The sequence below is a fragment of the Ornithodoros turicata genome, chromosome 5, assembly GCF_037126465.1.
Source record: "Ornithodoros turicata isolate Travis chromosome 5, ASM3712646v1, whole genome shotgun sequence".
Lineage (NCBI taxonomy): Eukaryota > Metazoa > Arthropoda > Arachnida > Ixodida > Argasidae > Ornithodoros > Ornithodoros turicata.
Genome location: NC_088205.1, coordinates 41,417,459 through 41,489,547, shown reverse-complemented (window position 1 = coordinate 41,489,547; position 72,089 = coordinate 41,417,459). Strand labels below are relative to the sequence as shown.

The 72,089-nt window shown below is 46.9% G+C and overlaps 1 protein-coding gene, 1 long non-coding RNA gene and 1 other non-coding gene across 4 annotated transcripts; 2 read left to right on the top strand and 1 right to left on the bottom strand.

The window, feature by feature from the left end:
- Positions 1-23,598: 23,598 nt before the first annotated feature.
- On the top strand, positions 23,599-24,657 carry LOC135395769 (uncharacterized). The gene has a single exon (XM_064626860.1). The coding sequence runs from the start codon at positions 23,599-23,601 to the stop codon at positions 24,655-24,657; it is 1,059 nt and encodes a 352-aa protein (XP_064482930.1).
- Positions 24,658-45,835: 21,178 nt separating this feature from the next.
- Positions 45,836-45,908, top strand: Trnaa-ggc (transfer RNA alanine (anticodon GGC)). Its single transcript has one exon. It is a non-coding gene; the product is annotated as a tRNA-Ala (tRNA).
- Positions 45,909-57,607: 11,699 nt separating this feature from the next.
- Positions 57,608-58,698, bottom strand: LOC135395583 (uncharacterized). 2 transcript variants are annotated; one of them, XR_010423191.1, is made up of 3 exons: positions 58,633-58,698; positions 58,330-58,548; positions 57,608-57,719 (listed from the first exon to the last, which is right to left on the bottom strand). It is a non-coding gene; the product is annotated as an uncharacterized LOC135395583 (long non-coding RNA). The 2 variants fall into 2 exon arrangements; XR_010423192.1 differs by having other exon boundaries at positions 58,360-58,548.
- Positions 58,699-72,089: the final 13,391 nt, after the last annotated feature.

The window sequence follows — 72,089 nt, the reverse complement described above, 5'->3', positions numbered from 1 at the left end:
GGGTGACTGAGCACTCCTCAATGCCACAGTGCAAGCCAGTGAATTGTAACGCAGGAAAAAAAGCCATTAACGAAACAAATAAATGATACTAGACGTGTTTGAAATTCAAACTTACATATTAATATGGCTTCTATGGCTGCACGCAGAGAAACAGATACTCATGGAACGATGCGGCAGCACCAGAGGACACGTGTTTCGCCGTGTTTGCGGCTCATCGGCCCTGGGTAGCTGCGCATCGTTCCGAATTGGCAAACCAGGGGTCACTCAGCGAACGATATACACCTGGGAGGGTGACTGAGCACTCCTCAATGCCACAGTGCAAGCCAGTGAATTGTAATGCAGAAAAAAAAAGCCATTAACGAAACAAATAAATGATACTAGACGTGTTTGAAATTCAAACTTACATATTAATATGGCTTATATGGCTGCACGCAGAGAAACAGATACTCATGGAACGATGCGGCAGCACCAGAGGACACGTGTTTCGCCGTGTTTGCGGCTCATCGGCCCTGGGTAGCTGCGCATCGTTCCGAATTGGCAAACCAGGGGTCACTCAGCGAGCGATATACACCTGGGAGGGTGACTGAGCACTCCTCAATGCCACAGTGCAAGCCAGTGAATTGTAATGCAGGAAAAAAAGCCATTAACGAAACAAATAAATGATACTAGACGTGTTTGAAATTCAAACTTACATATTAATACGGCTTCTATGGCTGCACGCAGAGAAACAGATACTCATGGAACGATGCGGCAGCACCAGAGGACACGTGTTTCGCCGTGTTTGCGGCTCATCGGCCCTGGGTAGCTGCGCATCGTTCCGAATTGGCAAACCAGGGGTCACTCAGCGAGCGATATACACCTGGGAGGGTGACTGAGCACTCCTCAATGCCACAGTGCAAGCCAGTGAATTGTAATGCAGAAAAAAAAGCCATTAACGAAACAAATAAATGATACTAGACGTGTTTGAAATTCAAACTTACATATTAATATGGCTTCTATGGCTGCACGCAGAGAAACAGATACTCATGGAACGATGCGGCAGCACCAGAGGACACGTGTTTCGCCGTGTTTGCGGCACATCGGCCCTGGGTAGCTGCGCATCGTACCGAATTGGCAAACCAGGGGTCACTCAGCGAGCGATATACACCTGGGAGGGTGACTGAGCACTCCTCAATGCCACAGTGCAAGCCAGTGAATTGTAACGCAGGAAAAAAAGCCATTAACGAAACAAATAAATGATACTAGACGTGTTTGAAATTCAAACTTACATATTAATATGGCTTCTATGGCTGCACGCAGAGAAACAGATACTCATGGAACGATGCAGCAGCACCAGAGGACACGTGTTTCGCCGTGTTTGCGGCTCATCGGCCCTGGGTAGCTGCGCATCGTTCCGAATTGGAAAACCAGGGGTCACTCAGCGAGCGATATACACGTGGGAGGGTGACTGAGCACTCCTCAATGCCACAGTGCAAGCCAGTGAATTGTAATGCAGGAAAAAAAGCCATTAACGAAACAAATAAATGATACTAGACGTGTTTGAAATTCAAACTTACATATTAATATGGCTTCTATGGCTGCACGCAGAGAAACAGATACTCATGGAACGATGCGGCAGCACCAGAGGACACGTGTTTCGCCGTGTTTGCGGCTCATCGGCCCTGGGTAGCTGCGCATCGTTCCGAATTGGCAAACCAGGGGTCACTCAGCGAACGATATACACCTGGGAGGGTGACTGAGCACTCCTCAATGCCACAGTGCAAGCCAGTGAATTGTAATGCAGAAAAAAAAAGCCATTAACGAAACAAATAAATGATACTAGACGTGTTTGAAATTCAAACTTACATATTAATATGGCTTATATGGCTGCACGCAGAGAAACAGATACTCATGGAACGATGCGGCAGCACCAGAGGACACGTGTTTCGCCGTGTTTGCGGCTCATCGGCCCTGGGTAGCTGCGCATCGTTCCGAATTGGCAAACCAGGGGTCACTCAGCGAGCGATATACACCTGGGAGGGTGACTGAGCACTCCTCAATGCCACAGTGCAAGCCAGTGAATTGTAATGCAGGAAAAAAAGCCATTAACGAAACAAATAAATGATACTAGACGTGTTTGAAATTCAAACTTACATATTAATATGGCTTCTATGGCTGCACGCAGAGAAACAGATACTCATGGAACGATGCGGCAGCACCAGAGGACACGTGTTTCGCCGTGTTTGCGGCTCATCGGCCCTGGGTAGCTCCGCATCGTCAAGAATTGGCAAACCAGGGGTCACTCAGCGGGCGATATACACCTGGGAGGGTGACTGAGCACTCCTCAATGTCACAGTGCAAGCCAGTGAATTGTAATGCAGGAAAAAAAGCCATTAACGAAACAAATAAATGATACTAGACGTGTTTGAAATTCAAACTTACATATTAATATGGCTTCTATGGCTGCACGCAGAGAAACAGATACTCATGGAACGATGCGGCAGCACCAGAGGACACGTGTTTCGCCGTGTTTGCGGCTCATCGGCCCTGGGTAGCTGCGCATCGTTCCGAATTGGCAAACCAGGGGTCACTCAGCGAGCGATATACACCTGGGAGGGTGACTGAGCACTCCTCAATTCCACAGTGCAAGCCAGTGAATTGTAATGCAGGAAAAAAAGCCATTAACGAAACAAATAAATGATACTAGACGTGTTTGAAATTCAAACTTACATATTAATATGGCTTCTATGGCTGCACGCAGAGAAACAGATACTCATGGAACGATGCGGCAGCACCAGAGGACACGTGTTTCGCCGTGTTTGCGGCTCATCGGCCCTGGGTAGCTGCGCATCGTATCGAATTGGCAAACCAGGGGTCACTCAGCGAGCGATATACACCTGGGAGGGTGACTGAGCACTCCTCAATGCCACAGTGCAAGCCAGTGAATTGTAATGCAGGAAAAAAAGCTATTAACGAAACAAATAAATGATACTAGACGTGTTTGAAATTCAAACTTACATATTAATATGGCTTCTATGGCTGCACGCAGAGAAACAGATACTCATGGAACGATGCAGCAGCACCAGAGGACACGTGTTTCGCCGTGTTTTATGTTCTACTTTTATGCTACTTTATTATGCTCTACTTTTTATATGTACTTGCTGGCTTGCACTGCGGCCTCCACAGGTGGCGTCGTCACCGTGGAACATTGACGTCTCGCCGAGACGCACTGTTGTGCCGACCCAAGATCGTGTCACTTCCCTACGCCAGGCTGACGAGCTCCAAGTAGAGCGAAACAGCTGTCCTTGGCTGGGAGTGCACGATCAAATTGTAAACATATATATATATATATATATATATATATATTCTGCAGCATCATGGCGCGCCCACAATGAACGACGTACGGATGTATCGTGACCTCACTCCTCTTCTTTTGAACATCGTACCACCACCAATGTTCGAATTGCATTGTCTATTAAAGGGGTTGAAACACTTTCATAGGTGTGGTTCATTACATCATGGACGCATTGTATTACACACTAGAATACACAGGAAAAAAGAATTCTTCTTCTACGCGTCATATTTAGCGAGATATAAGCCCTCGAACGCACCCCCGAGCAAAGCGCAGACGTCACAGACCTCCGAGTTGCGTCCGTTTCCATTGGTTGTGCCCATATTCAAGTCAGGAGACCAAACCTGCTTGAGTAACTACAGGCCTGTCTCACTGCTAAGTTCATGCAGCAAAGTCCTTGAACACTTTGTTTTTAAGCATATTGTGACTTCCCTGGAAAATGTCTCATTTTTGACTAGTGTTCAACATGGTTTCCGGAGGGCATACTCCAATGTGACGCTACTGGTTCATACCTTTCATGAATTCGCCTCACCAATAGACAATGACGGTGAAGTTGACGTTGTGTTCTTGGACTTTACAAAAGTATTCGATAGAGTGTCTCATCGCAATCTGCTGTTTAAACTGAAATATATATTGTATAACGATCGTCTAGTCAGGTGGCTTGATTCTTACCTCACTAACCGGAAACAGTTTGTAAGTATTGGCCATCAGGTATCCTCGCATCTGCCTGTTCTTTCTGGAGTGCCACAGGGTTCTGTGCTGGGGCCACTACTCTTTCTCATCTTCATCAATGATTTATGCGTAAAATATCTAGGTGTACAGTGTCGTTTTTTTTTTTTTTTTGCCGATGACTACGTTTTATTCACAAGAGTCTCTGATAGTGCTGGTCAGAAATGCATGCAAGCTGCTCTCGATTCTGTTTCTGATGCGTTTTATCTTGCCAGGATCCCATGATTTTCACGAAAGAGAGAGGTCGATCGTCTAGCTTGGCGAGGATGCTCTCAAGCCTTGATCGTTCTGTGGAATAATTTGGGCACTGCATGATTATGTGTGGTGTGATGCCACACGTGGGACAGTCTATGGTCGCCGGTAGACTGTAGCGATTCCCAACACTATTGGTTAGCAACACACCCAGGGGAGTTCGGTGGAGGGCTGTCTGTAAACTTCGTGGATATGCTCCGTAGGGGTGTGAAAGCTAAATCTGGGTCTATGAAGGTTAAGTAACTTGTTGGACGAAGATGATTTCCACGGTTTACAGATTTTTCTTTAGCAGTTTGAGTGAGAAGACATTTTGCATCCTCTGCTGTGAACGGTATGGACGACACTGTTACTTCGCTGCAAGCCATTCTTGCTGTGGCGTCCGCAGTTTCATTTCCTAGTATGCCACAATGAGAGGGAACCCACTGGAGCATAACCGTTTTTCCACTATGAACTATTTTCTGATGGGCAACGTATATTTTGTAGACTAGGGCGTCGTTCATGTCCGGGAATGGTAGCGATTGGATGGCAGGTTACGGGTCTGTGCAGGTTATCCATGTGGGCTTGTCTGTTGTGCTGATATACTTGAATGCCTTGTAGATATGGTGGACCTCTGCGTTTGTTGAGGAGGTCCTGTGCGAGAGCCTGTAGGTCTCAATGAATGACGCACAGTGTATCGCACTAGAGGATCCCGTGTCGGTGCATGACCCTGTTGTGACTGGTTTGTCCCTTCAGATAACGCACCCTGGAGTCGCTGAGAAGGCGTGTTAGCTTAGCTCAATTGGTAGAGCCCTGGACCGGTAATCCAGAAGATGTGGGTTCGAGTCCTACAGCTGGCTTACCTTTTCAGTGACTTTCATCTGTCATCGTTAATTTCTTAGGCAACTTGAGGCCTTGTATGTGATTGTCCCTTCTATGCTGTTTCAGCCTCAGAACATCAGTTCTCTCATGTTCAACATTTGCCGCTTGCGTCGTTCCCTGTCGTATGAATGTGTGTATGAGTGTGCAAAAATGTAAGAGTGAAAGGGGGATGAGTGAGAGAGAGTGACTGGTTTGTCCCTTCAGATGACGCACCCTGGAAGTCGCTGGGAAGGCGTGTTAGCTTAGCTCGATTGGTAGAGCCCTGGACCGGTAATCCAGAAGATGTGATATCGAGTCCTACAGCTGGCTAACCTTTTCAGTGACTTTCATCTTTCATCGTTAATTTCTTAGGCAACTTGAGGCCTTGTATGTGATTGTCCCTTCTATGCTGTTTCAGCCTCAGAACATCAGTTCTCTCATGTTCAACATTTGCCGCTTGCGTCGTTCCCTGTCGTATGAATGTGTGTATGAGTGTGCAAAAATGTAAGAGTGAAAGGGGGATGAGTGAGAGAGAGTGACTGGTTTGTCCCTTCAGATGACGCACCCTGGAAGTCGCTGGGAAGGCGTGTTAGCTTAGCTCGATTGGTAGAGCCCTGGACCGGTAATCCAGAAGATGTGATATCGAGTCCTACAGCTGGCTAACCTTTTCAGTGACTTTCATCTTTCATCGTTAATTTCTTAGGCAACTTGAGGCCTTGTATGTGATTGTCCCTTCTATGCTGTTTCAGCCTCAGAACATCAGTTCTCTCATGTTCAACATTTGCCGCTTGCGTCGTTCCCTGTCGTATGAATGTGTGTATGAGTGTGCAAAAATGTAAGAGTGAAAGGGGGATGAGTGAGAGAGAGTGACTGGTTTGTCCCTTCAGATGACGCACCCTGGAAGTCGCTGGGAAGGCGTGTTAGCTTAGCTCGATTGGTAGAGCCCTGGACCGGTAATCCAGAAGATGTGATATCGAGTCCTACAGCTGGCTAACCTTTTCAGTGACTTTCATCTTTCATCGTTAATTTCTTAGGCAACTTGAGGCCTTGTATGTGATTGTCCCTTCTATGCTGTTTCAGCCTCAGAACATCAGTTCTCTCATGTTCAACATTTGCCGCTTGCGTCGTTCCCTGTCGTATGAATGTGTGTATGAGTGTGCAAAAATGTAAGAGTGAAAGGGGGATGAGTGAGAGAGAGTGACTGGTTTGTCCCTTCAGATGACGCACCCTGGAAGTCGCTGGGAAGGCGTGTTAGCTTAGCTCGATTGGTAGAGCCCTGGACCGGTAATCCAGAAGATGTGATATCGAGTCCTACAGCTGGCTAACCTTTTCAGTGACTTTCATCTTTCATCGTTAATTTCTTAGGCAACTTGAGGCCTTGTATGTGATTGTCCCTTCTATGCTGTTTCAGCCTCAGAACATCAGTTCTCTCATGTTCAACATTTGCCGCTTGCGTCGTTCCCTGTCGTATGAATGTGTGTATGAGTGTGCAAAAATGTAAGAGTGAAAGGGGGATGAGTGAGAGAGAGTGACTGGTTTGTCCCTTCAGATGACGCACCCTGGAAGTCGCTGGGAAGGCGTGTTAGCTTAGCTCGATTGGTAGAGCCCTGGACCGGTAATCCAGAAGATGTGATATCGAGTCCTACAGCTGGCTAACCTTTTCAGTGACTTTCATCTTTCATCGTTAATTTCTTAGGCAACTTGAGGCCTTGTATGTGATTGTCCCTTCTATGCTGTTTCAGCCTCAGAACATCAGTTCTCTCATGTTCAACATTTGCCGCTTGCGTCGTTCCCTGTCGTATGAATGTGTGTATGAGTGTGCAAAAATGTAAGAGTGAAAGGGGGATGAGTGAGAGAGAGTGACTGGTTTGTCCCTTCAGATGACGCACCCTGGAAGTCGCTGGGAAGGCGTGTTAGCTTAGCTCGATTGGTAGAGCCCTGGACCGGTAATCCAGAAGATGTGATATCGAGTCCTACAGCTGGCTAACCTTTTCAGTGACTTTCATCTTTCATCGTTAATTTCTTAGGCAACTTGAGGCCTTGTATGTGATTGTCCCTTCTATGCTGTTTCAGCCTCAGAACATCAGTTCTCTCATGTTCAACATTTGCCGCTTGCGTCGTTCCCTGTCGTATGAATGTGTGTATGAGTGTGCAAAAATGTAAGAGTGAAAGGGGGATGAGTGAGAGAGAGTGACTGGTTTGTCCCTTCAGATGACGCACCCTGGAAGTCGCTGAGAAGACGTGTTAGCTTAGCTCGATTGGTAGAGCCCTGGACCGGTAATCCAGAAGATGTGATGTCGAGTCCTACAGCTGGCTAACCTTTTCAGTGACTCTCATCTTTCATCGTTAATTTCTTAGGCAACTTGAGGCCTTGTATGTGATTGTCCCTTCTATGTTGTTTCAGCCTCAGAACATCAGTTCTCTCATGTTCAACATTTGCCGCTTGCGTCGTTCCCTGTCGTATGAATGTGTGTATGAGTGTGAAAAATGTAGGAGTGAAAGGAGGATGAGTGAGAGAGAGTGACTGGTTTGTCCATTCAGATGACGCACCCTGGAAGTCGCTGAGAAGGCGTGTTAGCTTAGCTCAATAGGTAGAGCCCTGGACCGGTAATCAGATATGGGTTCGAGTCCTACAGCTGGCTAACCTTTTCAGTGCCTTTCATCGTTCATCCTAGACATAGTCGTATTCGGAGATATGGTACAAACTACAGAATTGAAGGTGCAATAATTTGTATGCCTACAATAGTCATAAAAATATTTGCACGTCAACATCGGGAGGGCCACTGGGTTTGATGGTGGAGTTTTTTACGTTTGCTAACGAAGAATTGAAATACACTAGACCAGATGTAATTGTAATCATTGCAATGGGCATTGCATTAATCAAGAAAGCAATGATATCAGATTATCATATGCATGCAGTCTATATCGCACGATTCATTATGGATTTGTTGAAATTACACCTAACCATTGACATGGAAAGTACATAACAATTCTTATCACGTGATATGTTCCATAGCGAGACTACCCCACAATTATTCTTCTACCAGTTCTTGCAATGATGTCGAACGCGCAGGAGTTCAATATTGTTTTAGAAGGTCTGATGTATCATCACTTATTGAAACTCAACGAACATATCAACTGCGGTGGACCACCGGACGATTTTCATCTAATACTCCCTTATACATCATTCAAGAATCTTCATGCAAAGAAATGAAACATCAATAAGAGATTGTGCAAGTTCGTCGCAACGAAGTGCAAGTTACTGAAGCCATACATATACGGCGACAACGTATGGATTCAAACGACCCATAATAAGACATCACTGTATGATGCATTCTCAATTCATCAGTCAAGACAGAAACGAAAACTTCAGAGTTTGGAATAGGACAATTGTAATTTATCGAAATAAACAAGTGTATAACTGAAATGATAAATGTAACCTTTGTCATCACTGTAATGCATCGCAACGAAAACAGATTGTATTTAGCATGGCTAGATTGAGAACAATGATTGCTAAGGAAACGAATATTCCACACTATGTACAAGGACCCTCACACGGAATCAACGCTGTCATTCAAACAGGTTTTACCCGACTACACTCTGTACAACTTCAACATCCAAAGGATAGCATTGCAGGAGAAGAATCGCTCATTGAAATTTACATGATACTGCACAGGAAACTGCATGATACATCAATCTTTGTTTACAAAAGAGGATCGCAATCTTTTGCGAAAGCTTATCATATTTTTTGAATTAAATTGCACAGCGTGCATATTTCTCAAACAGCTGGACTAGCTCTCTTATTCATGAGCAACAAATGTATAATTGAAAGTACGTCTATAACATCTTTTGACAATATATGTTGAAATGAATCTATTATCAAATGCTGCGATGCAAATGGGGGTTTTACAAGCATGATGCGCAGGCGGAGTCTACATTTCTAATGACATAATCCTCGTAACACACGGCACACAAACGCATATGAGATAAATTCTAAGTGGCAATCAGATTTTGGGGGCGAATCCCACAACTGTCATCAGAAATGTTTAACCAATATACAATGAGGATGAGCACTATGCGTAAACACAATGGAAGATATGTAATCTTAATTATAATAAGCAAATATTCCTTTTGTAAACTTAATCATTATAAGCAGCAGAGGTCACACATAAACGTAGATCCGATTCACAAAATGTACCCGAGGTTTCCCGTAGCAATTCTGAAAAACTATCACCTTAATTCTTAGTGTCATAGCATACGGGCACTACAAATGGAAAGAGCATACTTTAATTTTATAGGTTCTTAGCTCATAGTGAGGTAAAACGCACACTCCACACTAAAGATCATTTTATTGTTTAAATTGTCAGACTCAAAACTATACACTATTTCTCTTAATGTTTTTTAAAGATATCGATAAAAAAGTTGTGCATATAGTCACACATCCTATACAAGATATTTGATTGTGGCTTAAATGCTAAAATTTATCGATTCACTTCCAGGAGAAGTGGAGACTCCCACACATCAGTAAGTGTTCAATTAAAATTTGGACGGGTGTTGCAGTTTTCGATCTGAGTTGTAGAATGTGTAATTTCACCATACGCGTTTTACCTCATTATTTTATTTAGTTATTTATAAGAACCTATAAAATTAAAGTATGCTCTTTCCATTTGTAGTGCCCGTATGCTATGACACTAAGAATAGGGTGATAGTTTTTCAGTATGGCTACGGGAAACCTCGGGTTCATTTTGTGAATCGGATCTACGTTTATGTATGACCTGTGCTGCTTATAATGATTAAGTTTACAAAAGGAATATTTGCTTATTATAATTAAGGTTACATATTGTACACGGACGGACAGATGGCCATTGCACGCGCGGAGTTCGACCACATGCTGGAAATGGGAATCATCCGCCCACCTTCCAGCAGCTTTGCGTCGGCGCTGCACATGGTGCCTAAGAAGACCGACGACTGGCGCCCCTGCGGGGACTACAGAGCCTTGAATCGCGTTACCATCCCCGATCAGTACCCCATCCCTCATGTCCATGACTTCACAGCATCCTTACATGGCGCCACTATATTCTCAAAGCTGGACCTCATACGGGCATGCCATCAGATCCCCGTGGCCGAGGCAGATATTCCAAAAACGGCCATAACGTCCCCTTTCGGGCTATTCGAATTTCCACGGATGCCATTTGGCCCTCGTAATGCGGCTCAATCGTTCCAACGGTTCATCGATCGTGTCATCCGTGGCCTTCCGAACGTCCATGCCTACATCGACGATATTCTTGTGGTCAGTCCAACACCCGAACAGCACGATGTCGACCTGCGCCAGCTATTTTCCCGTCTCACCGATTTCGGAATAATAATCAACGCTAACAAGAGCGAGTTCGGCGTTCCCGAATTGGACTTCCTGGGCCATCACATTTCTTCGGCTGGCATTTCTCCTCTACCATCCAAAGTCCAAGCGATCCTCGATTTCCCGCAACCCGCCAACTTGCAGCAGCTACGGACATTTTTGGGGATAACATACTTCTACCGCCGCTTCATCCCTCACTGTGCGGAGATATTAAAACCACTCGAGTCGTTCCTGTCCATCAAGCGCTCCGCCACCTCGTCTCTGTCCTGGACTGCAGACACCTGTGCCGCATTCGCCAACATCAAGGAGGTCCTTGCTAAAGCCACCATGCTGGTGCACCCGGTACCTGGCGCACCAACCTCCCTCATGGTGGACGCTTCCTCCACAGCCGTCGGCGCGGTCCTCCAGCACAGGACATCAGACAATTCTGAATCATGGCAACCCCTGGGATTCTTCTCCCGCAAGTTGCGCCCACCGGAAACGAGCTATAGCACCTTCAGTCGGGAGCTACTCGCAATTTACCTTAGCGTCAAGCACTTCAGACATTTCCTCGAAGGCCGTGCTTTTTCATTCTTCACTGACCACAAGCCGCTCGTCTACGCCTTCCATTCTTCCGGAGCCAACTACTGCACTCGTGAGCAACGACATCTTGCCTTCGTCGCCGAGTTCACCTCAGACATCCGCCACATCTCCGGCCACCTCAGCCCCGTCGCCGACGCCCTCAGCCGCATTGACATAGAACTCTCCGCTCTTGCGTCCGCGCCGCCTGCACTTGACCAGCTAGCCGAACTTCAAGCCCAAGACGAAGAGCTGAAGTCTCTGCGGTCGGCGGCGTCGACAAGCTTGATTCTTGAGGACGTAACCTTCCCCGAAGCTCGTACCCCGATCTGCTGTGACGTTTCCCGTGGCACTCCTCGACGATTCCTACCCCCTGCAGTACGCCGCTCGGTGTTTGATCACCTTCATTCTGTGGCGCACCCCGACTTCCGGGCCACGCAACAGCTAATTTCTTCCCGCTACGTCTGGCCCGGTATGCGCTGCGACGTCAAGCGCTGGGTTCGCTCCTGCCAGGCTTGCCAGAGGTCCAAAGTCACCTGGCACACGACTTCGAACCCTGCTCGATTCCATGAACCAGACATCCGTTTCGCGCACATACATCTCGACATCGTCGGCCCTCTGCCTCCATCAAACGGATTCCGCTACGTCCTCACGATGACCGACAGGTTCTCTCGGCGGCCAGAAGCCTCGCCCATTGTTGACATCTCCGCACCTACGGTAGCCGCTGCCTTCGTCTATACGTGGGTCGCCCGATTCGGCGCACCCGCAATGATAACAACGGATCGAGGCAGGCAGTTGGAAACCCATCTTTTTGCCGAGCTCGCCGCCCAGCTGGGCGGACACAAGGCCCGTACCACGGCTTACCACCCCCAAGCTAACGGAATGGTGGAGCGCCTCCACCGAAGTCTTAAGACTTCCCTCAAGGCCACTACCACGTGCCCTTGGACAGAAGCACGTCCTCTTATACTGCTGTCGCTACGAGCCACCGTCAAGCAGGACCAACACTGTACCCCTGCAGAACACGTCTACAGGACAACGCTGGGTATCCCCGGCACCTTCTTCCCACCCTCTGCCCCGGCCACTTCAGTCGACATGACTACATATGTCGAACGATTGCGGTCCTGCCTTGCCGACCTCCAGGCCCCCCCCCCCCCCGACCTTGCGCCCGCCCGTCTTACCAGCACCTTCTCCTGCAGACGGCTACCCACGTCTTTGTCAGGCACGACGGCGTGCGCAAGCCCCTCCTGGCCCCGTACGACGGACCCTTTCTGGTCGTGACCCGTGGCCCCAAGCACTTCACCGTCCAAGTCGCCAACCGCACGGAAAAGGTCTCGGTTGACCGGCTAACGCCGGCTTTCCTGGACGACGAAGTGGACGCGCCCCGGCTTCTACCACGGACTGTTGATTCCCCAATCCTCCCCAGTACTTCCCCCCGCCACACCCATCAACGACGTGTCCGCTGGGCCTCTCCGCTGCTTGATCTTATCAATTGCTACGCTGGGGGGGGGGGAGCCCTGTAGCAGCCCCAGCGGTGCCATCATCATCTTCGTTCAGCATCTCGCGCCCGCGTATAGCCGCGGAAAATAAATCAGTTGGGCTCTCGCCGTCAAACCGGCCGGTTCGCTTTCTCTCTCCTTGAGTTCCAACAACATCTTCCATTGTGTTTATGCATAGTGCTCATTCATAGTGCACGTACTTTCAATTATACATTTGTCCTTACTCATGAATAAGAGAGGTAGTCCAGCTGTTTGAGAAATATGCACACTGTGCAATTTAATTAACAAAATATGATAAGCTTTCGCAAAATATTAGTGATCCTCTTTTGTAAAGATAGATTTATGTATCATGCCTCTAAATTTCAATGATCGATTCTTCTCCTGCAATTCTATCCTTTGGATGTTGAAGTTATACAGAGTGTAGTTGGGTAAAACCTACTTGATTGACAGCGTTGATTCCGTGTGAGGATCCTTGTGCATAGTGTGGAATATTCGTTTCCTTAGCAATCATTGTTCTCAATCTAACCACGCTAAATACAATCTGTTTTCGTTGCGATGCATTATAGTGATGACAAAGATTACATTTATCACTTCAGTTATACACTTGTTTTTGTCGATAAATTACAATTGTCCTATTCCAAACTCTGAAGTTTTCGTTTGCTGTCTTGATTGATGAATTGAGAATGCATCATATAGTGATGTCTTATCATGGGTCGGTTGAATACAGCGTTGATTCATGCAATCGATACGTGGTCGCCGTATTTGTATCGCTTCAGTAACTTGCACTTCGTTGCGACGAACTTGCACAATCTCTTATTGATGTTTCCTTTCTTCGTATAAAGATTCTTGAATGACGAACAAGAGAGTATTAGATGAAAACCGTCAAAATCTCAAAACTGCAAACATAACAAACTCCACCATCAATCCCAGTGGCCCTTCCGATGTTGATGTGCAAATATTTTTATAACTATTGTAGATTCGGAATACAAATTCTTGCACCTTCAATTCTGTAGTTTGTACCATATCTCCGAACACGACCATGTCTAGGACGTATTGAAATGCAGTGATAATCGAATCGTTTCGCAGCTCTTCTTTTTCGAAGCAGTTGTTTATCACGTCTTCTCATGACTTATGTAACGAGTACAAAATCTGTCCATCTCTTCAATGTAGAGCAATTGTCTGTTCTGTGTTCAAGTGTGTCTTCACACTTAATTAAAAGCATATCGATGCTCATGGGAATTATGTATGCGTGATGTATTAGTCGTGTCTGTTGATTTCCTCTGTAGGAAACTTTTAAATATTTCTCGTTTGCCTCTCTCATTGTACCATGCCTATTTTCTCTGTGTTGGATAGCTCCATCAATGTAAGGTTTGTAGCGTTCGTTAGAATGAAAATTGTATAGTGGTCGCTTAGATTAAGTCACAGGATCTTTTTCCGCATGTCACTTGGAGTACGGATTTGGACGACAGAGGCAGCGATCATCTCCCCATATTCCTCTCGTATTCCAAGTACGCGGCCGGAGCAGGCCACAGGACCGCTCGGTTGACCAATTGGCAGTCCTTTCGCAACCTGAGCAAGAAAGACGTGCAGGCGGGAATGACAGCAGAGGAAATTACTGATCTCATTGTGCGGTGCATAACGTCGTCCACTACGACTGCTAAGGTCGCTGCTGGTCATGCAGGTACGGATCCAGTAGTGGAGCGTTTACGTGCTTATAGGAGACGGGCGGAGCGAAAGGCTCGGCGATCTGGCCAACTCACGGATGTTCAGGATGCCCGTCGTGCGAACGTAATGGTACAAAAGGCCCTGAAGGCAGTGGACATACGAAGGTGGCGGCAGTTCTGTGCGTCTCTGACCCCTTTTACCAGTACTGCGAAGGTATGGCGCGTTGTATTGTGGACGCGTAGTATTTTGAGTCTTGCGTCATCATTGGTTGGGATCGAGTCTGCCTCGAAAAATCCTGAACAGGCAGCCTTCAGGCCAAATCTCTGTCGTATTAATCATTTCAAAATCTTCAGCGCTAGTGGTCAAACAAAATGAGGAAAGTCTCCGGGAAGCGCCTCCGGCGAGGAACCCCCTGCGATCTCTGTCCCTCTCGATTTCCAAGCCCGAGAAGGAAGTTGCATACGAATTTTGCAAGACCATAGCAGCGAGCTCCGAGGCGGCGAAATGTTCAGGTTTCAGGAACATGTTGTGCAGCTACAGCGCGCTATTAGCCAAGCGCCTCTATCATCGGACCCCGACATTGATGCAGACTTCACGGTTGCAGAACTCAAGGCGGCCCTGGCGTTTTCTCGGAAAAAGTCGTCACCTGATCCGGACTTGGTCACCTATGCTGCGCTCCGTAACCTGAATGACACCTGCCTTCTGGTCCTCTTAGAGATCTACAATAAATCATGGAGGGATGGACAAGTCCCTGCTCAGTCGAAAGAGGCCCTAGTGGTTCCCATACTGAAACCTGGAAAACACCCCTTGGACCTGGCGTCTTTTCGGCCTGTCAGCCTTACCAGCTGCCTAGGCAAAGTTCTGGAGCGCATGGTGCTGCACAGGCTCGAGTGGTGGCTTGAGAGGAGATGTGTTTTCCCCCAGGAAATGTCAGGCTTCCGTAGGCATCGTAGTTCAATGGATTCGGTGATGGATTTGGTCTCTACTGTTGAGGAAGTGAAAGCCCGGAGGCAAATCGTGATGGCTGTCTTCCTGGACGTCAAGCGGGCGTATGACACCGTAAGTCACCCCGATGTTCTGCATGCGTTACTTCGGTCGCAAGTGCCTGGGAAAGCGCTTGCATGGCTTTCCGACTTCCTGAGCCAAAGGCAAATTTTTGCAGAACAGGCGAGGGTGACACAGAAAAGGCTGCTGTTCCGCAGGGTGTCCCGCAAGGAAGTGTCCTAAGCCCGTTACTATTCAATATCGTCATGGTTGATCTCAAGGAATGTCTACCGAGGAGAGTAAATCTCTCCATATATGCGGACGATGTGTGTATCTGGACTGTCGGAAAGTCCCGGCCGGCAATTCAACATCAGTTGCAAAGAGCACTGGATGCCACCAACAACTTCTTCTTGAACGCGGGGATGGATATCTCCACCGAAAAAAGCGCTGTCCTTCCTTTTACTCGAAGAGAGATGCGGAGGTTCCAACTGCGGATTGGGGATTGCCCTCTCGTACAAGTCAAGTTTCAGAGGTTCCTGGGTGTTATCCTGGACCGCAATCTGTCATGGCGAAGGCACATTGACTTCATCATCTCAAAGGCTCAGCGTTGAGGGAATGTGATTCGCTACTTTTCCGGCATGCGCTGGGGCTGCACTGAGCGGGATCTTCTTGTGCTCCACAAAACTCTGGTTCGCGGCTCCCTGCTATACAGCTTGCCCGTATTGCACAGTGTATCAGCCACGTCTGAACACAAGCTTCGGTGTACACTGGCACGCAGCCTGCGGACGTGCCTTGGTGTCCCGCGCAGCGCTGAGACACGGATGGTGATCGCCGACGCCGGGGAAATACCCATCGATGTCCTCCGCCGAAGAGAAACCATCCGACACTACCTACGGTTGCTCGCTCACCACCGGCGTCATCCTGTGGTTCAAAAGCTACGTAGGCGGAAGAACAGTAAACTCTCGCAATGTGTTACAGCAACATCTGGAAGCATCCCTGGCTTCACTGTTGCCCCGACCGCCCCTTCAGTGGCACCATGGACACTGCCGAGCCCATCCCTCTCGACACACATCCCTGGCCTCCTGGGGCCGAAGAGCCAGATCCCCGTTTCGGTTCTCAAGTAGTCTACTTTGGAAATGATGGATACAAAGTACAGAGGCTGCACGGCTGTGTTCACAGATGGTTCGTCTACGTCGGATGGCCCCTCCGCTGCCTTTGTCATACCGGAGGAGTCACTATCATGTGGGTTCCGCCTGTCACATCGCACTTCGTCGACCTCTGCGGAGCTGTATGCCATCTTGTTATCTCTAAAGTCTGTCTCAAAATGCCCTCCCCGTTCCTGGGTGATATACACTGACTCAAAATCGGCACTGCAATGTGTAGGAACCATGGGCATCCGCGGCTCGTTGGCCCCGTGGTTGTTAGTATCCTGACGGCGCTCAAGGTTCTCGGCGAACAGGGACACCGGGTGACCCTACAGTGGGTCCCCGGCCACACCGGCATTCAGGGCAACGAAGAGGCAGATTTGGCGGCTGCTGCGGCCCACCGTATCTCCAGAGCCCTGCCCATTATCCTCTCCAACGGGGATAGGCGCTCCTACTTGTCTGCGTTGGTGTCACCCTTGGCCCGCCAGCAATGGCTGCATGACATCACTCAATGGTCGCTCCTCCATGCAGTGGACCCGCCATTATCATTTAGGATGCCAGGTGACTTCCCTCGCAGCTTTACGACCCTCCTGCGGCGTCTACGACTCAACGTCGCCTTCACCCCTGTGTTCCGTGCTAAGCTGGGTTACAGTAACACGGCGCTGTGCCTAGCTTGCCGCACCCCAGCTACGATCCCCCATATCATCGAGGACTGTGAGCGGTACATGTGTGAACGCCGGGTGCTTCGACGCCAACTTGAACTTGTTGGAATTAGAGGAGACAGGAAGCAGTAGTCCGTTTGTCTCGGTTACCAGATTCCAACTGGCCCGAGGATGTTTATTTACTCGAGCCACGGGGCAGGTGCTGGATGTCAGGGACTGGCGATGCGGCTGCTACAGGGCTCCCCCCCTAGCGACCTGACGGGGGCAGGGAGCGAAAACTGGCAAGCTTGCGTGCCCAGGATACGTGGCGTGGTCGAGGAATCGGGTGACTTGGGTGGAGAGGTGGAGCTGTGCGGTTGTCCACGGAAGAGGGTGCCGTCGATTTGTGGCTGCTGGGAAGGGGCGAGCTGAGGGACACGTCGAGGAACGCCGGCTTCAGGCGATGGACGGAGACTGTGTCCTGCTGGCCGTTAATAAGGAGGGTGAAGTGGTGGGTGGTTCTGGTGGTCACAGGGAAGGGGCCGGAATACGCAGGCTGCAGCGGCTTTCTGACGGCATCGCATCGCACAAACACGTGAGAACACGTATCCAGGTCGGGGTGTCGGTAGGTCGGACCGGACCGGGCAGGCGAGCGGGGTGGCACCGGGCGCAACGAAGACATAACACGGCGAAGTCGGGATACGTAGTCCTGTTGTGCGTCGGGTTGCGGGTCTTCTGGGACGGACAAAAATTCACCGGGAAGTCGGAGCGTTGTGCCATAAACCAGCTCTGCGACGGTACAGTGAAGGTCGGATCGGAGGGCTGTGCGTATTCCAAGAAGGGCAACGGGGAGTACTTCGGGCCAGGGTGTATCAGGAGTGGCACGCAAGGCGATCTTGAGCTGTCGGTGTAGTCTCTCGACGAGCCCGTTCGAAGCAGGATGATAAGCTGTTGTACGAATACGTTTGGCGCCCAATGCGTTCGTGAAAGCGGCGAAGAGGGCAGACTCGAACTGCCGACCTCTGTCGGTCGTGATGATGGATGGTGCGCCGAAACGGGAGATCCAGGTGTTGATAAGAGCCGATGCGACTGTTGGAGCAGTGGAGTCAACAATGGGCACCGCTTCCGGCCAGCGGGTGAAACGGTCAACGGCCGTCAAGATGTAGTTGAAACCCTGGGAATGCGGAAGTGGACCGACCAAGTCGATGTGAACATGGTCAAAACGGGCGTCAGGTGGCAGAAAAGGTGCTGGCGACAGACGAGTGTGGCGCTGGGTCTTGGTTCTCTGGCACGGCAAGCATGTGCGCACCCAGTGCTTGATATCAGCGTGCATATTCGGCCAGACGTATCGGGTGCCTATGAGCTTTTGTGCGCCTCGGACGCCGGGGTGGGAGAGAGCGTGAAAGTGATCGAAAATGGGACGGCGTAATGCGAGGGGGACGAAAGGTCGTGGCGAGCCCTGTGAAGTGTCGCAAATCACGGCGGCCGTCGCCCCGGGGAGGTAAACATCTTCAAGCTTGAGGCTGTTGGACGCGGGCTTCGTGCGCAGTACGGCCAGCTCTTCATCAGATGACTGAGCAGTGACAAGAAGGTCCAGAGACAGAACGGCTGAGCACTGCGCTGTAGTGGGTGTGATCAGGGTGGATATTCTACTGAGAGCATCGGCCACGGGGTTGTTGACGCCGCTCACGTGCTGTATGTCACTGGTGAATTCTGAGATGAAGGCCAGGTGCCGGATTTCTCGAGGTGTATATCCGGTACCAGAAGATGAGAGAGCATGAGTAAGCGGCTTGTGATCCGTATATATGGTGAATGATCGTCCTTCCAAGAAGTGCCGGAAGTGCTTCACTGCTAGGAATATGGCCAGGAGCTCGCGTCCAAACGTGCTATAGCGCGTCTCTGCAGGTTTGAACTTGCGCGAGAAGAAAGCGATGGGCTGCCAAGCAGAAGAAACTCGCTGCTGCAGGACGGCGCCGGCAGCACTGCTCGAAGCGTCCACCATGATGCAAGTAGGTGCATCGTGCCGGGGATGGACAAGAAGAGTGGCGGCGGCGATGTCTTGCCGGATTTTGTCGAAGGCGGCGATAGAGTCGTCGGACCATGGTAGCGTGGCGGCGTCGCGTTTTCGGGAAGAGAGTAGAGCTTCCAACGGGGCCAGTGTGGCAGCACAAGATCGTATAAAGGGCAACCTCCATGGAGCGAATTTTTGCAACGAAGTTCGCGCGGCAGACTGCCACGCGCGTTCCGCCGCCAGTTGTTCGCCGGCACCAGCTCCATGGAGCGAAAAACCAGCGGACGGCGTGCTGTGATGTCACTGTTGCCAGGGTATAAGATGAAAGCTTAGTGAAATCAATTGCTCGAAAAAGTGCATTTAAGGTCACAAATTGTGCAACTAAATCCAGCATCTGTCTAAAAAGATGCGCCCAGTAACGTACCGAAAAGCATATTCACTACTGCGAAAAGAAAACGTGTTTCTTGACAGAGAATGCCTCACGTTCTAACGATGCAGTTGGCGAAACAACGAGCAGACGACAGCATCCAGTTGCAAGAAGAGGACGACGATGATGATTCACGAGAGCAGACTACCACGTGCAGGCGATGTGGCGTAGATTCGTAGCGGAAGAGCGCTTTGATTGGTTCATCTGCAGTTGACGCTTCCGGAATCGCGGACGCTGGGCGAAAATATCTGGCATGGGCAGATCGGCGGCGGACGCTCACATTTTTGACGCCTCGCGCAGGGCGTCCGACGCTGAGCGAAGTTCGCAGCTTTTTCGCTGTACATTCGCTCCATGGAGGTTGCCCTTAAAGCGCCGATAGAAGTTGGCGAAACCAAGGAAACGTCTCAACTGTTTGACGGACGTGGGACGGGGGAAATCCTTGATTGCGGCGACTTTAGAGGGCAGAGGAAGGATGCCGTGCTGGTTAACGCGGTGACCCAGGAAGTCAAGCTCCGGGACGCCGAATTCACTTTTCGCGGCGTTGATTACAATGCCGTAATCTTGTAGGCGAGCGAAGAGGGTTCGTAAGTGCTCGGCGTGCTCTTCTGGGGTGGCGCTGGCAACCAGAATATCGTCCATGTAGGCATAGACGAACGGGAGGCCAAAGGTGACAGAGTTAATAAACCGTTGAAATGTCTGGGCTGCATTACGCAAGCCGAACGGCATACGCAGGAACTCGTAGAGGCCAAAGGGTGTAATGATGGCGGTCTTCGGAATATCGTCTTCCGCCATGGGTATTTGGTGGTAGGCGCGCACCAGGTCGATTTTAGAGAAAACGGTGGCGCCTTCGATGTTAGCGGTGAAGTCTAAGATGTTAGGGATGGGGTATCGGTCGGGCACCGTAGCGCGGTTTAAGGCACGGTAATCACCGCAAGGGCGCCAGTCTCCCGTCTTCTTGGGCACCATATGGAGTGGGGATGCCCAGCTGCTGCTTGACGGTCGGATAATGCCAAGCTCGAGCATATGCTCGAATTCAGCCTTAGCGATGGAGAACTTTTCGGGAGCCAAGCGACGCGGGCGAAAGTGAACGGGCGGGCCTTGAGTGACAACGTGGTGTACGACGTCGTGCTTGACCGGGCGAGTCCAGTCGGGGGGCTTGGTGAGCTCAGGGAAGTCTTCCAGAATATGGGAGTAGGGCGACGCCGGCGCACAGTAAGAAAGGCTGTGGCAGGGTGGAATGCGATGCCGGATGCCGTGAACCTGAAGATGGATGGTGGCGTCGATAAGGCGTTTCCGAGCGACGTCAACGAGGAGTCCGAAGTGCGTGAGAAAGTCAGCACCAATTATGGCCTGGGAGACATCGGCTACGTGAAAAATCCATCGGAAGTCTCGTCGTAGGCCCAGGTTCAAAGTGAGGGACTGCTGGCCAAATACCGGGATGGTGGTGGAGTTGGCGGCGCGTAGGGTGAAACACGGTTGTCGGCTGCGATGGGCTTTGCTAGCGGGCATAACGCTGACATCGGCACCGGTATCTATGAGAAAGCGTCTGCCTGACACACTGCCTAGTCCGTTTGTCTCGGTTACCAGATTCCAACTGGCCCGAGGATGTTTATTTACTCGAGCCACGGGGCAGGTGCTGGATGTCAGGGACTGGCGATGCGGCTGCTACAAACTCCTCGACCATAGACCATTCAGCTTGTCCAAAGTACTTGGCCCATGGAGCTCCCCTGCGCATCAGTGCCGGGCTCTTCGCTCCCTTTTTGCTTTCATGCAGGCCACTGGACTCCTCGAAGAGCTCTAAACAGAACTCCGAGCTGTCGTCGCTTCATTCTCACCATAATTCATCCTCTCATATTAACCACTGTGAAATGGGGTAGTGTCCTGTGGCTACCACGGGGAAACATCCCATGTCATCATCACTTCTTCATTTATTGTTGTTGTTGTTGTTGTGAGTCACGACGATGATCTTATGATGATTCAAATGATAGATTATTTTCCTGCGTTGTTTACGTGTTGGAGAATGCGCCGCTTAGAGTGTTCCTCTGTTCTTCAGCGTTAAGTCTGTGATAGTCGCAGTTGGAAGTTACTAAATTTGTAATGCTTCTCGTTTTGATAGTTTGTTTCGCTATCATTTTCCTGCGTGTATCTGCTATTTGCGCGTTGAATGATGTGCGGGTTTGGCTCTCTGTTAGTGGTAGCTGTTGATTCATGCCCAAGATTCGCGGACAAAAACTTAAAGCATGCTTCGCCTGCATTACAGCCATAGACCCAATGCATGAGAAACGTATAATTACATTTTGACGGAAAACGCCGACACTTTTCAGTGGTTCGCCACTGGATCCTGTGAGATCTATATACAAGGAATTATGCCGAAAAGGAATTATCCATATATCTATAAACGCTTTTGTTCCCCAGGCGTTTGAAACTTTACACATTGTACTCAATGGGACAGAAGCAGAATTCGCGCTCCAACTTGATTTCACAGCCTTATACATCAAAATATATCCGCTTTAGGTAATTTTCCACTGCAGTTTCACAATTAGGGGGACCATGTTTGGAACCTAAACTGAACCTAAACTGTCTTGGTTTTGTAGCGAGCCAATTTTGTTCCCGAGGGCATCCAAGTGCGACTAAAATATGAGACATCACACTTAAAGGGGGTTTAGTCCATCGACACTTCCGCATGTAGGAAAGCCGACTGTACATTTGAGCACGTGTAAATGGGAGGAGGAATGAAACTCGAAAGGGAGGGGAATTATCAGAGTTCAGCGCGCATTCTCCTCTGATAACTAGTACCGCAAGACGGGTTTGATAAAAGCTTCTACAAAACAAAGGTGTGCTTTCATGGCAAAAGAGGCTGAAGAACATTTCTGGTGATTGCTGCTTTAACAACAGAAAAGACAAGGCTGCAGATACTGCGTTCCCCTGAGGTTCGCGTTTTGGGAAATTGAACGCTCTCTTCTTCTTAGTATCAGTTTCTTAAACTCTTTCTGACATTGTACTTATGGCGTTAAAAAGATGTACAACCATTCTTATGGCTGTAGTGTACCGTTATTGCATTGGGATCTGCCCGCCGATGGTTTCCTTTTCATCTTTACCTTATCTGTGACCGTCATGTTTTTGTATGTATACAATGTATGCTTACTTTTATGTTTCATACTCTTTCTTAGTCTTTCCTCGCAGCACCACGGGGAAGCTTGGTTGCCACCAGTATGAAATTCGATGGGTACCTTAATGGCTGTAAAATCGTATATTTTGTCTAAGGACGTTATATACCTCTATTTAGGAGAAGCGAAGGCAAGGAAATTTTTCTTTTTCTTTTCTTCGTGCATACACTTGTCTCGGCGACAGCATGCTTAAACCGTGCATGGCCGAGCCTTTGCGCCTGCGCTGTGCGGGAGCGTCATTCACGAACAACACACACACACACACAAATAGAGAACGAACAAAATGTGTATGTCATCTACGCAAGGCATATGCCCCTATGTTCAACTCACTTAAATGTGTCGAATGCAACTGGGACCGACCGCATATAATCGCGTTGTGTTTTCTTGACTTCAAGCCGATCATGGCGGCGTAACTGTGCAGAAACTTAACACATTGCCAGAAGCCTGCTTTTTGATCCTTCCTTTAAGCAAATGCTCGCAGACATGCAATAATTCTGTGCAGTTGCCTGTTTATTTTAGCGGCATATTTTGGACGTGAAATAGTGCACCCTGGGCGATTTTTACAAACACTCGAGGTGACGTTGTACTTCGCATTCCCCCGCAGGGGGCACCGGTTTCGGCTGGTGTTTGGTGAGTGGCGCCACCACGGACCCCAGCCCCCAGTCCCAAGGTGTTAACCGTACCGTGCCGAGGGGATGAAAGGCGAAGGGTAGAAGCCTTGAACGGTGGCGGTCGGGGTCTTGGTCAAGCCCCGGCCGATGGGTTTTCCTTAAAACTCCGGGACCTTCTCACGCGTATGGACGTGAAACGTGAGCGACTTGTAGGAGCGTCCATTTCTTAAAACCGTACATGGTTAAAAATTCTTCCTCCTCTACGATCGGGGGCGGCAAACGTCCCCGGACCGAAGTATTCAAAGCAATGCCTACGAACTTTACAGCAAAGTACATCGTTCTTTCAGCGACTGTAAATGACAAAGAAAAAGTAGTCCCGTTGGGTAAGATGTCGCCGTTCTTCATTGAGAAGGCGGTGGCATCTCTGTCTAAGCATATACCTGAGATAAAGCGCATGCGATCAGGCGACTTGTTAATAAAGTGCACATCTGAAACAGACTGTGAGACCATTCTGAACACACATGAAATGTTGGGAAAAGGGATATCAGCTTCCTTGCACAAGACACTGAACACCAGTCGAGGCGTCATTGCCGTATCAGAACTCATCGACGTCCCCGTTGAGGAAATTCTTCTAAACCTGAAAGACCAGGACGTCATAGATGTACGAAAAATAAAAATAAGAAAGAACAATGAGTACATTACAACCCGCAATATTATCCTTACCTTTGATCGCCCGACTCTGCCTCAAAAGTTAAAAGTAGGATACCTGTCAGCAGAAGTTCGCCCATACATCCCAAATCCGTTGCGCTGCTTCCGTTGTAACAGATTCGGTCATGCTGCCGACTCATGCCGTGGCTCCGCCTGTTGCGCACGGTGTGGGAAGGCCGACCACGAAACAAAAGAATGCAAAGGGCCAGACTGTTGTGTCAACTGCTCTTCTAACCACCCATCCTACTCGAGATCCTGTGCAAAATGGAAATATGAAAAGGAAGTCCTACATGTTAAAGTCACGCATAACCTCACTTACCCAGAAGCCAGGAAAAAAGTAGCCCCCATCTTTTTCGAGAAATCTTTTGCCACAGCTGTAAAACAGAAAGTAAAACTAGTCACACAGTACACACAGACCGAGCAGTCAATATTCACCCAGACCAACGCAAGTCAGATCCAAGGAGGTGCAGATCCACCTCCAACTCCCGAAATTCCTGTGGCGTCGCTAACACCGGCGCCACTCCTGTCCTCACAGTCCACGGAGGTGACATCCATGGATTGCGAGGACGAGACGAGCTCTGAGCGCTCCTTTGCGAGCACGAGCTCCCAAGCCCCCAAAAAGAATAGATCTAGTCTGTCGGGGAGCGGGTCACTCCCTGACATATCTGACAAGGAGCTTGCGGCTGCACGAAAGAAAACCACAAGGCCGCGGGTCACACCTCCAACAAAAAATAGGTAATGGAAGCTCTTCCTAGTCGGCAAAAGTTCTTGACAGGCGTCTTTCTTCTTACTGCAATCATTATGCAACACACGATCCTCCAATGGAATTGCCGAGGGTTACTCTCTAATCTAGATGACATCAACGATCTTTTCGAGATGTATAACACATCATGCTTTTGTCTTCAAGAAACATATCTGAATACACAAACACAAAATCCACTGCGAAGACACAATATCTTTCGAAAAGATCGAACTGACGCCACCCGAGCATCTGGTGGTGTTGCGATCGTCACTCGAGGATCTCTCCCAACAAAAGCAGTACACCTAGTTACAGACTTGGAAGCTGTAGCCGTGCAGATGTGTCTAGACAGAATTGTCACCATCTGCTCAATCTATTTGCCACCTTCAGACACTACTACACAAAAAGAATTAGAAGATTTATGCAGCCAACTTCCAAGTCCTTTTATACTTCTAGGTGACTTTAATGCTCACAATCCACTTTGGGGCAGTACGAGAACTGACACTCGAGGGAAAATGTTAGAGAATTTCTTATTATCAACATCCACCTGCCTTTTAAACACAGGGGCACCTACATACATACATTCTTCAAGTCAGTCTCTCTCAACCTTAGACCTGTCTTTTTGCAGTCCATCCTTGTTTCAGGAGATAGAATGGACTGTAAAACAAAATCCGCTTGGGAGTGATCACTTCCCAGTGGTGTTAAAATATCTTACGCCAGTGAACACTCTGACAACACGCCCTCCTAGATGGAAACTCCAACTGGCCGACTGGAGGCAGTTTTCAGAAAGAAGTGACCTATCTTTAATTCCTATTGATAGTGTAACAATAGAAGAAGCTAATTATCTTATCAGCAACATCATACTTGATGCAGCAACAGTATCCATTCCCCAGACATCTGGTCGCCTCCCAAAGCGACCTAAACCCTGGTGGAATAATGAATGCGAGGAAACTCGCAAACTTCAAAATCGTGCATGGGGTACATTTCGGAGATACCCCACCTCAGATAATCTTTTACTTTTCAAAAAGGCAAGAGCAAAGGCCAGGTGGACACGAAAACAGGCTAAACGATCCTCTTGGCAAACTTTTGTATCTTCTCTATCTTGTAATACCCCATCCAAAATCGTATGGGACAGACTTCGTAAAATCAGAGGAGAGCATATCAGTCATTCAGTCCCTCTGTTAGAAGTTAACGGTCATGTATGCGAAAATTTAGAAGAACAGGCTAATGCACTTGGGGAACACTTCCAAAGCATTTCAAGTTCCTCCCATTATAGCTGTGAATTTCTAAAAATTAAACAAAGATCCGAAAAACAGAAGATTGCAGTAAATGGCGGAGACTGTTTGGGATATAACCAGGCTTTCACCATGGTAGAATTGTCACGTTCCTTGTTGTCAGCAAAAGCGACTGCTCCTGGCCCAGACCGTGTTGCATACTCAATGCTACAGAACTTGTCTGACATATCAAAAAAATGTTTACTTCAGTTCTTCAACCTCGTTTGGATACAGGGGACACTACCTTCTGCATGGAAAATTGCCACCATAATCCCCGTCCTGAAACCCGGAAAGGAAGCCTCTTGTCCTGCCAGTTATCGTCCCATCGCGCTGACAAGCTGCATAGGAAAAACCTTCGAGCGAATGGTGAATAACCGACTGGTTTATTTTCTTGAAATGAATAAGTGCCTATCAGAATTTCAGAGTGGGTTTCGAATGGGGTGCTCCACCATGGACCACCTCGTTCGTCTAGAAACAACCATCCGTGAAGCTTTTGTCAGGAGGCAACACTGCTTGTCAGTTTTCTTTGACTTGGAGAAAGCATACGACACTGCATGGCGATACGGCATCCTACAGGATCTCCATTCGTTCGGTATACGGGGTCGTCTCTTTAAATGCATTGCTGATTTCCTACAACACAGAACATTCAGGGTTCAGCTGGGAACTACCTTATCCCGTTTGTTCGTGCAAGAGAATGGTGTCCCGCAGGGCTCTGTTCTGAGCGTCACATTATTCCTTATCAAAATCAACTCTATAGCCAGTGTCATCCCACCCTCTATATCTTTTTCCTTGTATGTGGATGACATCCAGATATCTTGTTGTTCAGCGAGCTTACCCAGATGTGAACGACAGATGCAACTCTGTATAAATAAAATGGCAAAATGGTCCTCACATAATGGGTTTAAATTCTCTCCGGAAAAAACAATCTGCGTTCATTTCTCGAGAATCAGAGGAGTGTTTCCGTCTCCTTCGCTGCACCTTAATGAACAAGATATTCTTGTGAAATCAGAATGCAAATTTCTTGGCATTACGTTCGATTCAAAGCTCACTTTCAAGCCCCATATTCAAAACCTGAAGGCAAAATGTGTGAAGTCACTGAATCTACTGAAAATCCTCTCTCACAGATCTTGGGGTGCAGACGAGGAGACACTCCGCCGTGTATATAGTGCCTGCATTCGCTCTAAGATAGATTATGGGTCTATCGTCTACGGCTCAGCCCGCCAATCTGTATTAAAAGCTCTAGATCCTGTTCATCACCAAGGGCTCAGGCTTATCCTTGGTGCATTCCGAACGCCGCCAGTCGAAAGTCTGTATGTGGAATCACATGAATATTCCTTGACTAGAAGACGGTTTTATCTTGTGGTGTCCTATGCTCTAAGAATAAGGAGTTATGCACAACATCCTGCACTGACTTGTATTAAAAGAACACGTTTCAAACAGCTGTTTATTAACAGGCCTTCAGTAGTCCCTCCTCTTTCAATGAGAATTGAACAGGATATTGAGGATCACAATTTTCCTTCCTATAATTGCCAAGTTGCAGAATATGGTAAGATGGTCCCACCTTGGGAACCACCTCCAAGGTATGATACAACTTTGACTAAATACAGCAAACACAACACCTCTACACATGTACTACAGCAGGAATTTGAACACGTGAGGGAAAGTTTTGGGACTCACACAGAAATTTACACTGACGGATCAAAGTCTAGTGCAGGTGTGACCTGTGCCATGACTTCTGGCACATGTGTGAGGTCACATCGTCTAAACAATATAGCATCTATCTTTACTGCAGAAATTTATGCGATCATCCTTGCACTTACGCACATTCTTCAAGGCTGTATCAAGTCTTCAGTTATATATACAGATTCTTTAAGTTCTGTTAATGCTATTTGCAGCACACGCAAACCAAAGAATTTTCTGATTCAGCGTGCACAGTCCTTAGTGAGTGCGGCACAAAAGAGGGGACTTTCAGTTATTTTATGCTGGGTGCCTAGCCACACAGGCATACAAGGCAATGAGGTTGCTGACCGCGCTCCTGCTGCTGCAGCTTCAAAAGACATCAGTTCTTTTGAGATACCGATGCATGATATTAGGTCAGCACTTAGGAAATCACTGTATTCAACATGGCAGAGTTTCTGGAACACTCAGACACACAACAAACTACACTTAGTTAAGCAACACATCCAAAGTTACGGAGACCGGCAGGAAAATCGTCTCTTGAGTGTTCTGAGAACAAGGTTGCGGATTGGCCACACCTTCCTCACGCACAAATTTTTACTCTGTGGAGAAGAACCGCCACTGTGTGAGCACTGTGGCGAACTCCTCTCTGTCATCCACATTCTTATCACCTGCCCACACCACGAAATCCATCGTCAGCATCATTTCACAGAGTTTTATACGCATTTTTTGCCTCTTCATCCAGCGCTCTTGCTTGGCGATGAGGCTATTATCCCCTTCAGTAGAATTTTTAATTTTCTAAGAGACACTGGAATTGTAAGTCTTGTGTAGTTTTAGTCTTGTATTTTAGATGTTACTTCTCTTCTTTTTTAAGTACTGCACCTACTTCTTGCTAGTCTTATTTTAATCACAGTGTTGGCGCATTATGACCTATGTAGTTAATGCGCCATTAAAACTCCAATCATCATCATCACTTCGCATTCGAGAAAGTACTGCCAATAGCCTAAGGTAACGTTACCCCAATATTCCCATCACCATGGCGATATCCGATCATTCTTTCTTTCTTTCATTTTTTATTGTTCACCAGGGGTGCCGAACTCATCCGTGTCTGCGGGGCGCATTGAACCATGGGTCGCATATGATTAGAGGTTGAAATAACTTTTCATAAGTTACTGCGCAACGCAGAACGAAGAAATCGTTTGATCGGAGTCGTTTTGATCAGGTGAACGGAAAGATACCCTGACATCGCATTTGTGAGATCCCTCACGATACCTGTGTATAAACAAGAAAAAAAAAAAGAAAAAAGACTAACATGAGCCGGTGCACCGTACCAAATCAGCGCTGTTTCCAGAAACGCCCCGATCAAATAGGTCGCTTAAGGTGGAGTAATCGCGTGCTTACTGTGACTTGTACGCTTTCACAATATCAGCTATGAACCGGCTCGGCGAAAATATTGGATAAACTACAGTGATCGGCGGCATGTTTTGTGGCTGGGCTGTCCAGTTGTTGATGTGTAGCGCAATGAGATGGTCACGTTGTATACCGTTCTTAAACAACTTGGTCTTGTAGCAACACTTGTCTGATTCCTTCATAGCTCTAAATTATACTGGTATTGTGGAAGGAGACAGTCTAGAGCGGTGTGGCAGTGCAACACAACCGATGTCGCACCTGGGTGATATCACGCCGAATCACGCAGGGTTGTCCGGTCGACCTCTCCATTTTTTTTTACTTTCAAACATATATTAAAGCCTTGTCCCTAGGAGGCGTATTGGTGTTGAAAGTATTTGAAAATAATTGGTGGTTATTTCTTAATGAATTATCATTCAGATGTGGGCATTTCGACCATTGCGCTTCCTACGAAGTTTGACACCACATATCTTCATAAACATTTGCCATTTTTTCCACCACGTATTGTCTGGGGTGGGTAGCGTTGCATCCTATGTCCTGAAGACTCTAAGGTTTGCCTTTGAGGAGATAAAAAATCGCAAAGTTGCTGCATTTGTAAAATATGGTACGTTTTGGGAACCTCACAACCCGTCCCACAGTTGTGATACCTGAAACATCACATCAACACAGCTACCACATCAACAACTCGACATCCCAGCCACAAAACATGTCGCCGATCACTGTAGTTTATCTAATATTTTCGCCGAGCCGGTTAATGGCTGATATTGTGAAAGCGTACAAGTCACTGTAAGCACGCAATTAGCTGTTTGATCGGGGCGTTTCAGGAAACAGCGCTGATTTGGTACGGTGCACCGGTTCGTGTTAGCGTCTTTTTTTTTTCTTTTTTTTTCTTTTTTGTACACAGGTATCGTGAGGGATCTCACAAATGCGATGTCAGGGAATCTTTCCCTTTACCTGATCAAAACGACTCCAATCAAACGATTTCTTCGTTCTGCGTTGCGCAGAAACTTATGAAAAGTTATTTCAACCTCTGATCATATGGTAAGAAGTTGAAAGGTCTACATTTCCTGTCTGCCTCTGTGTTGCTTCCGACGTCTTGGCTAACGACTCTGTAAACCTGTCTCAGCGCCAGACATGCACAAAATACTGCGCAAAAGTATTTAAAATAAGATATTAAATATTCCGAGTAAAAAGTATTTAAAATAAAGTACAAAATACTGAAAACTGAGAGTGATTTGGGTAGAGTACTAAATACTCTAAGAAGTATTTAAGATACTCTTTAAAGTACTTTGGTATTAGCAGTAAGTGAAACGGGTACTCTGAACGTGGCCGTACAAATGAAAGGAATAAACTTCATCCGCCATACTTAAGCGTATGTCTTTTATTTGCAAAGTCTCGGTGTCAAGTAATGTTTGGTGACCTTTGGTGAACTCCGGCAAACTTTGGTGATATGTTCTTACCCAAAACTTGGTAGTCCCTCCAATATGTCAGCTTGGGTCTTTCATCTTCTGGCGCGTGTTTATTGCTTTGATGTGCCGTATACGGCTTGACGAGGAAGTAATGTATTTTGAGCACTGAATAGCAAATACTGAAAAAAGTATTTTAAATACTTTAAAAATACTTGTCGCAAAAAGTGTTGAGTAGAGTACCAAAATACTGGAAAAAGTATTTAAAGTACTGTATTTTGAGTACGTACCCAAGATACGTACAAGTCTGCTCAGCGCCAGATTTTTACTCGATTAGTATTACTAGTGCAGTCCTAATAAACTTCTGAGCAGACCCTGCAAGGCCGATTTGTAATATAAGTGCCTTCAAAGCCACTAGACGCGGACCCGCAGGCTTGGTGATCTCTCGAGTGAATTCGAGCATCTACAGGGTGTCCCAGAAAACGGCAGAATTCGGCACGCTCTTCATGTTGGTGGGGTAAAAAAGTGACATTTACTCTGCAAATTTCGGAGTTCAATTCGCAAAAAATTGCATAATTAAACTTAGGTTACATGACATGCACATCAGCAGGTGTCAAAAACCAAGTAAGAACAAATGCCGCTGACCGCATGATTCTAGGTGGCGTAGTTCTTTTATTAGAATTCAATGACAAGTTTTCTGGGACACCCTGTATACCAGAAGCAGGCTACCCCAAAGCAGTCGTATGCGGCCCATGGTTCAATGCGGCCCGCAGACACGAATGAGCTCGGCACCCCGGTGTACCATAAAAAAAGAAAGAAAGAAAGAATGATCGGATATCGCCATGGTGGTGGGAATATTGGGGTAACGTTATCTTCGGCTATTGGCGGTACTTTGTCGAAGGTGAAGTACAACGTCACCTCGAGTGTTTGCAAAAATCGCCCAAGGTGCAGTATTTCACGCGCAAAATATGACGCTAAAATAAGCGGCCAATGCACAGAATGATGCATGTCTGCGAGCATTTGCTTAAAGGAAGGATCAAAAAGCCCGCTTCTGGCAATGTGTTAAGTTTCTGCACAGTTACGCCGCCATGACCGGCTTGAAGTCAAGAAAACATTGACACAACACGATTATATAAGCTCGGTCCCAGTTGCATTCGACACATTTAAGTGAGTTGAACACAGGGGCATATGCCTTGCTTAGATGACATACACATTTTGTTCGTGAATGACGCTCCCGCACGGCGCAGACGCAACGGCTCGGCCATGCACGGTTTAAGCATGCTGTCGCCGAGACAAGTGTATGCATGATGAAAAGAAAAAGAAAAATTTCCTTGCCTTCGCTTCTCCTAAATAGAGGTATATAACGTTGTTGGACAAAATATACGACTTTACAGCCAAAACGCTTATATGCACCGAAAAAAAGTTGATGGTTTTGAGCGTTTGGTGGAAATGAGCAGGAGGGGAGAAGCTGCTCATAAGCACCAAACGTCCAGAACATCCGAATGCTCATATGCACCGAAATGCGGGCGACCACAAAGGCCAGGTCTTCCTCTCCCGCATTTGGAACAAGGTCCCCAGTAAACCACTAATATCCCTAGGATATCCCTACAAGGTCGTGAACGTCCTGAATATCTGGACATCCAAGCGATATCTGTGGGATATCCCAGAACAACATTCGCGTTTCAGTTTTACCCAGTAAATAACTGATGTCCCCGGGACGTCTGTAGGATATCACGCTTTTGATGTTTGAAAAGAAGCAGCCTGCATCCCCGAGGTATCCATGCAAGATCTAGTATATACCAATTTTGGGCACTGAACTGATTTGAACCATTGAACGTCAGTGGGATGTCGCCAGGACGTCGCCTGGAGGTATACGGATAAGTATGTGATGTTTCACATGTTAGTTGGACAGCAACTTTTTTCTTGCGCTGAGAGCAAGCAAAAACTTCTGTGAACCTTAACTAGATATGTGGGAACAAGTAAAATCGTTATGTATCTCTATCGTTCGCGTGCAGCTGGCCATGCAACGTATCTATCCTGTGCGTGACACTAGTCGAGCAACAGAATTCGACCACCTTTACAGCTCCACTCGGCAGGTAATCACATTATAGACAATAGCCTGAATTAAAAACACAATACTCGATAGGAAGGAATGTCAGAAACGTCATTGGTTATACCTTGAATCTGCACATACACAAATTAACTGCAAAGACGCACCCCCTCACCGTTACATATGTCTTACGCCGCAATACTCTTGTAATGAACGTGCCACAACAACTTTTATTTCAGTATATGCTCCAGCCATTTCGGCAACACACTCGATTGTGGATGCTCTGGTACCCCTCCGCGTACGCGGTGGGGTGGAAGGGGGCGCACAATGGGGGACCGCTCTTATTTTTAGGGTGAGAGCACCTTTAAACACACTTACGTTCATTAATTACCATATGTATATGTTTTGTAGATATGTAGGCTACTTTCCGTTAATATCACCGTGGCGTCGTCACTTCTGATGCATCAAGTGAAATAAGTGCACATTATATTAAATTTTAAGTCAGAACAACGGTTCATAAACGTCCCACATTTGTCCCAATATCCCGAGGTGACATCGCAGCGAGATACCTGCGACGTCCAAACAGTGCCCATATCCTGGTCTCCTGTATGTCGCATGGATATCTATGGGATATTCAGGCTGCTCCCAGGGATATCCCATTGTCCAAAATGGGATATCCTACAGACATCGTCTGGACATCTGTTGTTTGTTGGGTCATTGGGTGAGAAAGGTGGAACGAACGGCGACTACCAAGGCCGCTTAATGTGTCAGTTTGAAGTTTATGTAACAGCTTGGTCCTACTTGTATGTAGCCAGATGGAATTCAATGTTTCTCGTTCATGGAATTCTCGTTTATGGAATTCAATTTGAGCTTTATTTTCATAGACATGGAGGCAGCCTAGAACAAAAGACTTGTTTGTAACTCGAAAGACACTCGGCTCCCAGGGCTGTAGCAGCAAAGAGCGTGGTCCCCTCCGAACATATGTCCGGGTTCACTTACAATGCAGAAGCTGGAATACGATATTTATATAGGGTTTATATTATGCATACATAGGCCTGCAGTGAACATTTGCGCAAAACCCTTCTTTCGAGCCTTGTTCTTCGCAAGTTGGTTAATCAACGCGTCATAGTCTAGAGATATGATAATCATGTTTTCGGTTGACTACGAACTCAGAAAGCCTGACATCTCTTATGGTTGAGCGCAGGATATTCTTGATCGGTCAGTTTCATTGTGCTGAGGCTTCTTTCAGCATCAGCGACAGTAGCTGGTGTGGTCAGAAAATAGAACCCTGACGCAAATGCAAGGATTCAGATATATCTCCTGGAGGATTTCTTGTATGTGTACGTTAAAAAGTGTTTGGCGTCTCTTTGTTTGGCGTCCTCTCTTTTTCTCAATGACACAAAACGATATTCCATTGTAAGTTCGCTGGCATCGATGTGTACCATTTTTACTTCAAAATTTGTGCTGCGATTCTCCAGTTCAAGTTCCCATTGACGCTGCCCCAAGTTGTTAGCGTTTTACAGAAATCCAAACAACTTTTACCACTCCACGAGTTGGTTGACAAAACAGAAAATATGGCCTCATCAGTGAGAATAACTGAGATTTGAATTTTCGTTCTGCTGAAAGACGACTCTTACCTTTTTTTTCGCTTTTAGGAGAAGGTAGCAGACATTGCAGAACTGCTTCCTGATCTTGTCGCGTTGTCTGTACTCCGCAAAATAAACAGAGGAACAGAAAGAACAGACGCAATTTGTACAATACAGGCGGTGCAGCAAATGGAACCACTTTTATGTTCCTCATTAAATGGCGTGCAGCATTTATTGTTCATTAAGATTAATGTTAATCAAAAAAGCATGTCTTCCAATTTCGAACAAATTAGGAGTGCGAATGATAGCACTTGATTGGCTATGATCCGGTTTAGCAGATGTCCACAACGACGCTCCTCTATTTTTGGGCGCACGGAAGCGCGCGGGACCATTTCTTCCGCCACGCAACCAGGGACCAATTTTTCCGGGACTATGTTTTTCCGGAACTCCATCCAACATGCTCTACACATTCTCGCTCCTATAGTTATTCTCTCTTCGGTCTGGAAGATGACTGGCTTGGTTCTTTGGATGATTGGTTTTCAACTCATTTCTGTTTGCCCACCGTTTTAGGCATTCAAGAACAACATTACTTCCTCTTATAAGTAGAACTCGAAAATTTACGTGCCAAAACCATGAAAATAGACAGGTATTTAGACCCCAACCCCAACAACACAGACACGTCCTGCGATCGTCCCCAGGATGTCAACCCCGGACGACGATGACATCCTCAGGAAGTTATCAACTGGTCCTCCCAGTGTTACCTCCGTGTTAAAGTGGGACTCCCGGTCATGTCACCTGCACATCCTCAGGATGTGGAACACTTGCACCTGGAACACTTGCAGGAGCTTGTAAGGACGACTTCACCTGCACCCACCTGTACCTCATTTTTCTGCGTATAATTTATACGAAACCAGACGCAGTCCTGATAACTTCTTTTTTTTTCATACATCTTGATTAACGTCCGCAATACAATCTCGCTGTTTGTTTCTAGTAGAATTCATAACGGACAACCAGTGCAGCGGTTTAAAGAGAAAGCAGAAAGAAATATAAAAGACGCAAAAAAAAAAAATCTTGTCAGGGGCACGAAGTCCGAGAAACCCACTCTGAAAGGTTCTAGAATTCTCTTCCGAAGCCAGAACAGACACTGTTTATTGCTTATAACGCGATCCTCCGTACATTCGAGAGTTCTGCTCGCCTGTAATACAAAACGAAGGGTGAGCTATCCATGTTTCTTTCGATGACGCAAAGAAAGAATACTCAAAGTGAGGAATTACTCCTCTTGGTTTGAGACGTTCAGGTAGGAGCTTTGAAAGTCAAAAGCAGTGTGACAGAATCGCGCGTTTCTCTGCATTCCACAAGTAATGCGCTCCATTTATCATAGACAGTCATCCTTTTTAGATGCAGAGAATTTTACCCTGGACCACCCTTTATTTCAGAAAAATGTCAATCGGGTTCAAGGATCGGCCCAAAAAAACCAAAACAAATGTGTTCAGGGAGTCTGAGCAGGTAAACAAAGTAATATTTCTCGTCCCGCTATCTACCCACAGGGACGGGCACAGGACGTACCTGAATGACTCTTCACGGACAGTCCGCGAGTGTCATTCTCAGAACGTTCTGGGGATACACCTCGAAGGACGAGGACACGATGACACTGTGCGGACATCCTGAGGACCGTGTGTGTTCTTGGGGAAAAGACACCTAAACAGGCAAGAACATGCAAAAACAGACACGTTGTAGCACATACCAGAACTACTTCTAATGTACGCTTTTTACGCAGACTTTATACTGTGGAACTGTAGCGAATGCTACAGAACCATTTGATGACGCCAGTGCCTGACTGCGACGCTGTGCAGCGTCAATCCTCTTTCCTGCACCACTAGTTCAAGCTCACTGGGTGTTATCGTTGAACCTCTAACATATATTCAGTTTAATGTTATTTCTTCAGTTTATTTCTACTACTCGTTTTCTCTTATGTTTACTCGTTTACCCAGTCCCAAAATTCGCGGTCACCCCCAGTCGGCGCACTCCGTCACTAGCCGCTACTCAGCCGCTATGCGGGAAGCGGCCTTACAGGATGTGAATCCAATGGGAGACAGCGTTTATGCCAATTAACAGCAAAACAGAATAAAATTTTTAAGATGTCATCGTCTAATAAAGAAGAACACCATGTAAAGAACCCTTGGAGACATGAAAGGCGCCAGCATAATATAAGCCTACTGCACCCTGGCCAAGTGAATTTTAATGCATTGCGCCTATGGGGATTCCGTCGATTTTTGCACATCGCCCATGTTTAGACTACGATTTTTCGACAAAGGCAGTCAAATTCTGGAAATGTCATCGCCTATTTTCGTTCAGTACGTCCTCCAGGCCACATACCAACCACGGCACGATGTGTGAGTGTTAATCCTGATGCACCCAGGGCCTGCAAAGTTGCGACTCAGACAAGGTTCCCCTCCTAGGCGCTCGACGGTCTAAGTCCCAGCATTATCGTAATACACATGCGCTGAGACTGTACGGCCGGTCTGAAGGAGTTCGAAACGAGAACGGTCATTTTTTTCCAGAACTCGAAGGGGCTGACAGAACAGACAACTTTATTTTGAGTGAGTAACATACAAATGATACCGTTTTGTATTTTATATCGCTTTTATATTAAACTACCCTATACAACTTGATAAAACTGTCCATTTCGAGTGCCGTTTTCGAAGTGATTTTGTCAAACGCGACCTTTCAGGGTTCAACAGGAGAACAAAATACGGGGTTCAAACCCCGTGATCTTACTTTCACATATACATATTACATAATCAGCTTAGGATATCTTTATTGTCATCGTTATATCAAATGATATTAAGCCCCGAACTTGGTGAAATTCTCCATTTGGCCGTTTTCGAAGCGATTTTGTCAAACGCGACCTCTCAGGGAGCAACAGGGGAAGATACGGGGCTCTAACCCCGCGATCTTACTTTCACATATACATATTACAAAATCAGCTTAGGACATCTCTAATATTATTTTTATATCAAATGATATTAAAGCGCCGAAGTTGAGGAAATTGGCCACTTGATAATTTCGAGTGCCGTTTTGGAAGCGATTTCGTCAAAAGCGACTTCTCAGGGTGCAACAGGAGAACAAGATACGGGATTGAAACCCCGTGATCTTACTTTCACATGTACATACTACAAAATTAGCTTAGGACATCCTTAATATTCTTTTTATATCAAATGATATAAAGCCCCGAAGTTGACGAAATTGGCCATATGGCCATTTCGAGTGCCGGTTTGGAAGCGATTTTGTCAAACCCGACCTCTCCGGGTGCAACAGGGGAACAAGATACGGGGTTCAAACCCTGTAATCTTACTTTCACATATACATACTACAAAATCAGCGTAGGACATCTTGAATATTATTGTTATATCCAAGGATATTAAGCCACGAAGGTGAGGAAATTGGCCACTTGGCCATTTCGATGCCGTTTTGGAAGCAATTTTGTCAAACGCGACCTCTCAGGGTGCAACAGGGGAACAAGGTACGGGGTTCAAACCACGTGATCTTACTTTGACATATACATATTACGAAATTAGCTCACGACATCTTTAATATTGTGAGAGCTTTATTCGATAGGTCAGATCGCCAGGGATGCTGATCAGCAAAAGCGAGCGAATCTCGCGCCGCGGGCTACAGGGCACCAGTCGACAATAGCGATGCGTCTGCATCTAATTCATTCTCACATCTTCCCCGGGGCTGAGACGGAGCCATCCTGGCGGAGAGCCGAACTGACGTCAGGGGGGGATGCAGGGCTTGAGACGTGTGACATGGACCGTCTCAGTGCCCCGATGGCGACGGTCGGGTGGTGGACTGATAGGTTCGACAGTGTAGTTGACGTCCGAAACACGACGCAGGACTCGGTATGGGCCCAGGTAGCGGCAGATAAGTTTTTCGGAGAGCCCTGGTTTGCGAATTGGTGCCCACAACCACACTTCATCGCCCGGACGGAATTCAACATGCTTGTGACGTGCGTCATATCTCCGTTTAGCTTGGGCCTGGCAGTCGAACGTGCGATAACGGGCTAGCTGTCGGCATTCTTCTGCACGTGTGACAGCGTCGGCGAGAGTGCTATTGTGGTCTGTGTCCGGGGTGTACGGGAACAGGGTGTCGAGATTGGAAACGGGGTCGCGGCCGTAAACGAGCCGAAAAGGGCGGAATCCAGTTGTTGCTTGCACAGCGAAATTGTAGGCGAAGGTTACGTAAGGTAGAATGGCATCCCAGTTGGTATGGGTAGCGGACACGTAGCAAGCAAGCATATCAGCAAGGGTGTGATTAAATCGTTCTGTGAGACCATTTGTTTGGGGATGATACGCCGACGTTGGTTTGTGGACCACAGAGGTGGCGCGGAAGATGTCTTGAAGCAGCGTGGCCAGAAAGGAACGTCCGCGGTCGCTGACAATAACACGTGGCGCGCCATGACGGAGAAGGATGTTGAGTACAAAGAAGCGCGCAATTTCTTCAGATGTGCCGGACGGCAAAGCAGCCGTCTCCACGTACCGGGGGGCATGGTCAATTGCCACGAGGACCCAACGGTTGCCAGAGGGGGTGACGGGTAGTGGGCCGAAAAGGTCGATGCCTACTCGCTCAAAAGGTTGGCCTGGAGGCGGGAGGGGATGAAGGAACCCAGCTGGCGGCGGAGGGGATTGTTTGCGACGCTGGCATGTGATGCATGCATTGACGTAGCGGTTGACGGAAGTGTATAGGCGAGGCCAAAAATACCGACTTCGGACCCTCTCATACGTCTTATAAAAGCCGAGGTGACCGGACGTGGCATCGTCGTGAAGGCTACGGAGAACTTGCTCACGGATACTTTTGGGGACGACCAATAGGAAACGACTGCCGTCGTGGCAGAAATTCCGCTTGTACAGAACGCCTTCAAGAAGTGTAAAGTTCTTGCTCTTGCGGATGACGGCACGGTCCGAGGAAGGACGGCTGCCGTCCAAGTGGGAGATGATGCGCGAGAAAGAGGTGTCCTTCATTTGCTCCGCACGGAGGAATGCTGGGTCGTACGTGGTTAGAGGACAGCAGGGGGGAGAGAGCGACTCATCTGCGTTGTCCGGGAGAATGTCGGGTGCTGCAGGAGGTGTGGATAGTGGCAGAGGACAACGGGACAGCGCGTCAGCATCCGAGTGCAAGCGGCCGCACTTAAACTTAATGGTGATGTCAAATTCTTGCAGTCGCAGTATCCAGCGCCCAAGACGTCCGCAGGGGTCTTTGAGGGTAGAGAGCCAGCAAAGGGCATGATGATCAGTAATGACAAAGAAGTGGCGGCCGTAGAGATAGGGTCGGAACTTCTGAACGGCCCATATTACAGCCAAGCATTCCTTCTCAGTCGTTGAGTAGTTCCGTTCGGGCTTGCTGAGGACACGGCTGGCGAATGCGACGGGCTGTTCCATCGAAGCCGACGGTAGCCGTTGTGCCAGCACTGCTCCAATGCCAACACCGCTAGCGTCCGTATGAAGCTCCGTCTGCGCGGCCGGGTCGAAGTGGCAGAGGACAGGCGCCGAAGTAAGAAGAGACTTGAGGTGACGGAAGGTGGCATCACAGGGGTCGGTCCATTGGAACGTACAGCCCTGAGACAAGAGGGATGTTAAGGGTTCGGCGATTGTCGCGAAGCCACGTATAAATCGCCGAAAATAGGAGCACAGGCCTATGAAGCTGCGCAGCTCGCGCAGATTTGTAGGGGCTGGGAAGTCGCGCACAGCTCGAAGTTTTTCAGGGTCGGGTGATACGCCATCCGCGGAGACAACGTGGCCGAGAACTTTGAGCTGGCGGTACCCGAAGTGGCATTTTTTCTGATTCAGTTGAAGGCCAGCCGCAACGAAACACTCGAAGACTGTACGTAGGCGTTGTAGGTGCTCGGGAAAGGTTTCGGAGAACACGACGACGTCGTCGAGATAGCATAGACAGGTCTGCCAGCGAAGACCGCGGAGAACCGTGTCCATCATGCGCTCAAATGTTGCGGGCGCGTTAGAGAGACCAAATGGCATGACTGTAAATTCGTATAGGCCGTCAGGGGTGGTAAATGCAGTTTTCTCGATGTCCGATTCCGCCATCGGGATCTGCCAGTACCCCGACCTCAAGTCCAGGGAGGAAAAGAAATTGGCATTCCGCAGAGTGTCTAAGGCGTCGTCGATGCGTGGCATTGGATAAAGGTCTTTGCGAGTGATCTTGTTTAGTCGGCGATAATCAACGCAGAAACGAATACTGCCATCCTTTTTCGTGACAAGCACAACAGGAGATGCCCACGGACTGCAGGAGGACCGGATGATGCCGCGGGACAACATGTCGGACACTTCTTTGTCGATGGTGGTGCGCTCAGAAGCAGACACACGGTACGGACGCTGACGTAGCGGTGGAGAATCCCCGGTGTCGATTCGGTGATAGACTCCCTTAGCAACGCCTAACGGAGGCTTGCCTTTATCGAATAAGTGGACGTAAGAAGCAAGCAGCGACTGTAGCGAGGCGAGGTCCTCGGGAGGGAGGTCAGAGGAGATCATGCGGGTAAAGACGGTTTGGTCGACGCGCGGGGTCCCAGACCTAGGTTCGTCTTGTGTGACGTCGAGGGCAGTGATTGCACATAACGCATCAGTACGTTCTGCAGAAGCAGCGACGAAACCAGGTGGCAGAAGCACCGGATTCTCACTAACGTTGGTAGTCGAGAGATGCACAGTGCTGTTCGTAAAACAAACCAACGAATACGGTGCCGTAAGTCCCTTCCTGCTGAGGGCGTTATTTTTCGGGGAAAGAAGAGCAGCACACAAGGGAGGACCGAGGAAGCAGGGAGGAGGGCAAAGGGCCACGTTCATGGTGCAGCGAGGGGGGACGACGACATCCTCGGTCACAGAAAGGTTCCAGAGAGCGTTATCGACATGAAGAGCGTCGTAGCGTGGCATGTCGCTCAGAAAGAGCGATTCACCGGCGCAGTCAATAATGGCGAGGTTGTCACGAAGAAAATCCCAACCTAGTATAAGATCATGGCAGCACGACGACAAAACGAGAAGCTCCACCGGATAAGTTACGTCGGAGATGGTGACGCGGGCTGTGCAACGGGCGAGGGGCGAAATATGACTTCCGGAGGCTGGGACCATCGGACCTCGGACCTCGGACCTCGGACCAGCGGAGCTGGGACCATCGTAGGGCGTCGTGACTTTTCGTAATCGAGCACATAATTCCGAAGTGATGACCGATGTTGCGGCACCCGTGTCAATCAAAGCGGCAACAGCACAACCTTCAATGGACACGTCGACGAGGTTGTGCTGAAGAGACGGAGGTGGTTGCGATGGTGCCGCAAGCGCAGCCCGCCCTCCTCGGACTGCGGCTACTGGTTTTCCGGAGGGGTGGGCGACCGACGACGAGCAGAAGGCCTCGGTGGTGATCGTCCGCGATATGGAGATGCTGAACGGCGACGCTGTGAAGGTGACGAGTCACGTCCGTAAGGAGGACGATCAGGGAAGCGTCGAGAATCATCCCACACGCGCTGTGAGGATGGAAACGGACTGTTGTCAGGACTGTGCCAGGCGTAGTCAGCAGGAAAGGCGCTCTGTGACGCGTAGAAGGCTTGCTGATCACGACGCCGCTTACGACAATAGCGCGCGATGTGCCCGCGAATGCCACAATAGAAGCATGTACGAAATTCGGGTAAGCGAGGCTGAGGAACGGCGGGTGGTGACGTCGGCATGTGTGCGTTCATGTGAGTGAGGGAGGCCACGGGTTCAGCCTGGCCACTTGACAACGGTGGCGCCAGACGCACGACGTCCGCATAAGTCGGCTGAGCCTGAGGGCTTGTGGCGCTGCGCAGTGTGTGAGCGAGCTCCTCACGCACGACCGTGTGAAGGTTGACTGGTGCCGGCTCTGCCTGGTACGACACCTGTGTAGGCGGAGGGAAGCCAACGCGCGCAAGCTCTTCGCGTATAACATCCCTTACGATGGTACGGATAGTGTCCAGGGTGCCGGGGGGGAACAAGTTGGTGCTGTTGAGTGATGACGATGGTGAGGCTTGTAGGAGGGTTATACGAGCGTTGCGCGCATCCTGAAGCGTCTGGCACAGTGTAACGATGTCGGAGATCGAGGTTGGGGCCTTAGAGACAAGGAGTTGGAAGGCGTCTTCGCGCACTCCCTTGATGACGTGCTTTATCTTATCAGCTTCGGACATGTTAGAGTCGATTTTGGCGCAAAGAGAGATGACATCCTCGATGTACGAAGTATATGTTTCGTCGGGACCCTGTGTTCGATGCGAAAGCTTGTGTTCGGCATCGGCTTTGCGATAGGCAGGGCGGTCGAAGAGTTCGCGAATGCCAGCGGAAAAAGCCATCCAGTTGGTAAAATCCGCTTCATGGTTGAGAAACCACGTCTTCGCTAAGTCGGTTAAGTAAAACACGACGTTGTTAAGTTTTGTGGCATCATCCCACTTGTTGTGCCGACTGACCCGATCGTAGGTATTGAGCCATTCGTCGATATCGAGAGAGTCAGTTCCCGAGAAGGACGGTGGGTCCCGGGGCCTGAGGAGCGGTGATGAAGACCCAGCAGAGTCGCCCGAAGGCGTCGGGTCGTCACCGACTGCGGAAGGCGGTGGCGACATTGTAGGCAGTATCCTGCGGGAGCGAAGCTCCAGGGTAGAGTATTAGGAGTAAAGGCGAAGATCAGGCGCACCTCCACCAAACTGTGAGAGCTTTATTCGATAGGTCAGATCGCCAGGGATGCTGATCAGCAAAAGCGAGCGAATCTCGCGCCGCGGGCTACAGGGCACCAGTCGACAATAGCGATGCGTCTGCATCTAATTCATTCTCACAATATTGTTGTTATATCATATGATACTAAGCCCCGAAGTTGAGGAAATTGGCAATTTGGCCATTTCGAGTGCCGGTTTGGAAGCCATTTTGTCAAACGTGACCTCTCATGGTGCAACAGGGGAACAAGATACGGGGTTCAAACCCCGTGATCTTACTTTCACATATACATACTACAAAATCAGCTTAGGACATCTTTAATATTATTGTTATATCAAATGATATTAAGTCCCGAAGTTGATGAAATAGGCCATTTGGCCATTTCGAGTGCCATTTTGGAAGCGATTTTGTAAAACGCACCCTCTCAGGGTGCAACAGGGGAACAAGATACGGGGTTCAAACCCCGTGATCTTACCTTCACATATGCAAACTACAAAATCAGCTTAGGACGCTTTTTGCTTATAGCGAGCGTCGTTTTGGAAGCGGTTTCTTCAAACGCGACCTCTCCATGTACGCAATGGCATCAGGATTAAAGGGGCTTCGCACGTTTTAAAGGGCTCAATCTGCTGCCGAACGTTGCGGTAGCCTGTGTTACAATCCCAGTACAAGCCGTTCATAGTATATTTTTGGCACCATGATACATATCATTTGAGTCATTGTAAAGGGCCCTGCTGCCGTCTTTTCCAAATTTTGCGGTGGTTTCCGATGCAATCACGGGAGAGGGGCATAACATAAGCCGTCGTGTCTTTATGTGTGTGTCAAATGTCTGCCACCATGATTAAAGGGGTTTTTGTCCCTTTTAAAGGGCTCTGCTGCCGCATTTTCCGTATTTTGCGGTAGTCTCTATTACAACCCAGTAGAAGGGCATTGCGCAAGCCATTGATGACATGTCATCGGCAGCATGATACAAGGGGTCTCGCCCGTTCTGAAGGACTATGCTGCATCCTTTTCCGATATTTGCGGTCGCCTGTGTTATGATCTCGGTAGAATGACATAGTATAAGTTCCCAAGCAGCACAATGTACTGAAAGTCGAGTGCAATAGGGGTGGACGGGTAGGTGGAAGACCTTGAACAGACTTGTGAAACTAAAGAACATTGATAAGACACATACCGTCCACCCCCATTGCACTCGACTTTGGGTACATTGTGCTGCTTGGGTTGTTGATAATATGTCTTTGGCAGCATGACACAAGGGGTTTTGCTCGTTTCAGAGGGCTCTGCCACGTTTTCAGAATTTGGCGATCGCCTGTGTTATAACTCCAGCAGAATAGCATTGCACAAGCCGCTGATAACTTTCTTTCTTTCGCTCCATGATACAGGGAGTATCGCCCGTTTTCAAAGGCCTTGCTGCCGCCGTATCCAAATTTGGCGGTCCCCTCTTGCGCAATTTCGGTAGAAAGGGATAGCATAAGCCGTCATGAAAATGCCTTTGGTACCATGATACAAGGGGTTTCGTACGTTTTAAAGGACTCTGCTGCTGCCTTTTCCGAATTTTGTGGTCGCTTCTGTTGCGATCCCTGTAGAAGAGCATCATAAGCCATTGATAATATCTGTTTGGAACCATGGAGGTTTCGCCCGTTCTAAAGGGCTCTGCTGCGGTCTTTTATGGATTTTGCGGTCGCCTCCGTTACAATCTCAGTGGGAAAGGGCAATAGCATAAGCCGTCCCGAATATGCCTTTGGCACCATGATACAAAGGGTTTTGCCCGTTTTAGAGGGCTCTGCCGGCGCCTTTTCCAAATTTTGCTATCACCACTGTTAAAATCCCAGTACAAGGGCCTAGTATAAGTTGTTGATAATGGCTTCGCTATGCAGAATACACCGGTGACTCTTTGTGGTGTATACCTTGGTTGCCCCTGCCATCATCGGGGTTGCAGAAAGGCTACTTTTCACTTTTCCAAACGAAGTTTGCAAGTGATGCAATGTTTCAGAGCGATAGTGTGGGTCATTTCTTGCAGGTCGACGTGTAAGTGAATCATGGACTTCTTTATCCGTGCTGCACTTCGAGAAAAATTGGTTGATTACCATGAACAGTGAAATTCAAACGGCTTCGTAACGGATATGTATTTTCATCTATGATGTCTTTTCCTCAGACTTTAGCACCAGTGGTCGTAGGTGTCTGTTGCCGTGTAAATGTTCGGACTGCCGGCGATTTGCCGTGCAAGTTCACTTTCGTGCCCCGTAGCTTGGCAAGTTTTTTTCCTTGACATTTTGTCGCGGCTCTCTCATGCTGAATTTAAACGGAATGTATCAGCTTTTAGTCGTTGCGCAACTCGTATCAGCAGCGAAGAGGAATTTCTTTCAATTTCTTCTTTGTCATTGTTGTTGCGGCTGGCACTACCATCAATGCGCATAGAAGCCAAGATGCGGTACCCGGCGTGATAAGATGTCCGCGTGACTTCGAGTGGAGCGAACCATACGGTGGTATATCTATATGGATACATATCTATGGGTAGATGCATTGGTGGCCAAGCTGTATCGGGAAATCTCATGAATTACAGGGGAGTGGTTGGAAAAATTCAGGGGGAGTGTACACCTCCCTGTGCGGGGTGCGGGTAATGACCCTGGAAAGGATCGCAATTATAGCAATGTACCTTAGCGTAAACAGCTGAGTGGTATAGTTATTAGGCATTCGCAAATACAATTCATCAATGAAAAACTTCACTTGACACACCAACATAAACAAATGAGCTTCTTTTCCAAATGAGACATTGAAAATTTGAAAGGCGTTGCAAGTTCTTCGCACATAGTTCTTCACGGGACGATTATCGCAACGTTGAGGAGCACTGAAATTGTCGGTTTACACACTGTATTGTTGATTGTGCTTGCATTTTCAACGTGAAAAAGAAAAAAAATCAGGGAAAGAGAACTAATTCAAAATTTCCACACAATGACCCTCGTACATAACTAGTCCATCTAACGATGAAAGATGAAAGTCACTGAAAAGGTTAGCCAGCTGTAGGGATCGCGATTCGGATGACGCACCTTGGAAGCCGCTGAGAAGGCGTGTTAGCTTAGCTCAATTGGTAGAGCCCTGGACCGGCAATCCAGAAGATGTAGGTTCGATCCCTACAGCTGGCTAACCTTTTCAGTGACTTTTATCTTTCATCGTTAATTTCTTAGGCAAATTGAGGCTTTGTATGTATTTGTCCCTTCTATGTTGTTCCAGCCTCAGAACATCAGTTCTTTCACGTTCAACAGTTGCCGCCTGCGTCGATCCCGTCGTATGAATGTGTGTATGAGTGAGCAAAAATGTAAGAGTGAAAGGAGGATGAGTGAGAGAGAGTGGCTTGTTTGTCCCTTCAGATGACGCACCTTGGAAGTCGCTGAAAAGGCGTGTTAGCCTAGCTCAATTGGTAGAGCCCTGGACCGGCAATCCAAAAGATGTAGGTTCGATCCCTACAGCTGGCTAAACTTTTCAGTGACTTTCATCTTTCATCGTTAATTTCTTAGGCAAATTGAGGCTTTGTATGTATTTGTCCCTTCTATGTTGTTCCAGCCTCCTTATCAAAACGCTATAACTACTTGTCCAGGCTCATGAGTCACAAAAGCTGCTCGTATACTTCCTAACGTCGACAGGAACAGCACTACATCGAGCAAGGGTAAAAACAATGCCTGAAAACCTGGTGTCATTCCGAATTCTTCATTACTGGTGTGTGTGTGTGTGTGTGGGGGGGGGGTGGGGGGGGGTGGCAGCTTTATTCTATGTAGTGTTCAAGAGCCCTCCGGACACAGAATAGCTGACTGCAAGCCATGCACATGCGGCCCGCGTGTGTGAGCGCCCTGATTGCCCTGATCTAAGCATTGCTTCATCTTAAGCGATGAATAAAGAATGTACTCGAGGGCGCGTAGCACTTGTATAGCATTATCTGCAAATCTGGTATTTAGTTCTGCTCCAAGATCTCTGGTCCAACGAGGTCGCGTTTGATCAAATCATTGCCACTCGGAGACGACACCACTCGCATCCCCACAGCACTCGCAGACGCCAAATTGTCCATACCTTCCACTTCATTTAGTAATAACTCTGGATATAAACGTGATATCGAAGATGTCATCACTTAGTTTCGTAGTCTGTATATCCATGCTTAATAGCCACGAGTCCGCGGCCCATACCTGTTTCCCTTGCTAGAGCCTGCGAAATAGCGTTTGGTCAAATCATTCATTTTTAAGCGACCAAAGAACAAACAGGAGACAAGATCACACACAAGTCGCTCTGTTGTTGTTTCGTATTTGTTCTTTGGTAGCTTGTGGATTTACACCAACCAGCCCAATCTATATACCTCAGACATTTTGTCAAATCGTCGCCCAAGTGACACTCACGGGCGCCAGTTTGTCAGTTTCCTCTATTTTAGCTCGTAATAACTCTTGATACCAATTTGATAGTGACGGTATCATCATAAAATTACGTAGTCTGTGTATCGTCTGCGGACTGTAGCTGGTGTCCTTGCTGCACTCTTAGAACTCGCATTTAGTCAATTTGTCGTCCAGAAGGCTATCACAGGCGCCAACCTGCCAATTTCATCCGGTAATCTCCCGATATCTGGAAAGTCTCATGCTCGCTCCCACAGTTATACATCACGTCTTATTCATTATCTTACGCGAATGCTCCCGGGCGTGTTATCGGTGTTGTTATCAGGTCGGGGCGCGAAAAGGGAATTGTCCGCCTCAGATATGTTCTCCTCTCCCTGCCCAGATCTGTTCCTCCTCACGTACTCACGCACCATCCTGTAAACTTAGCTTCCTTGCGTACTCCTCTGCTATCAGGTCAAGCCGGGTTTCAGAGGGGATGTCCCTGAATGCTGCTCTTGTGTAGCTTAATGCGCTATGGAGTAGACGGCGTTCCATGTTGATATCCGTTCATCGGCCACATTTTCTCTTAGACGTTTTGTCAACCACACTCTACCTCAGGTAGGCGAATTTAATTCACTGTGGTGACGATGAAAGGTCTCGCCGTTGTTGGCCTCACAGAGGTGGGCAACGTCACGACTGACGGCCTGTCGGCCCAGGACGCACATTTCCCCAGGGCGTCAGTCGTGACGTTGCCCACATACGTGAGGCCGACAACGGCAAGCCCTTTCAACATCACCACCACCATCACCACTGACGGCCTGGGGGAATGTACATCCTGGTCGACTTCTAAAGGAGCTGTGCCGACATATGATTTGGTCGAAAGACATTTCATCGAAGATCGAAACGGCAGCGGTCGTTTGATCGATTTTTATTGGTTCACTTGGAGTGTTGAAAAAGAAGAAAAGAAAAAGAAGCCGGAGTTCTAAATGCCGTTATCCTAAGCAACATTTAACTGCGGCTTGCTCGTAAACACATTCCTCATGCTAACCCACTTTTTCGTGTGCAAGAAGCGGTCCAATGGCCCATGTTGTTCACCCTAGCCCGTTCGACAACCTGATAGGCTTTTCCGCTCTGACACATAGTGACTAAACATGCCATACATGTTAATCCCCCAACCCTTTGTCGAATAAATAAAAAATAAATTAATGACATTTTTCGATGATTTATTCCTGTTGAATGTGGATAAATTTTAACAATGTATTATTGATTGTAATGAACTGACCATTTATAGGAGAAAGAACAGTTTTAGTTTATTTACTTTTCGCCTATGTGCAAGTGCATCTAAATTTAGTTCTTGCAACAGACATGTAACGGAAGAAGTCCTTCGAAACCTAGACAAGATAAGCAGGGCAGCAGATCTTTGCACTTTCTCTATTTTTTCGGATAGCGTGCTTGTGTAGTGACCCCAGATTGCAGATGCATACTCTAAACGAGGTTGAACTAAGGTTTTATATGCTGTTAATCTTTCGTTGTGCCATGGCGAAATTTTCTTCTTAGCATCCACAGACTCCGAGTGTCTTTCGCGCAAATATGGCTATCCCGTTTCAGACCGTTCCCTTTAAATATGTCACCAGCAATAAGAAGGGTACTCCGAAGAAGCACAGACTATCGGCTGCTCCCAACCTGGGGCAACTTTCTTCGACATATGTCCGACTGGTTCGTAAATTACAAACGTCTGCAAGTAACCAGTGGTCTCCCTGCAAAAAAAAATAAAAATAATAATAACAATAAAAATGAAAAAAAAAGCTGAGTACACTGATTGTCCGCTTCGTATGCTCGAGTCAAAGTTACAGAAAAAGAGGTGCGGATGACACAGTGCATGCAGTTTTGAACTCCCTTCGAACAAACTTCTTTCGAACAAACGGCGTCGATCAACCGGCCTTCGATCAAGCGGTTTTCGACCAAGCGGCGTTCGATCAAACGCCTTCGATCAAACGGCATTCGATCAAACGACATTCGATCAAACGGCATTCGACCAAACAGCGTTCGACCAAATGGGCGGATACTACGGCGGACGTGTTTGTCACGTTCAAATACCCATTGACTCACGGTAACCCCATTGAAACCCACACATTCAGCCAAATTCGAACTTCGTAAACTTCGTTTATAAAGATAAAAATAAACTTCCATAAAAATTCGTTCTGACTACATACAAGCAGGACCAAGCTGTTACATAAACTTGAAACTGACACATTAAGCGGCCTTGGTAGTCGCCATCCATTCCACCTTTCTCACCCTATGACCTTTTTCCAAATGCGGGAGAGGAAGACCCGTCCTTTGTGGTCTCACGCCTTTCGGTGCATATGAGCATTCGGATGTTCTGGACGTTTGGTGCTTATGAGCAGCTTCTCCCCTCCTGCTCATATCCACCAAACGCTCAAAACCACCAACTTTTTTTTCGGTGCGTATGGGCATTTGGAGGTTTTGAGCGTTTGGAGGTTATGAGCATTTGGTGCTTATGAGCTACTACCGTCACGGTTACGTTAAAGATGAAAAGGAAATCATCGGCGGGCAGGTCACAATGCAATAACGGTACTCTGCAGCCATAAGAATTTTTGTACATCTTTTTGAAACCGTAAGTACAATGTCAGGAAGAGTTTAAGAAACTGATACTAAGAAGAAGAGAGCGTTCGATTTCTCAAAACGCGAACCTCAGGGGAACGCAGTATCTGCAGCCTGGTCTTTTCTGTTGTTAAAGCAGAAAGTCTTGCGGTGCTGGTTATCAGAGGAGAATGCGCGCTGAACCCTGATAATTCCCCTCCCCCAGCTCTCTTGCCACGGGGCGTCAACATCACCTTGTATGCTGACGATATATGCATATGGACATCCGGCAAGCAGTGGCCAGAGCTACAGCGCCGCTTACAGTGTGCCCTGGATGTTGTTGCTGCTTTCCTGGAATACAGAGGCATGGACCTCTCTCATGAGAAGACTGTTTTTTTTTCTTTCATTCGCCGTCATTTGAAGAACTTTCAGCTTCATATAGATGGGAATGTCGTGCGGCGTACACAGCATAAATTTCTTGGTGTGGTTATTGACCGTTGTCTGTCCTGGAGAGCGGAGGTTCGTTGTCTAAGAGGTAGAGCTGAGTCTCGGGTGAGTGTCCTGCGATACCTCTGTGGTGCCCGCTGAGGGCTTTCTACTAGGGCATTGCTTGGTCTACACCGGTCCCTCATACGACAAATGTTGATGTACCACCTTCCAGTGTTGCATAGCCTTTGTCCTTCGTCCGAACAAGTGTCGGAAACCGTCCTTGCAAAGAGCATGAAACAGTGCCTTGGTGTCCACAAATCAACGCCAACTGTCCCTGTCATGGCTGAAGCCAAGGAGCCTTCGCTGGTCTTCATGCGGACGGCACAATCTCTTGGGCACTACATGAGGCTCTCCACTCGCCACTACCGTCACACATTAGTGCGCGACATTCTTCGGCGACCAGCATCCGGATACTGCCAAGCTGTTTTAGCTCACCGCAGCCTCATTCCAAAGCACAAAAAACTGGTTCTACCCGCAGTCCCACCATGGGCCCTTCAGGCACCACCTGTACATGTCAATGTCCCTGGCTTGACTTCCAGAAAATCGGCTACAACAATTGTTGTTCTTCGCCAACTCACTCTGAGCCTGCTTCATCGCGATGAAGGCAGAATTAACATCTTTACTGATGGCTCATCGACACAGACCGGCTCTACCTGTGCATTCGTAATTCCTGAGTAATTCCTAATTTTGACGTATGAGACTGTGAAGTCACGATGGAGCGCGAATTCTACTTCTGTCCCATTGAGTACCGTGTGTAAGATTTCAAACGTCTGGGGAACAAAAGCCTTTATAGATATACGGATAATTCCTTTTCGGCATAATTCCTTGTGTATAGATCTCACAGGATCCAGTGGCGAACCAGTGAAAAGTGTCGGCGTTGTCCGTCAAAATGAAATTATACGTTTCTTATGCATTGCGTCTATGGGTGTAATGCAGGCGAAGCACGCTTTACGTTTTTGTCCGCGAATCTTGGGCATGGTGTTGTGTGATGAGTGTTGCAGCAATAGTGATCGCGATTCAGACTTGTTATAATACAACTTGTAAATTGATTGTAATTTTATTGATTAAGATTGTCTTCTTTAACTAAGTGTAGTGTCCCTTGTTATAGATTTTATTTCCTCTTGTGTTCATGTCGTCCCTCTATGTGTCCCATGGTCTTCCAGGGTCTCTGTTGTGCACAATTAATTACTTACATCTATCGGCACTTGTAATTGAAATTAAAACCCAACTACTGCAATGATGGTGCTCACGTATAGGAATATTAGACTTTTTATAATAAAACTTGTAATTTTGATTGTAATCATATTGATAAACAATACCTTCTTTGATTAAATGCACTATTCCGTTTCAATTCTGATTCATTGAAAACTTGTGTGTATGATTACCGTTAATACAAATATTGTGTTGGATTCTTTCTGTGTGACGTTCAATCGAGAGTTCTGATGCGTGAAGTGGACCCTGACTTTGGCTTCACCATGTCTTCTCATATGCCTCACCATTTTGCGTCGCTGATACACAGGCTTCGTCTCGGGGTTGCATTCACCCCTCATTCATCTGATCGGCCGCTCGGACTCCATGCTCTGCTCTCGCTGTGCTGTTTTGGCGGATACCAAGCATGCGCTCTTCGACTGCCATCTTTACACCTCCCAAAGCGCAGCTCCCCCCTACAGTGTCGCCTGCAGTCGATCACGGCCGCACCATTCACATTGGCAACCATTCTCGGCCCTTGGTCTAACCAGATCGACCATCGCCAAGCTCTTGAGTAGTTCAAGATTTTTCTCCGGGACACTGGTCTCCTCTCTACAATATGATGTGCCTGCGTACTGCCAAAGCGCACTTAGACTAACCTAAACATGAAAATGCAAACACCAAACTTTTACGAACCTAATAATAAACTAACCAATGTGCTGTTCCGTCGCGTCCGCCCCGCTAAGCCTAAGCCGCCAAAAATGTGGCTCTCGTTCGCTAAAATGACTTGGACAGACATCGAAATTACGTGAATTTGTGTGGTAAATAGTGATGTTGGATATTTAAACACGGCATATAATCTTACGAAGCAATCGAGCATTCTGGTTGATTTTCCTTGTTTCGAGAACATGAATTTGGGTTCCGGAAAAGATGCCCCCGCAAAAAATGGTCCCTGATTGCGTGGGCGGAAATAATGGTCCCGCGGGGTTTCGTGCGCCGAAAATTACAGGAGCCCAGTTGTGAACAGCTGAGGAAAGGGATCATAGCCGATCAAGTGCTATCATTCGCCCACATTATTTGTTTAAATTGGGAGACCGGATTTTTTAAATTAACATTCATGTTAATGAATAGTAAAACCATTGAACGAGGAATATAAATGCGGTTACACCCGCTGCACCGCTTGCATTGTGCGGATTACATCTGTTCTTTCTGTTCCTCTCTCTCTATTTTAGTTTGCTGAGTACAGACAACGCGGCAAGATTAGGACGCGATTCTTCAACAACAAATAAATATTGACTATGACACGAGGTGATTCATCACTGGTGATTTTCCAAGGTCCCGCTATACCTTCTAAGTATTTCTGGCAGATATGTTGAAAAAATGGTAGCCACGTCCTTTTATAAAGGGAAGTACAGGTCCCGATAAAAAGTTTACGGAACACTGGAGTGTTGTGTATATAGTCATCTGAGCGACACGGTTGCTGCAAACAGGAGCAGACAGACTTACAAACAGGTGACCGGGTACTCGACGCACCTCTCAGTCCCCTCAGTAAGTGTGTCCACTCCCGTTCGCCGCTAGGGTGTCCCTGAGATCAAGAAATGCGTCGCTCTGGTGTTCCGTAAACTTTTGTCGGGATCTGTACTGCAAAATACTGAGCACAATGACACATTACCTTCTGTATTCATACCAATGAAATGAAACGGATATGCTCACTGTCCTGAGGCTTTGACTTCACGCTCGCTGAACATGGATATCGTCGGACGTAGTTCCCAACTCAACCGGAATACTAGTATTTGCATATATAGTATTTGTTGTTGTTGTTGGTCAGACAATGATGTTGCAGTTATTCTCCAGTACTCGCTATGTTCATGAACCGTATTTTCAGCAGAAGCGGAGTTGTAAGGGCAATTAAACAACTGAATAAGTCGGTGTAGAGCTTCTATAACCCATAAACATTGACACAGAAAAGATGCAAGGGACAACTGTAAAACCTGTGTCTGACCAACGGTAGAGAAATATGAGGGGTGTTCAAGTCAAGCCGGGACTTTCTGTCTCCTGAGTGTAAAAATGGCTCGCGCTACTTCTTTTTCGTCATTTTTACAATCGACAGGCCTCCGCGTTCACCACGTGGTGGTCCAAAGTTTGCGCAAAACAGAAGGCACATGCTGGACAAGATGGCCTACAACGAAGTGAACGCGCACAACGAACAGCGAATTGTCATTTCTCGTGAATGTAGGCGTAAAGTCAGCTGAAATTCACAGAAGACTTCAGGCTCAGTATGTCCACGATACATTTAGCCGCAGCAAAGCGTTTGAGTAGTTCAAACGGTTCCGAGACGACCGTACGTCAATGCAGGACGATCCCGGCCGGGGCGGTTCAGAGCTCAGTGTCAGAGTTCCTGAGAACATTCAACTTGCGGAGCGCCTGATCCTCAAGGACCGACGAATAACATGTCTCGAACTGGCTCGAAAAACGGATCCTTCTGTGGGAACGTTGAACACTATCATTCATGAGCACCTCCAGTTTTGGAAAGTTAGTGCCTGTTCGGTCCCGAGGCAGCTCTCCGTGTTTGACAAGCAGAGAAGACTGGAAATCTCCCAACAGCTAAGGTACCGTTTCGACACTGAACGACAGCCGTTCCTTGATCGGATCATCACGTGCGATGAAACGTGGGTGCACCATTTCGCTCCTGAGTCTAAACGTGTATCAAAACAGTGGAAGCATCCGGGCTCGCCAGCTCCCAAGAAGTTCCGAAGCACCCCGTCTGCGGGTGAGGTCATGGTCACGGTTTTCTGGGACAAGGCTGGCGTTGTTCATGTTGATTTTCTGCCCAGTGGTACATCATCAATAGTGCATATTACTGCCAGATTCTCAGGGACGTGCATAAGGCGCTGAAGCAAAAGCGGCCGGGCCTCATCAGCAAATGAGTCCTCCTCCTACAGGACGATGAACGCCTGCATACCGCGGATCTCACGTACGACACGCACCTTACAGGAACTTGGCTGGGAGTTGTTGCCACAACCCCCTTACAGTCCATACCTCGCCCCCAGCGATTTCTATCTCTTCGGGCCGCTGAAGGCGTTCCTTGGGGGCCGCCACTTCAGCTACGACGACGTGGTCAAGAATGCGGTCCGATCATGGCTGCTACGCGCCGGTAAGGACTTCTTTGCTGCTGCCGTCCAGGCCCTCGTGAAACGCTTGGACACGCTTAAAGACGCTTTAGAGATTACGTTGAAAAATAAAACTAATTCCTTGACCACAAGTTAATTTTACTTTTGCGAAAAATGCAAAGTCCCGGTTTGACTTGAACACCCCTCGTACTAGCATCCAGCGAACGATATCGCTAGCGAACTAATGCAGCGAATTATATCCATTTTATGTTGCTCTTTGAATGGAATGTAGATTTAGTTATTCATTAACACATGAAAAAAAGAACAAAAGAACCCCATGTCTGCCAATTTCAACAAATCCGCAAAGCGAATAATAACACTCGGTCGGCTGTGATGTGCTTCATCGGCTATATAGATTCCAGTTCATAGTTGCATCTATACTTCAGGGCTTTTAGCGCACAGTTATCCGCTCTTTAGTGAATGCAGTGTGTACACGGTATTAAAAACTGTGGTCCCAACAAGCGCAAACCAATAAAAGAGCAGGCACAAAGCAATAGTTGTGGGATGCACTTTTGTAGGGGACCTTTTTTTCGGGGACCTTTTCGCCGTCTTACACTGGTAATTATACACAATGGCACTAAAATGCACTGCTAAAATGAAAAATTATGAGCTATCCGATGACATTTCCCATTCTCATCCCATTTTCAACAACAGCTTCAACTTAGTACATTCCTAGAACGAGTTTGCTATCGTCAGCTCTGACTCAAAACTGGGTGTAGGAAAAAATGTCCCCGGAAAAAAATGTCACCGGAAAAGACGTCCCAGGAAAAAATGTTCCCCGAAGAAATGTCCCCGAAAAAAAAATGTTCCCGAAAAAAATGTCAACGTTCGCAGCCCCTCAGGTAGGATTATACCGCAACACAATGCACCGACTTTGATTTGATGATACCAAAGAAGGTATTTAAAATTTAACTACATACCTACAACTGCGGGTGGAATAGATTAAGTTGCAAGAGTGAATAAAGGATATTATACTCAATAGGCACGAAACAACGGTGAGGCGAGTAGAAGGAAATGCCGCCCTATATATTTCTTTATTTTTTCTGCAATTCTATATTTACTCACGTACTTCCTGATCCACATGTGTTCGGCTGGCGTTAAAACCGTATCGTCCGTCCAATGCCGCGAAGAAATTGCTCCAGGCTCTTCTCTCCCGGTGTGTACTGCATACAAAGATTCCGAAGCCGCATTTGCACATTCACTGTCGTCAGCTTTAGACGCTTTTTCGACGGTATTCCTATTGCGTCTTGATGAATTAAAGCAGACTTGTGTGAGTATCACTATGTAAATGCGACAGCAAGTGAATCTTTAGACGGTAATTGTGAACAGGCTTACCTTCAACTTACTCCTTGGAACACGTTGGCCCTTACTTGTCAGCACAGAAAAAGCATCAGCAGTGACAGGACGATCAATAAACGTATGGCAACAAACTGCGGCCTAAATACCATGCGATCGTATCCTCAACACCCCGTTCCGTTCAGTCGCACGTTCTGTCTGACGCCTGTTCTGTCTGTACCTTATGTCCTCGACTTTCACGTCCCCAAATATTGCAGTATGCTATCCCACTAACGAGCCCAACTTTCTGCACTTGTTCAACACCCCGATTTTGTTTTTTTGGGGAAACTTCGGGTAACCTCTCCACAGGAGACACTTCTTCCGGAGACCTTCAGCTTACTGCTTGGAAATGCGTTGACCCTCATTTCACAGCACAGAATAAGCATTAACAATGACAGGATGCTCAGTAAACGTCCTGCAACAAACTGCCGTCTAAATACCATGCGATCATAACCTCACCACCCTTATTTTGTTTCTTTCGGGAACTCCCGGTAGCCTTTCCACAGGGGACATTTTGACCAGGGACATTCTTTCCGGGGACGTTTTTTCCGGGGACATTTTTTCTGGCTCCCCTCCAAACCGCACCTAATTGTTCCGCCTTTCGATAAGTATATAAGGTGAGCAGCTGAGTGAATGACCTGGGACAAGTGAATTTCCATTCTGGAAGAAATCGAATATGTTCTCCTGTGTCAGGGGACAAGCAAGGTCATTATACAGTTCTTGAAACAGAACGGTAGTTAATTTTGCAGGCGAAGTAAAAGAAAGAAAGAAAACCAACAAAAAACCCACAGATCTTGTCATAGAGATCCTATGCAAGTTTATTTTTGTAGAGCAAGTCATTCAGACGGTTACTTGTTCAAATCACGTTCGGGAACTCACAAACGTAGAGAAACACCATCTCCTCTACAGTCCATTCCATTCACCCGCCAAACACTTTCTTTTCGTAATACAAATGTTGCACATTCTTTTAAAAATCTTCTCTGCCTACACTGTAAGAAAATATTCCGTTTCAAAACGGGACCGAATGCTGCTATCCGTTGATGCCAGCCAAGTCCTCGTAGTCTTCCGTTACGGCTCTGATGGTAGACGGCCAATGTACAGGAATGCACCCGTAACTGAGAAAAACGGTGTTGAGTCTGTTGTGAACTGCCAACGGCTACCACTCAGTAAATAGTACATCATCCCGGCTGAAGTGCCGTTTGGGCAAGGTACTGTTATATATCAGTAAGTATAGGAAACTGTACTCGTGATGTGCCTCTTCATTACAGCAGCAATTCACTAATTATAATGACGGGGCCCTGTGCAGTAATGAAACGATGATTCCGCTTTAAAACAGGGATAAATGCTGTCGACCATGATGCTAGATTGTTTCCTGTTGTTTTCCTTTACAGTCCTTATGATCAATGCGAGATGTCCAGAGATTTTGTTTCATTGTTAATTGTTCAATTCTCATGTTTTGTGTGTCCAGAGAGGATAGCTTTTCAATAATAACCCTTTATTTTGGAAATTACTGAAAAGACTACAAATAACTTGTGCATGACTTTGGTGGCGGAACATTTGACCGCTATGTATCACATGAGCTGAAAAGAAAAGAAAGCATTACTGAGCCTCCTTAGTCATAATACTTCCACAACAAATTAAATTATTTGATGAATAAAGAAATGTAATGTGCTCATAGGAAGCATTTACAACTTACATATTCCCACTTCTTGCTATATTCATCCGCGGCCCTCATTGCCTCACGCATTTATGTATGTAGCCCTCTTGATTTTTTTATGCCTGCTGGCTCCCTTCGTTCTCAATGATACCAACCAGGTGCCTAAAATCACAACCAATTAATAAAATTTCCTTATGAGTATTCAAAATAATTGCATGAAATATTCTTAGTTTCACATGGTGTAATGATCAGGACACTCACTCCATTTCTCTACCAACTATTCCAAATAAGTTTATGAAGAACACTACACGTCCACCACTGCAAGTGGCACAACAAATTTCTGAGCACATAGATAGGATTTTTTTTTCATCCGTGAAACATGCTTATGAGCATAGTTCAGCATGGCAGAGACACAACCATATGTGAAGCATATGAATGTCTCTGAAAGGTTAGCAGTTGATATGGCCTCTGCTATACGTATGTGTTACATCGCCTGCTGTATTTACTGCAGTATGTATCGTACCAGCCGAGTAAATATGTAGTATAATATAAGGAGGGTTCTTGCAAGACAGGCCCGCAGATAATCTAAGCTAGAGCACCATCTAAACTTCCAAACCAGTTTTTTGTTACTCTACTACATCACGTGAGTTTCAAAATGCTTTATTTTACCAGTATGTCATATGCTCTCCTACAACATTTCAATGCATGTCACAACATTTTTTTTATATCTGCTGTACTCTATCCAGGTAAGCCATGCAAACAGCAAATATACCTGTGAATAAATATCAGGAGTGCCTCCCACCTTCAATGGATATGCAGGGCCATGACGCTGCCATGTGTGCCACTTCCTGTCGTTGAGAGGGAAGCAGAACATTGTCTGCTTCCAATGCATGAAGTACTGTCTTGCTGAGGCTCTCCCAAGGGTAACAAATTCGTGAGAGCAGAGGCATTTGTGGGATTGGTGAAGGTGCACTCACACATGTTGACTGATCTAAACAGGAAAGCAAAACAAAAAATGGCACTTAAAGCCCCAAGCAAGAGGGCAAAGTGGCATCTGGAGATGTATGCACTATACCTTGTTTCCATAGTCCATTTTTAACAATGAAAATGTCATCGAGGCATTTCTCAGCACCAGCAACCATTGAGCGAAGTGATAACTCATCCATTAAATACACCTAGAAAGAAATAACTGGTGTTACAAAGGTTTTTAGAACAGCAATGCAATTGAAGCTCATACGAGCGTTATAAACGTTATAAAAGTGGCATACCTGTATGTTGCCCTCCTGACAAATTCCATGACCCACAGCAACTCTGATTAGCTCCTCAAGACATGGTACTGACACAAAGTTGTTCGTTTTGTGATCTCTACTCCTGATCTTCAGAAACATCTAGTAAACAAGAAAGAAAGAGAAAAAGAAGCAGCATTGGGCAAGCTCTGAAAACCACACAGATATAGCAACAACTGTAGCATGCACAGGGAAAGATATGTACCTCTCATATGGAACTTTCTGTGTCAGAAAACAAAGTTATTAAGCAAAACCGGAAGTAGCGTATATATTTTGCAAAAATTTGGTTAAACAGACTATATATACCTCCATAATCATGGCTGAGCAGCGATATTCTGAGGGAGACAACAACAGAGTTTATTACTTCATAAGCTGAATATGAATGACTGTCCATTAACTCTGAGGGTCGCACACAACAATATACACTTGTCTCTGGGATTCAAGACCTGGTATGAATGGTATAGCCTGAGGTCTGGTTGAAAGCTTGATGGTGTTATGCAAAAAAGAAAAATTGGCATCACCTCAGGGCCAGTTTCCACAAAGATGTGTACCGGTTTCAAATAGCGCAGGTTGTACTCGTCTCTGGAGACCACAAGATAGTGTCCTGTTGTATGTTGAGTCCCAAGAATAGTGATTTTCGAAGCACACATGAAGGGACTGTCAACTCACAGTGCACGATGCATCTGTGATGAGGTGATGTTTTCAGCGTGCAATATCTGCTTCTTCACTGTCCACACGGCTGGCTGCAAGAAGCCACAGAATAAAACTTTCAAGACAATACTTTTTGTGTTGAATGTGTTGGCGTTTCGTCAGGATGACTCATGGAGGAATTGGTTCTATAGTTCTTGGAAGCAGCATTACGTCCCCCTATGGTACCAGGAACATCACTTGCAAAATCTTCATGTGATCCCTAGTAAAAAAAACAGCCTGGATCCACTGTGGAACCAGCCTGGAAAGGCCATCCCAGGCTGGGGCTAGGCTGGCCAAGGCTGTTTCCATGCTGGGTCTAGTGCTGTTTGATTTCCATTCTGAAACCATCCAACTTCCACTCTGAAACCAGGATGGTTCCCTGCTGGAGCCGAGCTGGAAATGAGATATTCCAGGGACTACGCTGGAATGTGCGAGATTGTTCACTGTGAACACTGTGAAGATAATGTTGGCTTATATACGGGGGAAAAAAGCCGAAATTAATTTCACAAATGTGTACAAATAATTTATGCCCAAATATAATAAAATAATAAAATAAATATAATCAAATAAATAAAATAAATAAAATAAATACCCAAAGGTGTGCAATGTTATGCACAGAACTCCACGTACATGAGTAGATTGCAAAAAAAAAAAAATTGTTGATTAGCTTCACGCTGCGAAACGTGAGCTTTCCCGGTTTGTCAAACCGGAACTTTAGCCACAATGCTCTCATCGCAAAATGCGACCAACCGCCATCGGCATTAACTCAGAATCTGCTTTGAACTGGAAACGTCGGTTGTTGTGTTGGCGTCGCAGCCTGGTAATTTAGGTGTCTCCTCCTGCGACCATATAAAAGTGTGAACGTCTTTGCATTTGTGTAGTCGTGTGCTCTGTTATGCATTTTGTTCCTGAATCCGTGCACGAGCTCTATTACGACAAAGGGTAAGCGGCGTGTGTAGCACGGTTGATCCCCAAGTCCTAAATCTGAACCAAGAGGTGCAGTAGTGACCCGATACTTAACTATAGTTATCTGAACTGCCTTCATGATGTGTCATTGTCCCGCTTGCACGGGACGGACTTTGTCGGACAGTTAAATGAAAACAAGCGATTGAGAAGTGACCTTTGTGATTTCGCACATGCCAAACTTTGCATCAAACTGTCACATTATCGTCTCATAGTGTTGCCACTGTTGCTGCATATACACTATTTGTAATATGTCTATTACCATACCTGTTATGGGGTGTTAGTTATTGTTCTTAATATAAATATTTGAATTCATTGCTGATTGTCACTTTATTCATTTGTTATAGTGTGTTTCCAGTTTCTGTTTTGTGCAGCAATTTATCTTGTATAAGTTGCTTCTACTTGAGCGGAACCTCCTGCCTTGGAACATAAGTTCCAGCAGAAGGTACAGGCTGAAGTGGAAGCACTCCTACATCGGGACCCGATAATCCGGCTGGAGACACGCTGCATATCCAGCGTTGTTCTAGCCTGCGTCCACTGTGGAACCAGTTTTAGACCAATCTTTCTCCCGCTGGATTCAGCCTGTTTCTAGCCTGGTACAAGCCCGTTTACAGGCTAGATCCAGTCAAATTCCAGGCCGGAACCAGCCTGTTTCCAGGCTAGATCCAGTCATATTCCAGGCTGGAACCAGTCCAATAATCCAGCTGGAATTGCCACTGCATTTCCAGCTGGAATTTTTACTAGGGATAGCAGATGGTCGAAAAGAGCTCGACGAGAAGAAAATTTCTGCAGCAACAAAGTGCACCCGTATATCACCTACCAAGAGAGTGCAAAAAAGGGATCCATTTATAAACAGCCTTCAGCTGTGCGAGCATGAAACCGTTACTGGTGAAAATTTTGACGCCGCTAAGACTAGTGAAAGGTACATTTGTTTGGAAAGACTGTGAAATGTGACCTCTTTGATGAATTGCAAACTGTAGAGGATCGGAATTTTGCAAACAGGAGGCCTTCCTATAGTGCAAATGCAACAGATTTCAATGGAAAGTATAACAGGCAATATCGGAATGATATCCACTTTGGAGATTGGGACACTTTCAGGTGAACATTCCACAACAGAGGAATTCCGTTTACTCCAGCTCCAAGGGGGGGAAATAGAGTCACAACATTTATCAATTTTTTTGTGCGAGATCACAGCAAAACACAAATTATTTCAGTAGCCTCCCCCTGAACGACTGAACGTTAGGCAACTCTTTACGTTTCTACTCATGATCTACACACAGTGACACACACAGACACTGCTTTCGTGCTGTTGCACACCGTTGCTGAGACGCGTATGCAACGAAACAATTTTTGCAACCATGCTTACAAGTGGTGCTCGTATTTGACTTGGTATAGTGGTGGAACAACGAAACAGGTTTTGAACTCACCTTTGCTTTGCGGGGGTACAGTCGGCCAAAGACCAAACACCAGATGCACTTCCAAACACTTAAAACTTCACGGAGCGTCTCATGCGTCTACGAGGAAAGAATTTCGCGGGCTTCCAGTTAGCGGCTCAGATGACAATGCTGTATTGCTCCGCGCTGCGCACTCGCTGACGGCGAGACGCCGGCGCCCTTGAGCCTGCCACATTCATCCGAGCAAAAAGTTAGGCCCGAAGATTGCGATATCACTGTTGGATCGTTCAAAAACGGTAAATATGTGCTTCGCTGATGACATGTATCGTCTTCCATATTTCTGCTAGTATAATCGTGACGTGGTCTGAACAAAATGTTTCATTTTCAGCGATATTGCTCTACTCATTCCTAGAAAAGACGACGGGATAGCAACGGTTCATGTGCCGCTACGGAATTGGAGCAGCAATGAAAAAGAGAAGCTCTCGTTCCGTTGGCGGCGTTCCGTAAATTTACGGTCTTTTTTAACAGTGTAGTCTATTTCCGAGCACCAAATGCTATGCATTCCAGTAAGTTGATTTCTAATATAAGAGCCACAAAACTTTTTCAAAATCTACACTATCCCATTGAGCGGTCATTCACTGGGGTGTTCACCCTGTGTCTCTTTGGCCTTTCCATTTTCAGCTTCTGATTTTCGGCCTTCTGACACTTCGGCGTTATGATTTTTCGGTCTTTTGGCTTCCGGCCTTCTGGTAGTTCGGCGTTATGAGTTTTCGGCCTTTTGGCTTTCGGCCTTCTGATAGTTCGCGTTATGATTTTGCGGTCTTTTGGCTTTCTGCCTTCTGATAGTTCGGCGTTATGATTTTCGGCCTTTTGATAGGTTTAATACTTACACTCAATCAGCCTAAATAAATGCATTGCATTTAGCAACAGCTACTTAAAAAAAAAAGGAAGGAGAAGTAGGAAGTTCCTGAAACTCCTTGAACTCCGCCTTTATGTATAAATGAACAAGACAAAATGAAAGGAACGCGCGAGAAGGTCTCGGAGCACAAATTCCGCCTCATAACGCGCTAATTATTACCCGGAAACTTCAGTGCTATATTTTTAGACACTCCTTGGTATTCACAGGGTACTTCACATTACACCAAACCTTTCGTTCAACGTTATGTTACTAGTTCAGCGGAGAATCCCCAGCGACCCGGAGCTTTTCCTTATCTTCGTCAGTAGGCTTCCCTTTGTCCGCGGTGCAAAGACAGACGGGAAAAGGTTTTGGGTCATCCCACGCGCGCAACCAGCAACAACAACAACAACATAGATGAATGGATGATGATGATGATGTGGGATGTTTCCCTGCGTTGAGTGCAGGACCATACTCTATTCCAAAAAAGGTTCACAGGAAAGGATGACGAGGGAAGGAAACAAGCAAGCAGCGTCGAAAGATGGGAAATCCAGGCAACCGCTATCGAAAAATTGGGTGTACCTCAAAATAAAGTGATCAAAATCCCCGTTGAAAAATAAACTACTGTAAATAAATGTTATCTGGCTATAAAATGCACAGTTGTGCGCAGGAAACTGTCAAAGTGCCCTTAGACTAACCTGAACATGAAAATTCAAACACCGAACCTGTACTAACCTAATAATAAACTAACCAATGTGCTGTTCCGTCGTGTCCGCCCTGCTTCGCTTGATCGGTCGCTTGATCGTTTTTCTTATTGGTTCACCTGTTTCTTTCACAAAAAAAAAGCTAAAAATATAAATAAATAAATCAATAAAAGAAAGAGAAGAACAAAGAAAGCTGCAGTAGTAAATGCCGTTATCCCAAGTTCCCCAACCCTTTTCAAGTAATAATTGATGTCAAATAATAAACATTGTTAACAAATAAATCAGTCAAGTAAATGACATCTTTGGATGATGCTCAGTGGGTGGTGCTCCTACATCACATATCGTATTTCCTGTATCGTATTTTCTGCTATTGTAGGTCAGGCACTGACTTTGCAGTTGTTCTCTCATACTTTGGATGTCGATGAACCGTATCTTTAGCAGAAGCTGAACATGGATATCGTCGGACGTAGTTCCGGAATACTAGTATTTTCATATATAGTATTTGTTGTTGTTGTTGGTCAGACAATGATGTTGCAGTTGTTCTCCAGTACTCCCTATGTTCATGAACCGTATTTTCAGCAGAAGCGGAGTTGTACGGGCCATGAAAGAATGAATAAATGGGTGTACAGCTTCATTGCACATAAACATCGACACAGAAAAGATGCAGGGGACAACTGTAAAACCCCGTGTCTGGCCAAATGTAGAAAAATACTAGCATCCAGAAGACGATATCACTAGCGAACTAGTGCAGCGAATTATATCGATTTTATGTTGCCCATTGAATGGAATTTCAAATCAGGAGAGCGAATGGTAACACTTGATCGGCTGTGATGTGCTCCATCGGCTATCTGCAACTACGTCCCTGTATTTTTGGCAGCGCAGGTGCTTGCGGGACCATTTTTTCCGTCCACACAACCAGGGACCTTTTTTTTTCTTATACCCCGCGAATTTTGAGATCGTGGATTTCGCAACCGGGAATATCGAGGTCCTCACGAAAACTTCAGAAGCTTGGAACTAACTGAGGCGTGCACTCTTAGCGAAAAGAAAAGGTAACGGCGAATTATTATTATGAGAGGCGACGGTAGAATTTCTAACATTTGTCAGCATTACGAACATTACAGCAGAGTCCTGTTGAACATTACTGTAAAGAAGGACTGTAAATCCTGGCTTGCACTAAGTGGATATACCAGAGATTCTCGTTAGCCTTATGAGACAGTTCAAACAGTTGACTGAGGCCGCATAAACTCAAACCGGCAAAATCGGGCAAATTGACGTCTCACGTGAAGCTAATAAACTCGTCTCACATCTCTATACGCGCACCGTGCGCAGAGAGAGAGAGAGAAAAGAAGAGGGTTGTTGGAATCAGTGTCCTTTCTCTTTACATTACACAGGCACGACTACGCAGGCTCAGGGGATAATCCTTTTACGAGCAGCTAAGCAACCTTTTGCACTGGTCTCCAAGGCCATGCACTAGGCCATGAACGTAATGAGAAGATAGAGAGAGAGAAAGAGGATGCAGGAACCAGCATGCCACCCACACCCCATAGGAGCTAGAACTATGATGCGCATGCGCACCGCTTGCTCGGCGGATGGATACGGTCAGCGCGGTTTCTCCTTTGCGTCACCAGATAGCGCCACAGATTGACATGCTTTCGGTCGGTGTGTATGTGTACCCACATTTCATGCTTTTTTATAAAAACGAAAAGTGGTAGACATATAAATTTGGTGTCTATCGATTCCTGAAATGTTTCGAGAGAAAGTAAATGGGAAGTTTTTTTCGAAATTGCTATATAAGTTTAATGAAAACCTGTTCAAGAAGTGTGTATTTTTTCACATTCGTGACATCGTCGTAAAATACATACGACGTGTATCAGAAATGTATAAAAGTTATCGGATTCATCTCGTCTTCCTCTTTATAGTGAAACCACCCGCGTTAAAATCTGCGCAGTGGTTACCGAGAAAAAGCATAAAATATGTTCCATAGGAAATACATTGGGACGGAGAGCTGGTATGCGATCTTAACACTTCAGGAATCCCTAAATAAGATAGTTACTTGGTGCAGTGACTGGGGTATGGATATCAATTCAGAAAAATGCGCAGTGGTAACTTTCACCCGTCGCCATAATCGACTACTTTTTGACTAAACATGACTTTTGGACTGAAGATGATCGCCTCCCACGCCGAGACGGGGAGGTGACTTGGGTTTGAATCCCCGCACCAACCTGTGTAAGAAAGCACTGAATGTTTAATCTTTTTTGTGCAATGCAGAAAATTAACGTATACACTGCCTTGGTCACTTATCCTGTGTCGCTTGCATATCTCTTCAAAAAGCCTTTTTCTAGAATCTCCAAGGAACTTTGAAGCTCACACCCTGAGCAGTCACCTGTAGCGCTTCCTTGAGGGTTTTAACTCGTCTTGCAGTGCAATCCTGCAGTTAAACTTATCATAAAGGTGACTTGCGACATAGCAAAGTGTGTCACGTCGCTTTCCTCTTAGGTCATTTCAATTATTCCAGCGTAGAATGAACGTCAACGGATGCAGAATTCACCTATTCATGCAATTCCTACGGCCGGCGAGCGGGCCGAGGCGGGAAAAGGGTGCAGTGCGCAGCGTGTGCGAGGCGAATTGAGGTGGAAAGCGGTCGCATGGAGGAGAGTGACGCTACTTTTCAATATCTAGGGGGTTTAAAAGGCGTTAACCTCGTGGGCCATCTCTCGAGCGTCGCTGCCGAATGGCGAGGGGTAAACGACAGCCTTAAAGAAATCAAGAAATCTCTCTTGGCGCCTGTATCGATTTGACGTTATCTGTGTTGAGTTGTTCCAGATGGTGTCTCAGCTGTCCAGCTGTATTTTCCGCAAGAGCGACTTTCTCCATTTCTTATTGGCGAAACTTTCACATATTGAACTTCTCAAAGGCGCTCTTTTCTGAAGTCTGAGTGTCTTCATTGGAAATGGTAGAACAGACGAAGGATGCTGCATTGGAAGAACACCTCGAAGCGGACAAGTTGGCTGAATATCCCTATGTAACATAGACTAAATACTGCGATCCAACAACTGACACTACGCGGATTGGGCTATGTACGCTTATGCTGTGAGCGTATGTAGTCTCCATCACCCACCACTCCTATACGGCAGAGCCTCCGTTCTAACTAGCCTTCTCGCCCCGCTGACAGTGAGACTTGGCGACTCGGCCCTGTAGTGTTCGCACGCACTGTCGTTAGTATCATATTATTAGCCCGGCCTCTTCATCCTTCATCATCACCCTCATCCTCACCCCTCTACCTCCTCACACGGCTCAGTCGACCCTCGAATCTGTGTTGCCTCAGTGAGCCTGCCTTTACTGACGGAGTAGCGAGCCCAAACCTCACGTCAGCCAGTCAGTCATTTTCGCATTCACGGTCCTTTTCAAGCGATCTCATTCAAGCCCAATACAAGGTAGCCACCAACGCCAGTCTTATCGCAAAAGTAACCAAGTCACAACTTCACCACAACCATAATCGTCACGGGAATCTACGCTTCAAGATGAACACCCCTCGCAGTTATTCGAGAAACATGGTGAATTTCCCTCTCCTGGCCTGCCGAGACCCTTCTCACCCAATGAGCAAATGTACCATTGCATAACCAGACGCAACCAAAGCCTACTCGTCGCCTGTTGATTCGCCTTCACCGGCCGTTTCGCCATTTTTGGTCTCCTTTCTCGCCGAGCCAGCCCGCCCGTCCGCCCGCCATCTTGGCCTTTTGTTCGTCGCTTCTGTACTGCATTGTTGACTTTGCATAATGCCTAGCATCAACTGGATTGAGCGCGAGGCCGCAACAATGGCTTGCCTCGTTCAACTCCTCACCATGTGTCATGAAGAAGAACGTAACGCCATGCCCGCCTCAGAGCAAAACTCCCCACAAGCCTCCATTGATCCTGCTATATTGCAGCAACTCGCAAAATTCTTCGCTAGCGCAGTTCTCCAGCAAGCCTCATTCCTTGTATCGATTCAGTCAATGACTGTCATCCCTCGTCAGAAGTATCAACACCGACGTGGCCATGCAACAACCAGTCCAAGAACGACGACACCTCTCAAGCGTCAACCTTTGAACATGTAGAACTTTTTGCGCACCAGGCCTTCGCAGCCCACGCAACCCATCTTAAAGCACCCTTCTCCTCCTGTGTTGCAGCCGTACCAAGTTCAATGCGCACCGCCCATTCATGTCACTGCAATGCCAGGAGTGCCATTCGATCTGCCCCTCTTTGAGAACTGGAAAAAGCAAATTGCTCGTCTCTGGATTGAAGAAATCCAAAAAACCCAACAGCTCGCTTCATGGTTCCCTGAAACCACACACCTCATCGCCGCTAGTAAACTTCGGGAACTGCCAAAAACTGGCACCTGCAAGCAACTACCCCACATGAAGAAACTGGAGCACAGCGTTCACAAAGCGACACTTTCGCGAACGACTTGTCCCTAATTCAAGGCAGCAACAGGTTATTGCCAAAGTGCAATCCAGCTCCCAAACTCTTCTTGGCTATGCATACGCTAAACTACGCGTCATTGACAAATGTCCCGCGACAATCTCAGACGCCCAGAAGGTTGAACACCTCTTACAATGCATATTGTCCAAGTCCACCGCCACAAGCATCGCAGAACAATGACCTTCAACTGTCGCCACTTTCCTTGCGATCTGCACAGATTTGGATCGCACACTGCAGCATTTACAAATGGCAGCTTTGCACAGCCATCGCCTCATTCCAGAAGACCACCATCGCAGTTAAGGTTCTGCCAACACATTTTCTAAGTCCCATATTGGTGGAACAACGAAGCCAGAACTTGCAACTTCGACAGAGGGCAGTCGAAACTCGAACTTCCAGACTCCCCATCGTGTCAGCACCCTGCAACATCGCTCTCGCATAGTAGACTTGCCTGCAGACCAGCAAGAAGCCAAGTACCACTACGCCGGTTTGGCCACTACGCTCGTGACCGTCGCGGGTCGAAAAGATGCAAAGTGTATTCTGGCCCACATGATCATAAGCAATGTACCTCACGATGTGAGCCCATATGCGCAAACTGTGGCGGTCACCACACCGCAACTTACCGTGCCTGTACGGTTGCAAGGGCAGCAACAGTCGCACACCGACGGCGCATTATCAGTGGAAAATTGCATGCTTCTCCACCTCGTTACAATAACCTCCACACTGCCCACTTCCCGCGCCTATCTGGCTGTTCCGCGGCACCCGCACACGCTGATCACGGCCCTTCCAAGTATTTTGCCTCTGCCGTCAAGCAAGAGCCACATGTCGTGCGCCTCACGGCCCAGGCCAGTGGACGGCGGACACCTGACCCTAAAATCCGGAAGCCCCGTTTGTTGGATAGACAAAACACTACATCTGGCACTGTAGTCGCAATGCTCTTCGCCGCCTTACGCGCCATTGTCCAGCAGCTTCCAACGACAGCAGACTTACCTGCAGTTCAAGCTATACTTGCACTTAAAGCTCAGCTACGCCGATTTTCGAGTGTTACAGAATGGAATGGTACTCACACGATGTGTTCATAAGGGAACACTGATTATGTATGCAAAATAGTTATCCCAAACTCCTCGCGGTTTTCCGCAAAAGTGAATTTTTAGTTTCACTGACATCCCGTCTTGTGGCCCGCAAACCCTGTGTCGACGACACATTCGTGGTCTGCCCGCGCTCCGGCTTGGCATGACTTTTGGCTTGGTTTCTTCCGCCAAGCAGGCCAGTTTCTTCTGCCGAGCCGTCTGCTGCGCAGATTCACATTGGGGAAGTGATAAACAGTTCGCTATTAGGGAGCCAGTATATTTCTGGACTTCACTAAACCCACGAGGAACATGAGTTTTGCTTCCTTCTACTGCAAAGCATTTGCTAGGCCAGTACAGACTTCCTGGTGTGATTCGTGTTCTGTGCTGCGTGCCGAGAATGCGTGAGTGTTTTGCTCCCATCTGCAAGAACACTTCAGCATGTAGTTCCAATGTTTCAAACCACAATTTTCCGAAAGGCGAAAGCCTTTCGGAAAATTGTGGTTTGAAACACCTCCACCTGTGGTTTGAAACCTCCCCACTCTCCATCTCAAAATAAAGAAAAACATTTAGACAAAACATTTGGACTATTGTGTATTTTGCTATGAAGTGCACCGTACAAGGCAGAGGACACCATCAACCATTTCCACTAAGGTTATTAAATTTGTGATAAAGTACATATACCTTTTGTCACTGACTAATTTGGTGGCAAAGTTACTTGAGTGGCAGTTGTGCAATTTTAAGCACATGTTTAAAAAAATTAGGATATGGGAAGTGCTGACTGGTTGAACATGTGGAGTACCCAATATAATAATTGGGGGTATACGTCGCAAGACAACTGAGTGTGGAATACACAGCACAGTGTAATGTTCCTTATTCTGGCAATGTTAGCATGGTTGAAGAAGTGGGAAATGTTGCACTACCCTTAATAACATCTGTTGGGCCCAGCAAACAGGGTACACATACCCTGATCTGAAGACACTATGCCTAACTCAAAAGCAATATGAGATCGACCTGTACGTGTTTATTTGCGAAACTATTATGAATTAAATATGGCCTGTGTGGTATAGAACAATGCGCACACTCAAGTAAAGATGCAAAAAATACGTATAAAGGCTCTCGACCTATATGCCGCGATGCGCTCTACGAGATAAACAACACACTACAAAACTACATCCCACACTTTTTGTTCGGGGCAACTCTAATGAGCACTTTCATATAACCGACGAATGGTTCACGAATGCAGTTCGAGTGGTCACGATACATTCCTACGTCGTTCATTGCAGTCGCGCTATGATGCTCGATGCTATGATGCTAGAAATCGGCGTAGCTGACCTTTAAACCTCTCCTCCGTACTGGCTCCTGCCTTACGCCCCACAATGAATAATGGTCGGCCTCGCGCCTCAATGGTTCATTACCAATCAATCACGATCTTCCAGTGGAATTCTGAAAGCGTTTGAGGGTTTTCCTGAGACGCTTTCAGACATATGTCGGCACAGTTCCCTTAGAAGTCGGCCAAGGACGCACATTCCCCCAGGGCGTAAGTCGTGACGTTGCCCACCTCTGTGAGGCCGACAACGGCGAGCCCTTTCACCATCACCACCACTACCACCAGTGTCATTCACGCAGCCTGCAATCGACGTTATCTGACTTCCGTCAATCTGTGTGGCGCCACAAATTCCCACACTCTTAACTCGGTACCCTTTAGTAAAGGGTAAAAAATCGAAATATTTTACCCTCTATTTCAGAAGCTACCAGGTACCCTCTGAGCAGTACCTTTAATAAAAGTTACAAGGAAACCCACAAATTAGGTTACGGCCTTCAATCCAGCACCTGCCCGTAAAGGTTACGCCAACGTGCAGCTTTTTATACAGAATGTTCATTTTTATTCGCAACAGAGTAGCGCTCATTCGGCAGGTGGGTTATGTGAATTTTTGCTAATTAATCGATCCGTAGTTACAAACACATGCGTCAGGAAATGTCGGAAATGTTTGTAACTACGGATGGGTTAATTTGCGAAAATTAACATAACCCACCTGTCAAATGAGCGCTGGTGTGATGCGAATAAAAACAAACACACTGTGCGTGGGATATGGACAGACATTTACAGAACACACCAAGGTACCAAAATGAACCAGCAGAAAATGAGATCTTGAACATATGTATATTACAAAAACAGAAGTCTGTCGAGAGGTGACACATTGTGCACAAGTGCGATTCTGATGTGAGGAGAAACCATGGTCGCTTTACCATGTATGTGGAAAAAAGAACTATCTTCTAAGTGAGAAGCAATGCATAAAAGTGCGAGGAAGCCAGCGAGTCAAAATAACTGACCTATGTTTGCTAAGCTGAACAGATCCAACGAAATGGAGAATTGCAGCAGAAAAAAAATGTATTCCACATTCGTGTTGCAGAGGCGAGCGCAAATGGCAATACAGTATTACATAAAACGCACACAACCTTGAGGAATATGAGTGTACAGTATAACGCAGGAGACACTACAGTACTCCGTTATCAGCATTGGAGGCGCTCTGGGACGAGTTTGTGAGGTACTGCATTGCGCTGGTGACGGTGTGTGAACCTGCATGTGGGATCCTGGGAACAAAAGTTTGGGCAATGAGAGTTACGGAACCATTCAAATCCGTACAAAGCACAAGGTACAAAGCAGCATAAATGCGGGAAGGCGTTCACTCCGCGATTGAGTCTTAGAATATCGTAAGAATACAACAAGTAGGAAGCTGCAAATTATATATCTCGATGCATATATCCGCAGCTCGCAAAATGCACGCCGGTGTATTGACTTGGCGACCAAGTAAGAGCAGAAAAGTAGCAAGCGTAAGTGGCGTTCATATGCAGGACCGCAAAACGCTTGCCATAATCACAACAAACATGTGCTAAGAGCTCTTGCTATCAAAATAACGCACGTACCTAGCACAAAATGTGCACTTACCCAGTGTATGAAATGTGTGAATTAGGGCTGCGGTGGTGACGTTCGTTTTCGGTTATATATTCTTTGCAATCTTCGTACTCTCTACACTTTCCCCTGAGAACACCGAAAATATCCTTGTTTGCTAGCGA

Excerpts from the sequence above, each read along its gene's own strand:
- LOC135395769 (XM_064626860.1), top strand. The coding sequence starts at position 23,599 with ATGTCGCCGTTCTTCATTGAGAAGGCGGTGGCATCTCTGTCTAAGCAT.